General features: G+C 45.5%; 1 protein-coding gene across 1 annotated transcript; it reads left to right on the forward strand.

The window, feature by feature from the left end:
• The first annotated feature begins 6911 nt into the window (after positions 1 to 6911).
• C6H10orf71 (chromosome 6 C10orf71 homolog) lies at positions 6912 to 40797 on the forward strand. Its single transcript, XM_006278111.4, has 3 exons — positions 6912 to 7170; positions 30754 to 30956; positions 34619 to 40797. Exon 3 carries the CDS (start codon positions 34795 to 34797, stop codon positions 39406 to 39408), a length of 4614 nt encoding a protein of 1537 aa, XP_006278173.1. The 5' UTR covers positions 6912 to 7170; positions 30754 to 30956; positions 34619 to 34794; the 3' UTR covers positions 39409 to 40797.
• Positions 40798 to 72089: the final 31292 nt, after the last annotated feature.

The raw sequence follows: 72089 nt of genomic DNA on the forward strand, positions 1-72089 counted from the left end.
TTGCCAACCTCATCACAAGAAGCAAACTTCCTCAGCCCCAGAACACACCAAAAGGATCCAGACCGTGCCAGGACAAGAAATGCAAAACCTGCCAACACATCTCCACCACCCCCACTATTACTACACCCCACAACAGAGCCATCAGCATCCCAGGATCTTACAGCTGCACCTCCAGGAATGTAGTATACCTCATCCAATGCACCAAATGCCCTGATGGAAGATATGTAGGAGAGACCAAACAACAACTGTGCACCAGAATGAATGCACACCGGAAATCCATCAAAGACAGAAATACCCAATTACCGGTGGGGGCACATTTCTCACAGGAGGGACACTCTCTCTCCAATCTCTCAGTCCTGATCCTCAAGGGAAATTTACACAGCACTTCCCAGAGACGAGCCTATGAGCTCCATTTCATCAACCTGCTGGATACTAGAGATCAGGGACTAAACACAGACATTGGATTTTTGATACATTATAATCTGCCTGGCAACTGACTCCCCAGCCCAGCCCCTGGCTTCTTTACTTTTCATTCCATCCAGGAAGAGCATGCAGCAACTGCTGCAGCGTCCTTAGCCTGACGAAGGGTTTTTGAACCCAAAAGCTTGCTTAATAACTATTCTCCAACTGTTTGGGTTGGCCTAATAAAAGATATCAAATTCACCCAAGGAAACTTGTGTGCCTAAATCATACCTTTGTCAAAACATAACAAAACATTGAAGCAGGGACTTTAGGCAGGGTTAGGCAGCCACTGAGTGGGCAGGAAGTCTGATGATCTAAATTTTGGACTCAGGCACCTACAATGGTAATTAGGCAGCACTTGGGCACCTAAGGTATGTGTGGGTTGCAGCCCCAGGCTCATAGTTTTTGGAGGGTGTGTCCTACTGACAACTCCCCTGGTGCGGCTCTGTCTATCTGTCACTCCACATTGCTTGGCTATTTTGTCAGGTGCCCCTATAGAGTTATGGTGCTAACAGTGGAAGGAGAGTGCCAGCTATTTTTTTCTCTTTTTCTGTATTGCTAAAGACATCCCCAAATCAAACTACAGCCAATGCTCCGGGATTTGAAATTCCATTCCCTTGTTAAGCCAGTGCTCAGCAGTGACTCCTTTCATCTCATTTCTCTTGTGACTCCACAGCTTCCAGATCTTCAGTCCTGGTGCAATGGGATCCTTTTGTGCATCTCTCTTGCCCTAACCCATTGGGTCTTATTTATTGATGAAACAAAGGCCTGATCCCCACATAAGCTTGCCTGGGGCAGCAGCTGTGCTCATGAGAAGTTTGGACTACATGTTGGACAAATTAGCCATATATGTGAGTATCTGAAAGAAAAGGCCATTACCCTGTAACTTCTTTGGGGTAGGGAGTGGTAACCTGATTCTGTACCTCCTATACCACAGGATTGGAAGTGGGACCCTGGAATAAATTAGTGCTGCTCTAAATGTTGTCAGCCTTACTTGGACTTTTCTGCCAGCCTGAATTGCCAGAGGCTATGAAAGAGATACAAAGGAACTGGAGCAGGGGCTAGAACAGCAGTTCCCACAATGTGCATCATGAGCCCAAATGGGGTCGCAACATCAGCAGATGGGGTCTTGATAAACAGGGATCCAGATTTTCTGTTTGCTGAAGAAAAAAATGAATTCTGTTCTTTAAAGGAGAACATTACAGATTTCTCCTTTAAAGGAGAAGTGGGGGGGGGGGACCTGGGAGTTGGGAATGAGGTCCAGGCTGAGGAAAGGGGGTCATAAATGGTGTAAGCTGAGGAAAAGTTTGGGAAGCAATGGGTTAGAATCTGTCTCATCTTCTGCTTTCTTGGTACTGTATAACCCAGGCAGCAGAGCTACTCGGCAGCTGCAGCCAATTATGGATCCTTGGGATCTCTGCCTTGAAGCCCCCCTTCCTAGAGTGTGGGGAGACTGCCTAAAGAAAGACACCTGGAGCCTTGAAAGCTTTGATCAGACAACACTCAATACTTAACTATATACCATTTATTTACATAGAGAGAAAAAGGGGGGGGGTGTAGACAAGACCATAAGGAGCAATATATATACCAACAAAGATACTAATACAGTGGATTCCTCTTACTGGAATCACTTTGGGAAACGGTGATTTGATTCTATTAACCAGCTGATTTCATTAAAAGGAGACCCGTTTTTTAAAGAACACAAATACTCACTCCTCCCCCACAGCCCCCTGGCCCTGCTCGTGCCTCTCACTCCCCCTCTTCACAACTCCCCCTAGCCCTGCTGGTGCCCCTTGCCCCCCACCCACAGCCCCTGGCCCCCCAGCCCTGCTGGAGGGGTCCCCCAGATGCCAGAGCCGTGAGACCAGGGACCCAAGCCTGCAGCCCTTTTTCCCTGGGAGGAGGTGGCGGTTGCTGCAATGGAGCACAGCCTGGCTCCCCACCTGCTGCTGCCCACTGCGGGCTCGGGCATGGGCATGGGGGGTGGGGCCAACTCCCTGGCACAGTGCATACTCCTGGAGGGGTAGGGGAGGACCTGCAGCCCCCAGATCTGTGAACGGGGTGGGAGTGGGGATGGGCAAGGGCAGCGAGGGCATCAGCATGCGAGGGCATTAGCATGCCATAACACATGTATAAGTATGTATGTATTATATTATACGTACATATTTTTTATAAACTTTAAAAGCTTTTCATGCAACTTTGGAACCTGCTCTAAGAAGCTGACTAGTTTAATTCTCTTCGCCCATCAGTGGATCTGTAATTCCTCTCTCATTCATTGAAATCAGCAAGTCTTTGATACTGACTGTAGTGGGAATAGGGTTGAGTCTTTTGTGCTCCACTGAGCTATATATGCTCTATTAAGTTGTGGAACCCCAGAAGTGGGGGCATTTTAGCACTAGGCCATGTGATCCCTGTATCTAATTTTATATTACAATATGTAAATATAAGCATCCATTGATTTGAACAGGTGCAATATCTTCTTCTAGGTTTGAAGCTCTTTAGGATCCTTAGTCTGAAACAGATATATAATATTATTATTTTTAGCTAAACTCAGCTGACAGTGCCCTTTTCCATATAACAGAGTTGGTCTGGATTTTTTTCCAATTGATGCTGATGTTGCCAATAATGCACTGCACTCAAATGACAACATATCCTCCACTCTCCATAAAGCAATCAACTGGCTTTTTCAAGTACTCATAGCTATAGTCAATTTTCTTCAACAGGGGACATTTGTGCTGTGATTCAAGGTATAGGCTGGAATGATAGCTGTATAAATTGTTATGCTGTAACAGTTATATCTGCATACTTTAGCCCTGAATGAAACAGGTTTAAAATTAGTTTGCTGTACTTGTATCTTTCTGGAGCATCTAGATGTAGTGGTTATACAGTAATGATTTAAAATTGTATCCTTTGATATGAATATAGTTGTTACATCTGTCTATACTACTGATTCCCACAGGATATTCCATATGAGCTATGGAAGTGTCCTGCGAGATCTACCTGTGTGAGGAGGTAATTGATCTCCTCCCCATCTAGTATTTTGGGCCCGCCCCAGCTACTCCTACAGCATCTGTGGCTGCTCCTCTGGGGACTGCTGCAACTGCTACTGCCTTCCCCTGTCCTTTCCTGCCCCCATGCAGTCCCTGTGCCAACCCCCCATGCTCCCAGCTGCAAGTAGATGGGCAGATGGACACAGAAATGGAGCTGGTCTTTGCAGCCTAGCTCATTTCCTCCATTCCTTCCACACTGCTGGGCCCACAGGAGGTGCCACAGGAGTAGTCATAGCCATGGGTGACCCTGCAGGAGCAGCTTTAGCCTCCTGAGATACAGACCCAGGTCAGGAGGGGACAGACAGTGGAAGAGAAGAGCACAGCAGGGTGAGGACCTGTCCCCACTGACCTGTAGTGTTACCAGCTGGATCAGTGATTCTCAGCTTTTTAGCCTCAAGGCCCCTTGCATGTCTTTTCTGAATTTAGATGTATTTCAGAGATTTTCAGCCGAGTTGCCACAAAATTCAGAAAAGTGACATTGGAGTGTCTTGAGGCTAAAAAGCTTGAGAACCAGTGGTACAGAAACTAATCCTTTGCTTAAACAAAGATGTTTGGTATCATTTTTTAACAGTATATCTCAGTACTGATATGATTTCCTCGGGCAGGGGAATGGAATATGCTATATATTTTGGCAAGTACTCGTACAAACACACACACACACACACACATGCGCACTTTTTGGGTGTAAGATTGACGTGTGTTGCCAATTTTAGTCTAGAAAAATGTGTGATCCAGGTATCAAAAGTTTGGGAAACACTGGTATATTCCCTCAGTCACAAGACAGTGCCCAGCAGCTATCAGCAGGTTCCAAAGACCAGACTGTACCCAGCCATCTTCATAGACAATGGTGAAATTAAGGTGAAGCAATAAACTCTGGAGCTGTTTGAGCCTATGTAAACTGCTCCTGGGTGTGGCACCTACGTGTGTGCCTGAGACAGCAGCAATTTGAGCCAGGGTGGAGCAGAACTGGGCTGGCAGGGGGCTTGGGTTGTGGTGTCGGAGGGGCTGGCTGGGATACAAGGGTGCTGACCCTGTGGAGCCATGCGGCTAAGCTGCAGATGAGTCTGGTCCCCCCGGTCACTGTCTGCACATGTGTTTCAGAGATGTAAATGACCCTGTCATAAAATAGTACTGTTCCTGACAGTAACTAATTAGTTAATTAGTTAATTTGCAGAGTTAATTAGTTTACTGCACCTTAATACTGGCTCATGTGTAGATGGTAATGCTTTATTGGAGAGCTAATTAGACTGCTCCACAGTAAAGTGCACGTGTAGATGCACCAATGGGAGCATCTACATGAGACACGTTACTGTGCAGTAGACTAATCTACTGCACTGTAAAGCATCACCGTCTACGCATATGGGGTATTTACTGCACAGTAAATTAGCCTACTGGGTAATTAGCTAGTACCTGTAAATACAGGTACTAGATTTACTGTGCAGTAGTTACTCCACAGTACCGCACTTGTAGGCACTGACCAGGAGCAAATTTGCTCCTGGTCAGCCTAGGCCACAGGGAGCCACAGGGGACAGGGAGCTCTTTGTTCCCAGTCCTGGCACTGCTTGGCCCCCGGCTCTCCCCCAGAGGCAGGAGCCAATCATCATTGGGACTGGGGAACTCTCTGCCCCCTGTCCTGGCTCCCAGTGAGGAGCTGGGAGCTCCAGAGAGCGAGCAGGGGCTGGGAAGCCCTGCTCAGCAGGGGCACACTGGTGGCTACCCCACATCTGGGACAGCTCCCAGCAAACCTCCTGCTGGGCAGGATAGCCCTGCCCGGCAGGGGGCATGCTAGCAGCTGTTCATCCCTATGGGCATGGGGCCAGGAGAGCTCTGCTGGCTGCAGTGGCAGCTGCCTCCCAGCCCCGTGCACATCAGGCCCCATCCCGACGTGCATAGGGTCAGGAGACAGCTGCCATGGTATACTTTGCCTGGCCCCATGCGCATCAGGACTGGCCCTCATGCCCCTGGCCAGCCCCTGGACTATCATCCAGGGGTGCCTGGAGCTCCCCCTGGGTGCTGCAGGTAGGCAGAGCATGGTGAAAATCTACTCCCAACAGGGTACATGTGTTGACATGTTCCTGGGGAAGGCTCACAGGAAGCCTAAACCACATGACTAGTATATATAGATGTGCCTAGTGGGTCTTCTCTGTAGCTGATATATTTCACAAATACATTCCAGAACTGTCATCCCTTTCTTTGTCAATATCTGTGGGCACCTAAAGGACACCTTTCTGCTTTTCATTTCTACCCCAAATCTACAAGAGTTTCTTCCCTTACTCTGCAACAGACATGAATTCCCATGGGTGTTGAGAACGTTCTGGCACTTGACTAGATATACTCTAGTGGGAGAAGCACAGACTTGCTCTAGACCATGTGGGATTTTAGGGCATCTACAGCAGCGTGCCAACAATTTAAAGACTCTTCTTGAAAATGTGGGCCTTAGCCATTCTGTACCTCAGTTTCTCCATAGGTTAATGTGAGTAAAGATTCTGGCCTCTCTCTCAGACACACTGGGAGAATAAATTCATTACAGCCTGCTAAGTGCTTTGAGAGAGAGGGTGCCATGTTGTTAACATTATTCACAGTGCACTGTCATATGATTTTCATCAGTAGTTAACAATAGCTTTTTAAAATGCAAACAAGCACAAAATCCAATCCCAGTCCCACCCACATGGATAGGAGCTTTGCCATTGAACTTAATGAGAGCAGGATGAGACCTTTAATAAAAGGAACCTGCTGTATATTTCTGCTATAGTCTATTAACTAAGTCCTGAGTGGTCCTGAGTACCCACAGTTCCCAGTGATCTTAGTAATGCTCTGCTCACTCACACTGACTACTGCTGAGGACTAAATCTGTTTTTTGTGTTTGCCATACCAAAACTTAGCTTGCTGACTTCACAGCATATTTTCCTTACTATTTAATATCCTGTTGCAATTCTTAAATGAAACCTGATGCTGAAGCGTCTCTCCTATGATGGCTCTTGTTATTTGCTTTGAAAGGACAGTAGAATGGGCTCCTTACCCTAAGAATTCAGGATATATTTGTCTGAGCTTGATGATGCAATGAGCTATTTATGAAATAACATCACTGGGAAAGTAGTTGCTTTTTGAGGGTAGCTTTACACAACATGTTTGCCCACTACCTGTAGATACAAAATGCAGTGCTTTAAGGTTTGAATCACAGGCAGCAGCTGGCCAATCACATAACGCTATTTTCTGCTAGTTAGTTATCTCTGGAGCACTACCAGTGGCAAATCTGAATGTAAAAATAGCTGTTGAGTGTGTTTATTTCAACTGCCTGTTACTTGACACCGCATGGTTATTCCAATACGTATGTTTGCCTCTTCCCCACCATGAACTCTCATTTGATTCCCCATGCCTGAGATCTATTTAAGTACATTTTACTAACTTCGGATTTCTTGCTTACTTCATTTCACCTGTCTGGGTGGGTCTGTGAAGGCTCAAGAGTTGCCTCCTCTACTTTTTTATTACAAATTATAATTCCTATGAAGAGAGTCATGTTAAATAGGGGAGCCTGGAGCGTATCATAATGGGAAATATTAATACTAAGCAGACTGCTGTAAGATATAGTGAAGTTTTGACTTAACTGAAGCAAATACAAGTCTGCGCTGTCTCTGAGGTGGAAGCTGAAATATAGAAGGTAAGGAAAACAATTACATGGGCTTTTTAAAATTTGGGAAATATTAATGATGATGCAGTGTTTGTGTGAGTATGTAAGCATGTGATGGCCACTCATGAAACTGGTCAGATGAGAAAAATTAAGCACCCTCTATAATTTTTCCTGTAGTGATCAGAGTTAAAAAGACCCCTTAGTTAGTCATGTCCATCTTCCCCTACTCAGAGGCAATGCAGGATTGCTCCCTAGAGTCTACATGTGGAAAGATTTTTCTTCTTTGTTGTTACTCTTTATGGAAAAAATAGTATATTATATAGTAAATGAGCTTGATCTTTTAAAAAGGCTCCTAAATTGTTATGAATGTTCCTTTAATTGTGCTGTTTGGCTGTATATTGTGCTGTAAGCAACTTTAAGCAAATATAAATTGATTTTATTTTCAAGCTGATTATTGCCTACAGAGAAGATAGTTTTAAAAAACTTTAGTGTTATGCATAAAGGTTTGGGAGGGAATTTTTTTTGGACAAATGGAAAGAAAACAATTTAAATATTTTATGGCCTACAATAAGTGTCCATTAAGTACATGAAAAAGCAAAATAGTTAAAATACCTAGGCAGTGGTAAGGGGCCAGTATAAAGGACTGTGATTATGACTTGTATCCAGTTTTATTCACTAGAAAAATTCTTAAGAGGTATGAGGTTTTTGAGTCCAGTTGTTGCAGGAATCTCTACCAACGCAAGGTACTGTGTTTTATTAGTCTACCTGCAAAACTAAAAATGCATAAATAATTTACATGGATTCTGAGAACCTGAACTTATGCTTATTTATGCAATCTATAAATAGGCAAGAGATCTAAATAAGAGACAGGATTCTAATACTGAGTCCATGATGCTGATAGAAATTAACTTTGCCATTAGGATATTTAATTTTGCAATGGTACTAGTCAGAGGGACACAAAGCTGGCTTCCTACTGTTGCCAAGAAGAGCAATAGAGAGGCAGAAAGGAGAAAACTAAAACCAGGTGAAAAAGTCCTTAAAAAAGAATTAATCAGTTGAGACAGGATGAAACCATGATACATATATTTATTTTTGCAGTCCTTACTGGGTTATTTATGCCCATAAAGACCAAAAACCCTGAATAAGGAACTGCAGATTTAACCCATGGCAAATGCTGGTAATTAAAATAGATTATCATTTTTTTTATTCTGCCTATTCTGTCTATCCAGCCATGTCCCGCTACCGTGGTTTCAAAGTTTTTTCGAAATACATAGTTTTGCTTCAACCCCCAACATGGCCAAGATGTATAACAAGCACTATGTGCTGAGTTTCAAGGCCATGGGATTAGTTAAGAAATAGCTGTATTCCTGCAGTGTAAGCCAGAAGCTTTGGAAATTGAATCCCTCAACCATTTATCCCCCTCTGTTTTTCTAAGCCATTTGCCTTGTCTCTTCTTAGGATTTGATTCTGTCTGTGCTGGTGTTACTACTAAAGCTGAACACAGGGGCTGTGTCCAGATGTGCAGGCACATGTGATCTGTGACACCACAAACTTCTTTGTGGCAACATGAACTGCACATGTGGAATATTAAAATGTGTCCTGTGCTGCAAATTTGCAGCATGAAGGGAAAATTTGCTACCAGGATTTCCTGGTAGCAAAAAACAAGCACCAGGAAAAAAGGTGGCTTAGTGCATATGAAAATAGCATACGCCAGAACAAACAGAGGCCTGGTCCTTCAGAGAGATGGTCTGGCTGCCAGCCAGAGCATCTCTACTTCTCCATTTGTTTCCTTACTGCTCCGGGAGCTGGGAGAAGTTGAGCAAGGGCACTTTACCCAGCGCGGAACAATTTGTCCCGCAACAAAATGTACATGCAGGTGCATGCACTGAGGCACAAAGTGCCGGCACAAATTTGTGCTGCTACCATGCCTGCCACTGCAAGTGCACATCCCTGCACATCTAGACATGGTCAGGGTCATGGAAATGCAGCTCTATCCATGATCAGGAACAACTGTGTGTCAGGGCTGGAGAAAATTCTGTTTGCCCAAAGTGTGTTCTTGTGTTTGTTGACACTAACCAAGTTTATTGGACCAGCAAGAGCTGCTTATTAAGCTTGATCTTGCTGCTAGTTTTCATTTGTTTAGGATATTGTGGTGGGATGTAGCATGTACTCTACAGTAAGATCACATAAAGCTTTGTCTCTCTTCAATGTCAGGTTTCATAGGTTTCTGAGTCCTTGTGTTTCTGGTATTTGTGAGTTGTTTGAGTTAGTACGTCTCTTCAGGTTGAGGGTATGTGTTATTTATTCCAAGAGGACGTGTGTGTGTGTGTGTGTGTGTGTGTGTGTGTGTGTGTGTGTGTGTGTGTTTGCATGACAGTGAGTTATATGGTGGTGAACAAATTTGGCCTTTTTGCCACTGGGTGACTCCATTTATTTCAGTTGTGTTAACTGAACTTAACATGAGTGTTTTAAGCCATGGGGCTGGTATTTGTAAACTATGTGGTTTGGTGCCAGCAGTCAGGCTTTGGGCCCAGAGACTATGGATGCATCCAGGTGAGTGTGGACATGCGGTATGCAGCACCGTAGACCTACCCGTGGCACCACATACTAGGTTAGGCATGCCACATGTGCAGGCATTCCCTGTGCTGCTACTTTGCTACTTTGTTGGGTTTTTTTACCCTGGGAGATGCTGCCCAGACTCCCTGCTGCAGGATTGCCATGGTTATGGCTCCCAGAGGCCCCCAGAACCCCAGATAAGCTGCAGCAGACAGCACAGTTGCTGGCCCCAGCCTCCCCTACCCCACCTAGGACAATGTGCTGTGCACTAGAGCATGCATGGCATGGTCTTCCCTGGAGACAGGTAGCAGTGGCACAAGGTATGCTGCTGCTACTTGTCCCCAGGGAAACGCATGTTCCTGCTCATAGGGACATGCCCTATGTGAGTAAATGGGGAGGGTTTTTTGCTTTTTGTCAGGTAGGTGAGCGCATGTCTATGTGTTTAAGGGGACTACAATTCACATATTCTGGTCTTGTCTGAAGTAGATTCTGACCATTGTCCCAAGAAAGGCACAGTAGTGCCACATTTGATCTACAGTGAGATCACATAAAGCTTTGTCTTTCTTCGGTATCATCTTCCATAGGTTTGCAAGAGTTCTTGTGTTTCCAGTGTTTGTGAGTTGTTTGAGTTAGTGTGTCACTTCAGGTTGAGGGTATGTGCTATTTATTCATTCCAAGGGCGCGTGTGTGTGTGTGCGCGCGTGCGTGTGTTTCAGTGAGAGTGAGTTGTAAGGTGGTGGACAAATTTGACCTTTCTGCTGCAGGGTGACTCCATTTACTTCAGTTCTGTTCACTGAACTTAACATGAGTTTAAAGCCATGGGGTTGGTATTTGTAAACTGTGGTTTGATAGTTTTGTAGCTGTTAGGGGATGGAATGTTTGGTTTGGTCCTCCGAAGGGTGTCCTCTTCGCAGAGATTTTGTTATGGATTCCTTTCTCTTGCTCTTCCCTTGCTGTCTACTTAAGTGGTCATTTTTCGATGAGCATAGGATATATTGCTTTAATGATCCTTCCCACTCTTTCTGTTATCTCTGTGTATATCACTATTTGCAAGCTCAGGAGACAGATGCTAACTGGTAGTGATTAAATGACCCAGTAAGTAAAGCAAACTAATCTAGGCAGAAACAGAAGAGGGTCCAGGAATGGGGCCCACTTCCACTAAATCTCTCACCTGGCAACAGCCCCAGAACACTCCCCACACCATCCTCTGTCCCTCACCTTGTGAATGCTCTCAGATTGGGAGCTGTTCTGAGATATGCTGCTACAGATTTGAATGAGAAGGTTGCTGTGAGATTCTGTATGTCATTCTCCACTCGAATGACAGAGGGAAAAGAACCACTTTAATTTGTTGAAGAAGTCCTTATAGAAGCTTTACAAGATTAACACTGGCTGTGTGTAAATGTTCAGAGTCAGCAAGCAGCAGTATTTGCCAGATCTCTATTACTGTAGTTCCTGACTCTCAGGTCTGCCTCTGTCTGTCAGCTTTAGTTGGATCACACATAGGCTGTCATACCTTACAGTCAGTTCTGCTTGTCTGTCAGCTTTATTTTAGAGCACATACAAGTTAGCCCATTTTGATGCCTTCTGAACTGGTCTAGCGATGCTTCAGCTGTGTCCCATCCGGGTGTATTTTTGCTGTACAAGGCATAGCACTCCAGAGCAAAGCAAAAGGAAGAAAAGCAGCACAGTGGGCACTGAAGGCATGTAGCTCCCTGCTGTAACTCATGGGGTGCTTTTGCCATGAGCTGTAGTGACCTGCCACTCTGACCCCACAGCAGACATTCACTGTTAAATCAGGGGGAGGGGTGGGGTGGGTAGTAGCCATTGAGCTCCACTTTGGAGCCAATCCAGTAGAGAGAGGCTGCCTGGCTCTCCCCTAGCCCTGCCCCTTACCCCCAGCTCTGGTGCTGTCTTCAGGATGGGAGGGGGGGAGGGAGAGGAGGGAGCCCAGCCTGCACTGGAGGGTGGGGCAGGTGGATTGGCGCCAATCCACCTGCCCCACCCTCCAGCCCCAAATGGATCTCCCTCCCCTCCCTTCCTACCCCTGCCATCCTGAAGACAGCCCCAGGGGTGGCTAGACAAACAGAAGTTAATGAAAGACAAAGTTAAAACAGAAGATAATGAAGGCGCTCCACTTTGGAATGCTTTCATCTGAACCCTCATTAAATGAGGGTTAATTTTTCCCACGATCAGGCACTTTTAAAGTTCTCTGCAGCCATGCACTTCTGTCAGGGCATGACTAAAGCACATTTAAGGGGCTGATCATATAACAAACAACTTCTGTCTGCACCCAGTATGATGAACTCACGTGTGCTGGAGTATCAGGGCACTCTATATTGTGCTAAAAGAATATCTAGGAATTCATTTTCCACTTCTGCAAAATTTCAGTAAATTTGCAAGTGACTTCTGCGGGAACAAGCTGGGACTTTAGCCTTGACCCTGGAACTGTTACTCATGTAGATTTGATTCTAGTTGTTTCCTTGAGCCACTGGTGGACTGACTTCAGGGCTTTCATTGGGTGGTGTTTCCATGAAAGGACTGGGATTCGGAAGCAATTAATTTATCTACAGGGTCTGGGTTTGTGTATGTCTGTGGAGAAAGGCAAGCAGTAAGGTCTGTTGATTTTCAGGATCAGTAACATATGTTCCCAATATGTCCTGATGCGTGAAGGAGCTTTGGTTCAGCACTGGACTCTGGAGTCCATGACTGCCTCCATGTGTTGACTGAGTTTCTACAAATAGCATATTATGCTATTGTGTCCCATAGCATTAGAAAAGCTTCAGGTTTTTTCAGGCAGGCAGATGAAATTGGGGGAAAAGGGAGAAAATTCATTTTCTCACTTCTGCTACTCCCTGGTAAGGAGTAAGGAAGGAGCAAGTAAGTGATGAAGATGATAAAGGAGTTGGAAAGCAAACTAGAGATGGGAGATTGAAAGAATTAGGTGTGTCCACCCTGGAGGAAAGTAGATTGAGACTTCTAAGATCTATATGATGGTGTGTAGGGTGGAATATGTTGCACTTACGTTCCCAAGCCCACTTAGATGCCTAACATGTGGAATAGATTCTGGGCCAAGTTTTTCAGAGCAGGGTATAATCACAGAGAAGGTTTAACTAAGTAACAATGACTCAGTTGAATGTAGTTCCCACACTAGCATGGATATAAACTTTTAACTTATACCTTTCCTTCTTCTACCCATGACTTTGTTGACAAAACCAAGCACTGTCTACTGAACAAACACTATTAAGCAAACTTGGAAAGCTGTAGCAGGGAGTAGGTAAAAAAATTGCTGCATCTCTGAAGCTTGTGACAAAAAAAACTTTGGAAATTGAATCCTCTGGCTCTGTCTCCCTCCCTGCTGCTCTGAGCTGTCTGCCTTGTCAGCTCTTAGGACTTGATTATGTCTGTGGTGGTGTTACTAGAGTTAAACACAGACTGACTGGAAGTGAGAGCCAGATCCAAACCAATGTTAACACAGTCTAAATCTGTTTGCTTTTTTTCTGTGGTTGGATATTATCTCAGTATTAAGCCCTCAGTTTTAATCATTCCTTAGTAGGGCAGTCAACTGGGTATTGATCTGATGAATAATTATGTAAATCTTTCAGTCTTTATTCCACGAAGGCCTAAAGAGTGACTAGACTCAAAGAAGCTTGTTCTTGGTTTTTATCTGCTTATGGCTAAGTTTTTCCCTGATTCACCTGGTATTGTATGAGATGCGAGTCAGGCAGTTTCAGAGATGATCCTAGCACCTGTTTCAGAATGTGCTAATGAGACCTCTCCTGATGTGTCATTCCCAACTGTGTGATACTACAACATTTATTTTGTGCAGGCATAATACAGTATCTTTTCTAAATGCTCACTCTTTATGAAGCCTCCCATTCACACTAAGTTATGAGAGCAAGAGAAAGTGGTATCAACAAAATGAGTTACATTGTTTAGATAAATCTGAAGTGTAACCTACAAATCTTCATGTCTCCTCTGGATGGGAAAGAAGTTGGTTTAATGAACCCAGCTATAATCTAGAATCTAGGGGACATTCAGAATGTTCTGCATGTCTCATATTATTTGCATGTACAAAATATTTTCTTGGAAATATCAATAATATGCATAATTCTGCAGTATGCCGAGTCCCATAGAATGTTCTGAGTCCTCCTGAAGTCCTTTTGACTCTTGAAATCTTGAAGCATTCAGAAACCCTACTTTTCACTCAAGGAAAATAAATGCAAGAAAGTCTCTGCTTCAGCTATTAAAAAGGTGTAAAGTAGACATAAAGGAGAAGAGCAGGAGGAATTTCCAGCAAAGCCAAGTGCTGGTTATATATTCCTCATTGTTTCCTTGGGGTGGGGGGTGGGGGTGTGCTTGACCTTCCTGATAGGGAGGAATGGAAGATAAAGACTTCATTGGTCTAAGGATGGATTTGGAGGAGGAGAGGCTGGACACTGGGTTAGGTACACTGTTTAGGTGGATGTTAGCCCAATAAATCCCTACTGGATGAATAAATCTACCAAAGTCGATGCTTGTTGCTGATATTCTTATGTAATTTAGAAGGGAATACCCCTGGCTCAAAGGTGGTACGCAGCACGCTTCCCAGAATTCTATCCCACTCTTGTTTGCTGTGATCAGGACGGTCTGTCTCTCTGTCTGGATTTCCCTTACAGGCCCTTGTCTGTCTCTGGTTAGAGGCTCCTACTCCTTTTGTTACCCCAGCCCTGTTTGTTTCTTTCTTTGCCTTCTTCTCTCTAGGATCTCCCAGTGCAGAATAATAGCACAGGGGTTTTCAACCTTTTTTTTAATAAGCGTACCCCCAGCGGCCAGACGTGGAGCTGGTGGGGAGAGGGTGTGGTGCATAGCCGGACGCAGAGCAAGGGGAGAGGGGTGGTGGGTGGTGGTGGCAGCTGCCATGTATGAGCTTCTGCCCTCTGTTGCCCCCCCCCCCTTGCATCTGGCTGGCCAGGCAGGTGGTGCCTGTATAGCCCACGGAGGGGTGCCGCTGCCCTCACTCCCCACAGGGCCCTACTCCCGGGAGGTGGTGGCACAGGATGGTGGGTGGTGGTGCTCTGTCCCTGCCCTCACATGCATGCATACCCCCTAGCGGGACTGGCCCACAATTTTTGGGGGCCCCTGCAAGATATAGTTTTGGGGCCCCCGAAGCAAAGAATCTGGTACTGGGGGCGGGGGGTGGGGAGGTGAGCAGCCGGACGTGAAGCCGACATTGACAGGAGGGTGGGGAGGTGTGTAGCGAGTGGCTGGAAGCAGAGGGCCCCTTGGCTGCGGCCCCCCCTGTAGCTGCAGGTTTTGCAGGATAGGATGGGCTGGCCCTGCCCCCTAGGGCCTTCCCAAGCACCCCCGGGGTTACACATACCTCTGGTTGATGACCTCTGCTCTAGCATAGTCTACTGCTAGTTGGGAGTTTATTGATATGCTGTATCCCTTTCTATTAGTCTGTTGTGGGATGTTTCCCTCCTTTCTACTCTTTCCCTGGGAAGTTTTGTCTTTGTTCTTCTACAGAGGAGATGAAAGAAGATGAAAAGCCAGTTCCCTGGTAAAAACCTGTATTAGTGGAAAGGGTTTTATACCAACACAATGTTCTTCACGTCTATGTGGCCCTGAGAAAGCCTTTCCACAGTTTCTCAATTTGAGACACAATTCTTTGTGGGTCTATCATAGTTAGACATTACCCTTTAAACTGGCTGGTTATTGTTTGTTCTCTCTTCCAATCAGTTATTTAATGCCAAGAAACACCCTATTCTTCAGCTACTAATGCTTATATAACAACAGTTTGTGGCAGCTCATTTAATGTGGGCTATGGAAAGAACACAAGGCCCCAGCCAGCCCCATGGATCCTATTTGTGCTTGTTGTTCTGCTCTCTACTTCTTGTCCTAGACCAGTGTTTCTCAACATTTTTAGACTCTAGGCACTTTGTTAGACTCAAGACACCATTTAGAAAATTCCAGCTCTTAGGGTTCACTCAGTTTTTGACTGTAGAAAAATAATAGAACAATTATTCTTTTGCAAAGAACTCAGAAAGACCACAACAGGCCAGAAATGTTTTTGATGCTGCGGATTCGTTTTTCAAATCTCTGGGTTTATATTGTGAATTGTATGTAGCTGTGTATGCTGCTATGGGTAGCTTTTGGGAAGATCACATCCAGTCATGTTTGATTATGCCAGCAGAGCTGACCACTTTTACTTTTGCTGCTGGCTTTGGCTAAGGACTCACTGTTCAGGGCCCTTGCCTCTGCTGTAGTAGAGGTAGCAGATAACACCACAAGGCCACCCAAGGCTTACTAGAAATGCATAATAATCAAAGTTAAACAAATAAACTGTCATTTAGCTCTTTGCTGGCTTCATGTGGTTCTTCCCAGGCTTCACCTTCTGGTCACCTCTTATGTTTCGGAGGCTTTGATGAGACTGCGGGGCTGGTGCAAACAAAACAAGCAAGCAAGCAGATGAGAAGCCTTGTCCTCAGCCCCTTCTGGTGGTATCTTGACCCCTGGTAACCTCAGGCAGTCTTGCTCCCTGCCAGTGCAGCCGCCTAAGGCTTCTTTCAGCATCTTTTATTCTCCCCCTTGCTGGTCCACGTGGCTACCTCTTTCTCGTTTACCACATCTGGGTTAGCTCTCTTGCTGGAAGACTCACTGTGTGTCTCTGGACCTGGATCCTAGCCTTCGATGAGTTCTTCCAGGTCTGGGGTGGCTGTGGGGAAGTGCTCCTAGGGTGTGGGCCTGGCCCTGTTTCAAGATGCCTGCATGCTTATCAGAGTGAATACTGCATAGCTCCCTGTGTTACCCTTACAAGGATCTCACAGCACCCTGGTTGAGAATCACTGCCCTACACCTCATTGGATTCCCCACATTTGTTTTTCCTCTTATGTTCTTGATCATTAGTGCACATACTCTTCTGTGGTTGCTGGGCTGTGGGTAGGAGAAGGCAGGAGTAGTAAAAGAGCCTAACCCCAGAACAGTCTTTAACTAGCTGATCTCTCTCCCTTCCAAAATTGGCAGGCAACTTGGCAGAATGTCTTTTGTTTAGGAGCATTTATAGATGGTGGAAAAGTCAAATAACTTGTTAAACTTTTTCATTTAACCAGTGGGGCTTTTTGTTGCTGTTGTTCTGAAGCAAGCTGAACTGCTGTGACTCAAAGAAGCTTTCATAAGCATGCTCAGCGCTGGCTGCCTTTCCTTAGATGACAACCATCATCTGAGCCAAAGTAGCAGGAACTGAGCCAGGAACTTCGGTGCTGTTCAGGGTGTAGCATACTCATGGTGTCGGTGATTTGGAAGCAGAAGAAGACAGATAAGACACAGTGACTAGTGTGATACTTTCACACTGACATCCTCAGGGCAAGGTTGCTGATTCTCACAAATTTATCTGGAGTAGAGAAGTGTAAGTTCCTGCTGCCAGCAATCTTGTGTTCATGTAAAAAGCTACACCCATTACATACATTTCTGGGAAACAAAACCAGGGAAATGTTTGTTCCTCTAATGTCCTTATGCTCAATTTGCTACACAGTTCTGGGGCTAGGGACAGACATTACACATAAACCAGTTTAAGTTATCATAAACTGGTTTAAACCTGTAACAGAACCTAAGTTCAGTGTAAATAAACCAGTTTCAAAATGGATAAACTGGTTTAAGGTAAACCTGGCTGAATGTAGTATCAGACTAACCTGATTTGGGTCAAACTGGTTTATGCAATGTCTGTCCCAGACGCCTTCCTGGTTTAAGTTAAACCAGAGTCCCCCAGCGTCCCAGATGCTTTGCTGCCCTGGGCTGTGCTGGGCTGTGCTCTCTGCTACAGAGAACAGGGCTGGCCCCACTCCTCTGCTCCCTAGCCAGAGCTCCAGGGGAGACTGCAGGCACAGCAGGGTCTGCCTGGCTTCCCCCTGCCTCCCCCCTTACTGCTCACTGCTCAAGCAGGGACCCTCCCATCTCCCACAACATGGGACCCAGCCCCACAGCCCCTAAGCATGTGGTATGCTAGCTAATGGTGGTTATACCTCTTAGTGTTGATGTGGTTCTGTGGGCTGCCAGGGCACAGAAAAACCTATCTATGCCCCTGTGACTCTTGTGGGCTCAGAGATCTGATTCTTTAGGTTGAATAGTAGATATTTAAGCTTTTTATAGCTAGACATGTAAGATTTACTTTCCATAGATGACCCAAATGGAAGGATTACTATGAGGGTGTTTCACAAAGTGACAGCGATTTTGAAATAAAGCCATTTTGTGTGCAATGATCATTTACTGGACCACATCACTTCTCTACATAGTTGTCACTTCTATACATGGTTGTAAATGATAGCTGCATTTAACAATGCCACCATCAATGTTCCACACTGCTGTGTAATTTCCTACTCCCTGCACACAAAATGGTTTTATTTTGAAATTGTTGTTACTTTCTGAGATACCCTCATGTATTGGACTGTGCTTTCTATAACCTCTTAGATCGGACTTTGCTTCCAGAAACAGAAACCAAGAGCCCTGACACCCATTGTTTTATTGCTGTTTGACAAAAATGCTTGTGCAGCCCTTTCTTTCTCTTTGTGTGTGTGTGTATGTGTGTGTGTCGACATGCATGTGCAGGGGAAGGTCGATTTTCCTTTATGGGCTTCCCTAAATAGAAGCTAACAGCAGGCTTTCATGTGGGACTTATTACTATAACTGAAGTGGCAGAGGTCTTGATTTAGCAAACTTCTCTCGCCAGAAACCAGCTTCATTTGCAAAGGTGTAACCTTAGTACTTATGTGGGAATGGACAACTCAGGATGGTGTAAATGAGGTATAGGCCTTTCATCTGTAGGTCATCAGTTTGAATCTTGGCCAAAAAATAGATATTAAAAGTTGTTCCTATCTAAAAGGACGTTTGGTATCCTTCACATGGAGTGAATTTGGTAAGTCTCAGTTCTACATCCCATCCCTTGGCTTTGCTCTAGCTTGCAAGCTCTTTAGTAGAGCTGTTCAAAAAAAAAATTAATTGAAACAGTGTTTCTTTGAAAGAGTTGTTTTAATTAAATAAATTCTTTTAACAAAACCATCCCAATTTGACCAAGTTTCTTGTGGGTAACGCTAACAGAACACACTTTTGTCCCCACCACCAAATGAAGATGATGCTTGTACAATAAATCACTAACAGCACAGGACTTCATGGCACCACACTGAACTTCTGAGCAGTTCTAGGGATAGAATTATGAACTTCTTCCTGCAAAGTTGCCAGCACCACTTGTGCTAAAGAACTGCCCTTACTTGTGAACATTGACATGTATCTGGGTAGTTCAGATTTCATCCAGTAGAGGGTCATGGCATGTGATTGTGGGGGGGGGTGTTTGTGTGTGCGTGTTGCTCCACACATGCCTAAACACATATACATACATATATATAGACACACAGGTGCATGTGCCCATGTGTTGACCATTCCATTAGATATTTATGAACAACACGGACTTGGATGAACATTTATTGTCATTTGTAGAGAGCTTTGCATTTTGGGAATCCTTGAAGATGAATACAGCAAGAGCCACATGGCAAAATCATCACACAGAAATAAATATACCCTCCCCCTAAGGAAATGCTGTGCTAATGCTTATGGGTTGCAATGTAACACAGAAGATCACTGCCAAAATGCCAGAGTGATGCCTCATGGTACAACTTTTCATCCAAATGCCAACCCAAAATCTTCTCACAGTATATTGCAGCAGCGATGATGTCACAACCCTCCAACAAAACTTACCTATCCCCTGCCCAGTAAAAAAAAGGCTGACATTCAATCTATGCCAGAACAGAAATAGCCTGAGTAACCTAAGCTCTTAATCACAGCATACTAGGCATTGTAGAGCTCTACTGAAAGCCTGCACCAAGTCACTTTCAAAGGAGCTTTCCTTTCCTTTCCTTTCCTTTCCTTTCCTTTCCTTTCCTTTCCTTTCCTTTTTCTGATTGAACTCCCTATATATGCACCTTTACACAGGCACATTGGTTATTTTGGGTCAAAGATCAGCCTACCATAAACATCCCTAGACCATATGACATTTCCAATTCAGATTGAACCATGATGCCTTGTTTCCCCCTACTTCTGTAATGGGCCAAACTTAAAATCCTTTGAACTTTCTAAGAATCTGAGTCCTGATCCATGCCTGAATTTTACAGCTATTTCAGATGCAATTTTAGGGCCTCACTTGCTGGAGCTGGCTACCATGTATGTTCAGATGGGTAGCAGAGTGTGACTTCACCAGGTTACTCAACAGGTTATAAACAGATTCTTTGTCCTGTGTTTTGGCTGCAATGTCACTCTGGGTCATTTCACAGTGCTTATGTTCTGTTCTTCTAATGGCTGATGCTGTATTATCCCTAGCGTCTAAGATATTATTCTGAATTTACACCCTTGAGTTCTAACACTATTGTTTGGAAGGTGCCTCAAAGCTCATCTAGCCCAACCCCTTGCACAGATGCAAGATGTGCTTTTCTTAAACCATCTCAAACAAATGCCTATCCAGCCTCTTCTTGAAACACCCCAATGGAGCAAATTCCACAGCTTCCCTAGGTATCTTTTGATTGCTGCTGAAATGATGAAAGGGTCTCCCAGGCCCTCTTACTACTTCACTTCTGTATGTTCCCCAAAAAGGAACTTGGGCTCATATACCAGACCAGATGAGAAGTCAAGAACAGTCTACCCCAGCCATACTATGCTTAGTCTCTAGATCCTAAGTCTCTAGAAAAAAATAGATGCTGATTTGCCCACATCCAGACTAAATGATTGATGACCTCACTTAAAAGAGAAAATTGTAAATGAAGCAAGCACCTGATCCCTCACCCAGTAGCTACTCTAGGTGTGGCCTTGTGGGTTTTGTTGCTGCTGAAAATCATTGTCACATACATACAGAGTTTACTTGACAGAAAAGTGACAGCTCAATGGTCTTTGTAACTATATAATGGAACAGATAGCACTGATGACAGAACATATGGGGCAACTGGGATTAGGATGGAGACTGCATCACTTTTTCTTATCCAGTGTCATGCAAATATATTTATGTCAATCCCATGTTACCAGTGAGACCATCAGAACAATCATCTATACCAGGGATCTCTTTTAGTCCTTTTTGAGATATGTTGACCAGCACTGCTCACTGTATTCAAGATGAGGGCATACCATGACATAATGATGTTTTCAAGTTCTTTCCTAAAGATTTCATTTGCCTTTTTGACCATTGCTACACATGGAATTGATTCACAATGGGAGAACTTCAGAAGATTCAGAAACAGTTGTTAGATTGTAAGTCTGGGATATTCCAAAGAGCCAGAGGAGGTGGGTTCCCATGACAAGTCATCTCTTTCGAAACTCCCTCTCCCCCCAAAAATGTCTGGAACTTATCTTCTTTAAAGCATATTTAAAGTATTTTGGCTAGTATTTGAGCATTGAATTCTGTCATGGTAATACTAATAGAGATCATTTGCAAGATTTTATGTTGTATCTGATTTTTGATTCTGAACGTGACACACACACACACACATTTTAGGGGTGTCTAGAGATGGTGGTTTGTCTTGAGGCCATCTGCATTAATAAACCAACAATCTAATCACGACCATTTCTTGTAGACAGTGTAAACCAAACTAGATGAGCCCCTGTGCAGGCAAGATTATAAATGAATGCAAGTGACTTTCATAGAAATGTCTGTGATAGAAACGATGAAAATATCACAAACAAGCTCTCAGGGCAGAATTCTCAGATCTGCGGGAGAGCAGCATGCGGGGAAAGCAGACTCTTCAGACCCCATTGTAAGGAGTAGAGAGGAGAATATTTGTCCTTTATTTTAATTCTTTAATGTATCCCTCATCAAGCCAATAGCATCTCTTTTGGTAGAGAAAAGACAAGAACAATTTGTAGTTTATATAAAAGATATCAGGTACTGAGACTTCTGAACAGACCTTGAAGTCCTCTCTGGCTCCTAAACTAACACTGTTCAGGAGCTAAGTTGTTCCAGTTCTAAACTAACTGTTGTCTACAGACATTTTGCAGGATCTCCTAAAATTCTGGCTTCTACAAGACAGAACAGGAAAAAAATGCTTATTATACATTACAGAACCTCACACAGAGGTGAATTTCTTTAAAAACATGTGTTGTTAACACTGTTTTCTATTCCCAGTACTATGAGGGTCTGCTAAGCAACATCATCCAGAAAGCATAATACATAAGCATAGGCTTAACTTTAACTCTGAGTATAATTTCTATTGAAATCACTTGAGTTTAAAGTTAGGAATGTTTTTACAGTCCTTTAAGTTCCTTAGTTCTGTCAGCTGACAGAGTTTTGCCTTCCGTGCTGAAAATGGGGAAGTTTCTTGTTTCCTGAAGTGTCTGGAAGCACTGAGTTTTGCAGTCTGGGTGTGGCTTCTCTGAAAATTGTCTTCTGGGCTCAGCAGTCTCCTCCTCCTTGTCAGTGGCCACCTTATCCAAGTGAAACACCTGCGGGAGAAGGTCATAGTGAGGGAAGGACAGAGGCAATTTCTGAGGACCAGCCTTAGAGTGGGGATACCAGTGTAGCTATGCCAGTTCAAAGTCCTCATGTGATGCACTGTGCCAGGGAAAACGTATGCAAATGTGTCTGTTTCTGGTTTTATCAGGGGAAAAAAAAACAGAATGGCATGTTCTCAGATAGCTACAGACAATCTCAGGGCCTGTTCTGAATATCAATACAAAGACCTGTGAATTGATTCTGTGTCCAGGGGGAAGCCAGTGAAAGGAAACTGGGGTGGCATTTTTGTTGTTCATGAATTAATGTTGTTGAGCTATTTTTATAATGTGGTTTTTATCCACAAAAAATGATTGTAAAAATGGCTTTCAGTCTAAGTATTTATTGTCCCCTGCTCACTCCATAGTGAATGTTCTCTGTTTGCAAGGGACAAGTTATTTCTCCAGGTTCTTATTCGTAGGACCTGAAAGACAAGCTAGCTACCTCCTGGCCCAGGCAGCATCCCCAACAAAGAGCAATGCAGATTCTGCAGATGGACTTCATTCAGTTAGTAGGTCTGATGAGGAGCAAGCTAGAATACCAAGGTGTGGTCTAAAGTAAAAGGTAGCAAAAACATATTTTATTCACTAAAAATAAGTAGTGATGGTGCTGGTGCACACAGGAAACAGATTAATTAAATTAAAATAGTACATTTTTTTACAGTCACTTTCCAAAACAAACTTAACATTTTTAACTATTCCTGTGGCTTCACATCCGTATGAGAAGCTACTTAAAAACAGCAAACGTAAATAGGCTACAGCCTCACTTCCTCTTCTAGTGTTTCCCTCAGACCACAAGTGCTATTCCCTTCCCAGGCAAGAGTTAGTCTCAGAGGAGATGAAATACTGCAGAGATGTTTCAGACCTAGTGGACATCTGCCTTGTAAAAGGACGATGCTAGGCTGTGAAACATGACATGCCTGCTCCATGTATGCCACAGCCCAAAATGGATGACTCAGGGTGGTGCTGGCTACAGGCCAATAAGCACACCCAAATCAGCACTGATGGTGGCTACATTACATTCATTCCAAAGTATAACGAGCAGAGAGGGAGCGACATGCTTTGTTGCCTGTGCTCCCCAGCATAGTCCTTTGACATGCCCTTTGTTGTGACTCAAAAGACTTTCATAAGGTTCTCCTAATTTGGGTGTGAATATTTTTCATGTCATTTTAGAGCTATATTATAGCTCTCTTTCCAGAAAAGTGAATGTTCTTTCATAAGGACAAGTATCCTCACTGAATGTGCTTTAGATGTGACCATTGACATTAATAAAGCTAGGGTAACATTTCTTTCATTTGTAAATGAGGCAGGGTACCTAAGAATAGTGCCCTGATGCATCCATTCCTTGGAGTGGAGAGGGGGCAGGAGTTCAAGTTTGTCTCAGCCCTTTGCTCTTTTGAGGAAGATATAGCAATTGCAAACTTTTTGGTTGATGTATTAAAGAATCCACAAATGTCTCTGCTGTCCTCCACCATTGAGATACCTGCAGGGCAAGGATGCCATATAGTCTGTCAAACTAATGGGTTTCTCTTTCTCAGAATCAGCATGCATCCAAAATCTGTCAAATAGTAGTTTTTGAGCCTGCTGTACTCTTGCTTTAATTCTTCATGCCATTGCTATACCTGTTGATAGTTAGGTCCACTGCAGGTGCATCTACACGTGCCATTAAGTTAAGGTGATGTGATAAACTCCAGTGCAGTCTGAGCTGGAGTTTTGGTGCCTTAATGGTATGTGTAGATGCTCAAACTGCTGCGGTCCAGGGCACATGTACAGACACTGTGCCCAGGACCACAGCAGTTTGAGCCAAGGCAGAGCAGCCCCAAGCTGGCAGCAGGCCTGAGGGTTCAGCCCTGGGTTTGGGGAGGCAGTGTCACTCAGCGGCAGGGCTGGCTGGGGCATGAGAGTGCCCCAGTGTGAGGAGCCCAGGCAGTAGGTGTCAGGAAGGCATCTGGCGCAGTGTATGCCTGGGTCAGTGTTCACACAAGTGTTTAGATGCAGTTATTTTTGCCCCAGTAAGAGAGTACTGTCCCCGGCACTGCTATCTTACAGTGATGAAAATTAGTTTGCTGCAGTCTAATAGTGTTTCACATGTAGACTGTGATGTTTTATACTGCAGCAAATTAGAGTGCTGCGCAATTAAGTGCATATGTAGATACACCCACTACTGGGTTTACTGCACAATCAAGCAACTCTGGGCAGGCATCTACACATGCAGCCTTTTGGGAGCAGATTTGCTGCTTATGAAAGTAGCCTGCTCCAGGCCTCTTCCTGCCCTACTCTGCCCCCTGCAGCAGCTAGGCAGAGCTGGAGGCTCCAGCCACAGCTTCCTGGCTGCCAGGGGCACTCTTTCAAATGCAGCCCTGTGTGGTGCTCTCTGGCCACCTGTTTTTTCTGGGCCAGAGCAACCCACAGTGTGCTGGCACAGCCCTCTATGACTTTGTTTACAGAGTCTGTGCCCGTTGTGCAATGGATGCTCCACCCCCAGGCCTGGCAGTGACGACCCATGCCATGGGCTTCTGCTGGGCTTTACCACTGCAGCAACTGCCTCATGGCCCAATATATCTCGACCCTGTCTGCCCCCTGTGCTGCACGGCCGATCAGCGTCTACATGTGCAATACTGCGCAGTAACTACTTTGTGCCTAATTTACTACCTGCATTTGCAGGTAGTAAATTAACTGTGCAGTAAGCACTGCATGTGTAGGCAGTGATGCTTTACAGCACAGTAAATTAGTCTGCTGAGCAGTCAAGCATCTCATGTAGATGCACCCAGTATGTACTTTTTCTTTTAGCAGTTAAATTGCTGTGCTTTCCAAGAAGACAATTCACTCTTAAGAAACTATTTAAATGTTAAGACTCACTCTTCTCCTGTTTGCACACTTGGTAGTGAAGTATCATCTGTATGGTCAAAGAGCTTATCTTTCATGTAGTGCCAAACAGGTGCACGTTATGACCCAAACAGGTAGACAGATCTGGGTCGGAAATCACAGCCTCAGATCAGGATGTAGCTGAACTTAGGTGAAGATTAATTCTGCATTAGCTGAATGAATTCCTGCAATGGGCCAAATCCCTGAAGTCTGAATTCTTTGGGAAAGAGCAACTTAGTATTTGTGACAGATGGACTCAACTCATCTCTAATATTGTATCTTTACTGTTTTTTCTTTTTCTGTTTGAAAACTCAGTCCATTTGTATTTAACTAAAAGCTGCCTAAAATCTTCCAGGTTCTCCACAGCAAAAGTATAGCACTGGCAACAGCAGCTGAGGTCCCTGTCCCCAACCATGTCCGTGTTATAGCCCTAACCTGGAAGGACCACACCTGGGAGTGGGAAGGGAGCTCAGTGACCACTGCTCATGCTGGCATTGTTCTCTGCTGAGAATAAATAATGGGGCTTGTCTGTTAGGAACTGAAAATCACTTATCTATGGGCTACCAGCCCACCCAAATACATGGTAACAATTTCTGACCACAAACAACCAAGGCTGGGTTTAGACCTGTGGGTTACAGTAACAGGCTACTCAATTCTGTAACCCTGAGTCTTCAGTTAAGTTTCAGGAGCATTTCTCATGGCGTTTTGCAGAAAGGCTGTAGTTCATTATTGCAGATATCTCCCATTCTTGGCTGCCCAGGAAGCCAGCTTCAGAGAGAAGGACCTACATAAACCATAAGCTGTGGCTGGGATGTTAGAGCACTGTGCTGGGAAGTCTTACAGATGAGGCATGTCTACATGAGATGCTGAGTAGCTGAATAATACTGTGCAGTAGCATGTCACAGCTCTGACAGTGCTAATATGCTACTACGCAGTATTATTAGGCTACTGCACAGTAGCATCACTTAAAAGGTGTTCACCAGTATTATTGCACAGTAATTCTGGTTACTATGCATTTATTTAGTATTTAATTATACAAGTACTAAATAAATGCGCAGTGACCACTGCACAGTAGCATCTCATGTAGACACACCCATGGAGATTCAAATCACCTCTATATAAGGGGTGGGGGCTCTGCCCTGTGTCTCATGCTTCCTGTACAACTGGTTTAACTGGTAGGCTATTGCACTAAAAGTTGGAAGAACCCCTCACTACTCATGGTTTTTTGTGGCTTCTTTTGGCTTATGCTAACCCAGAGCAGGAAGGTATGGAGCCACATACCTACCCAATGAGAGCACAGCATACTGCATGTGTGATACAGAAGGAAGTGACACAGGACTAGCGAACAGGCCAGGAAACAAGGGAGTTTGAGTGGGACCCCTTAGTGAGAGAGGAACAGGAAGCTTTGGTTGACAGGTAAAAGGGTTTGTGGGTGCTGGTGAGTAGAAAGGCCTGCCTGGCTTGGGCTTGGTGACATAGCTTCACTTTGGGAGTAATTTTGTAGTGTTGTTTGGAGGAGTGAACAGAAGAGCTCTCAGGTATAAAGTCCAGCAGCTGATTGAGCTGATTACAGCTGATTGCAGTGTGACTTTGTTTGCAGTGTGACTTGCCTAAGCAGAAAGGCAAGAAGTCAGTGACATAGGAGTGCATAACACAGGACCAGTGAAGAGGGGAGTTTGAGTGGGGGGTTTGCTGGGGACTTTGCCTGGACACTTTCTTTCTAGACTGTACGCTTGCTGAGCAGAAGCAGGAGAAGGAGACAGAGGGAATATTTCAGGACTATCCGCAGAAGAAGAAAAAGGAACCAGCAGGAATATCAACAGGACAGCTGGAAGATGTCATAATGCCAAAGCCCCTGCTACTACCAGTTCTTGTAATCTCTTCTGAATCTGAAGCTGTCCATCTGGAGAACTGGCAATGGATGAGAAGGAGCTCACTCCAGTAGCAGGAGAGGTCATTGGAGTGAGGATAGAGACCTCTGCTGCCAAAAGGAAGCAATGGGTGATGGTGGTTGGGGACCATCCTCCTGTGGGGCATCCATCTGCTGGCCTGACCTATTGTTTTGGGAACTCTACTACCTGGAGCTCACATCCAAGATGTCACAGAAAGGTTGTTGAGATGCTTCTGGCCCTCTGACTACTATCCCATGCTGCTCATCCTTGTGGGCACTAATGATACTTGCCAGAAGGGACCTCAAGCAGATCAAAAATGACTAAATGGCTTTAGGCGCAAGGGTGAAAGGTATGGGGACCTAGTGGTGTTCTCATTGATCCTTCCTTTCAAGGGTAAAGGCGCAGCTAGGGACAGATGCATCCTAGTGATCAACATTTGGCTGCACAAATGGTATTGTTAGCAGGGCTTTGGCTTCTTCAGTCATGGGATGGTGTTCCAAGAAGTGGACTTCTGGAAACAGATGGGGTCCACCTAATGAAGAGAGGTTAGAGTGTCTTCAAATATGGGCTTGCTAACCCAATGAGGAGGGCTTTAAACCAGGTTCTTCTGGGGATAAAGAAAAAAATCCCAGAGGTAAGTAAAGAGCCAGAACACATGCATAATAACTTAGTAAAAGGAAACAATAGTGGAAGCCTTAGCAATGTTCTTGTGGAAAAGATTGGATGATCAGCTAGATATGTGAAAGGTTTATATACTAAGGTGAGAAGCAAGGGGAACAAACAGGAAGAAATGACGGTCCTAGCACAATCACAGAATTATGATGTAATTCAGATTACAGAGATGTGATGGGATAAATCATGGCTGGAGTATGGTCATGAATGTGTATTGTTCAGGAAGGACAGGCAGGAAAGAAAAAGAGGTGGTCTTAGCCCATATATAATGGCAATGGTTGCATGTTCTGAGGTGCAGTATGAGGTGGAAAGTAGGCCTGTTGAAAGCTGCTTGTGTGAGAGCAACAGCTGAGAGGTCATGATGAATGTCTGCTACAAGCTGCCAAACCAGGAAGAGGAGGTAGACGAAGTCTTCTTTAAACAACCGATAGAAGCTTCTAAATCACAGGACCTGGTTCTCCTGTGAAACTTTACTTATTGGGACATCAACCAGAAGGTAAACACAGTAGGCTGCCTATACACATGCTATGGGGAGGGGAGGAGCCTAGCATTTTAATTAGAGTAGCTCCCGGGCAGCCGCTGTAATTAAAATGCTGCAGCGCAATATGTATTAAGCCCCTGCATGTTTGAAAATGGCCACAGGATGGTTTATCTAAGCCTCATTTGACGAGGTTTAGTTAAATTAATCAAGTCTGTTCCGATGCATTCTAATTTGAATGCCAAGGAGCACGTGTACAGGCAGCCTTAATGCACTAGCAATCCAGCAGATTCTTGGAGTGTGTTGTGGATAACATTTTGAGACAGAAGACAGACAGTGCAACTAGGGGAGAAGCTCATCTTGATTTGCTGTTCACAAGCAGGGAGGAATTAGTTGAGAATGCGATGGTGGAAGGCAACTTGAGTGGCAGTGACCATAAAATGCCAGAGTTCAAGATTCTAAGTGGTGGAAAGAAGGAGAGTAGCACTATAAAGACACTGGACTTCAGAAAAGGAGGCTTCAGTAAACTTAGGAAACAGGTGGGCAGGATCCTGGGAAGCAAGTCTAAAGGGTAAATGAGTCCAGGAGAGCTGACTGTACTTTAAGGGGGCCCTTTTAAGGGTGCAGGAGAAAGCTATCATGATGCAACAGAAGAATGGAAAGTTCGGTAGGAGCCCAGCCTGACTAGACAGCAATTTCTTCAATAAGCTGAAACTCAAAAAGGAATCCTACAAAAAGTGGAAACCTGTCATAGTACTAGGGAAGAGCATAAGAGAATTGCACAGGTATTCAGGAAGACAATTGGAAGGCCACAGCACAATTTGAGATGCAACTGACAAGGACCATAAAAGTAAATAAAAAGGGATTCTGCAAGTATATCAAGAGTAAGAGGAAGCCCAGAGAAACCATAGGTCCTTCATGGAATGCAGAAGACAATGTAGTTACGGATGATGCAGAGAAAGCTAAAGTATTTAATGCCTTTTTTAGTCTTCACAAATAGGAGCAGCTATCGGATGATGAGTGATGTTGGAAGCAAAGATTAAGAAGGAGACAGCCTAAAGTATTGGCAGAATAGGTTAGGATTACTTAAAGCAGGTAGAGACTTTTAAGTCAGCAGGGCCAGATGGGATGCACCTTAGGGTACTGAAGGATCTGGCTGAGGCTATTTCAAAGCCACTAGCTATTCTCTTTGAAAACTTGTAGAGGTCAGATGAGGTCCCAGAAAAGGGTAAATGTAGTGCCCATCTTTAAGAAAGGGAAGAAGGAGGATCCAGGGATTTATAGACAAGTCCATCTGACCTTGATGTGTGGAAAGATCATGGAGCAGGTCCTCAAGGAATCCATTGTGAAGCCCCTAGAGGAGAACAAGGTGACCAGGAAAAATCAACATGGATTCACCAAGAGTAAGTCATGCCTGACCAATCCAGTTTCCTTCTATGATAATGTGACATGCTCACTTTATGCAGGAAGAACAGTGATATACCTACTCACAGTGATGTGATATACCTTGGCTTTAGCTAGGCTTTTGACACTGTCTCCCATGACATTCTCATTAACAAGCTAAGGAAACATAGATTAGATGAAAGTACTGTGAAGTGGATACATACTGGTTGGATCATTGTGCTCAACAAGGGGTGCATCTACATGTATACATTTACTGAACAGTAACCAAAATTATTGCACAGTAACCAAAAATTACTGTGCAGTATGGGTGGCGTGTACACATGCATGTTTATATGCACAAATAAAATGGCAATTTATGCCCCATTAGTTACCGCACAGTAACATATGTGTAGACACCTTACTGCACAGTAACACTGTGTGTATGGACTGATTTGGGACTAGCTTTAGTCCCAAGTTGGTCCACATACAGCATTACCTGGGTTTGGTGCTGGTCAACATATTCTTTAATGATTTGTATGATGGGATTTAGTGCACTCTTAACAAACTTATGGAAGATACTGAGTTGGGTGGAGTTGCAGACACATTGGAGGGCAGGGCTGGGACACAGACGAACCTGAATAGACTGGGAAAATGGTCCATAGTCGATCAAGCTGCAGCAGGGGAAATTTAGATTGGAAATTAGGAGGCACTTTCTGACTTCGTGTGTGGATAAGCATTAGAACAGACTACCTAGAGAAGCTGCAGTCTCCATCCTTGGAAATTTTCAAGACCAGATTGGACAGACACTTGGCTGGGATGGTTTAGTCAGGGATGATCTAGCCTTAATCAGAGGGCTGGGCTAGATGACCTTGTGAAGTCTCTTCCAGCCCTACTCTCCTATGATCCTATGTTCCTATGTTCATTTGCTATGTAAATGACCATCTTACATATGGAGCAGGATTGCAAATTGTGTGTAAATGTCTAAAATAGCAGTTATGCAGCTAGAAAACTGCCACTTGTGTGCATGAATTGGAACTGCATTCTGCCCTAAGTGTCCTTGCTAAGATGCTAAGAAATCAGAACAAACAGGAATGGATTATTGTGGTACCAGAATAAGGGTGTAAACCTGTGCTGTATTAAGAAGAGTAGTAAAAGTTTGCAACTGGCTCCTCAATGGTTATTGCAATGTGAATGTATAAGCAAATGAATAAATACAGTCCATAAGCCATCGTGCCTACTTCTGCTCACACAAATTACTTTGTTTTTGAATTGCAGGGCTTGCTTAAAGTAAAAAATGCTGAATGTTGAAAATATATTAGGACACCATTTCTACTGCATCTACTTCAATGAACTATTTTTAACTGCTCCCTAAGGATGGGCAGCAATGAGGACAAGGAAAAGTATGAGAGGAAATTCTAAATACACAGAGGCAGAGTTAGACATCAGGCATGCACCTACAGTATCTACTCACATAACAGGTAAGAGGCTCTGCAAAAGGGGGATGGGATTTCATTTGTATTTTCTTTGTTGACAGTGATGGAGGGAATTCACCAAATGTAATAAAAAATCCTTATAGAAGGAAAAACAGAGTGACTATGTATTTGGCCTGATTCTGATCTTTTTCAGGACCAAATCTGGAGTAACTCTACTGAAGTTAATGGCTTTATACTGCTGAGAGAATAGAATTTGATTTCTCTACAACCATGTTAGTTTGAGGAAAGATTGGCTGAGTCTTTTAGTTGCATCAGGAGAGTCAGAACTGTTTCAACTGATGAACAAACTAGATCTGAGTAACACACTGGAAGAAGCCTGTCTCTTGAAATATCTCACATATTGACTAGCTCCAAGATATTTTGAGGGCATTAACCAAAACTATCACTTCTAGTAGTCTAGACATATAAGGCTGAGTTGAGTCAAACTGAAATCCTGGATTTAAACACTACAAGAGATCAAAACTGAATCCAAATTTCATAGCTGGATCCATCTGATTTAGCAAATAGCTGTGGATCTGAAGTTTGAAACTTTGGCCCCTCTATAAGTTATCCAGTGCAATTCTGTTAGGCTAGGTAGCTCAAGATTAGACTTAATATAGGGAACTAATTTTTGCTATTGCCATAGACAGTGATTTATCAACTTTTGCTGCATTTTATACAATAGTCTGCCCAAACTATTGAATATGTGTGAGAAAGAAAATCAAAATTAGCTAAGGGAGCTCAATTCCTGCACTGGAGGCAAAGGAAGAGCTTCATCAGCGTTACCAGAGTCTAATATACTCAAAGCCCTGGTTTGTTTCCACAGGCTTGTGTAATAGAGGAAGGAGCCATTAAAATGTGCCCCTCAGTTTGCACATCCAATACATCCGTGCACTTTCTGACTGGATTACTAAGAATTGTTGCCTTCTGTTATCAAAACTTATGGGAATTGAAAACAACTGTGGCTTCTCCTTCTCTTGCGGGTGTGAAGTAGTCCCCCTAGGCTAGCCTGCCTTCTGCTGGCTATGTCGATACTAGCAGCCTCTTCAGTTTCGGTATATAGATTATACTGTTTTCTGAAACCTCTGGCTCAAATATTTTGCAACAATAGCATTTATTCCAACAAGTCTTCCTGTCACAGAAGTGGACGGTCTGTTATCCAAATGGATACCTATTCTAGCACTTGATAATAGAACAGCACTTAGCATTGTTAACAGACAAACAGCAGCAGCAGCACCCTGAAATCTGGCTCTTAAATCCATATTTAAGAATCAGAATAAATTATCAGAATATCAAATAATGCACTAAAGTCAAGAGAAATGGTTGGATGCTCAGCTCCTCTGGAAATCTAACTACAGAATGCACTGCATTCAAAAGCTTGTCTAAGTCTATCCCAACCACGCAGTTGGTCCAATAAAAGATACCACCAAATTCCTTGCCTCTTACTTTTTTTAAATGCATTTCAATGGACTTAGGAACCCAATTGTGTTTTCCCATTTTCTAGCATATAACATAAATGGATTTTTACTTAAGTCTTTCTTACAGTGTTCCCACACTAGGAAAAGTATGTTTTTTGCTATCTTTTAGCAAAAGCATGGTAACTAATGTGATAAAAGCCTGGTAACAACAAAGTGCTAAATTTTATTTCACCTTTGTTTTCCCATGGGACACTTATATAGCCACAGAAGTACAGTTTTGGGCACTTACACAGCTTTTAGATTCTGTTTCCACTTGTGATTGAATGGGATTACCCAAGCACATGTGTTCCTGTCAGATTTTAAAACAAGAAGGAAGAAGGGTGGGGGCCTAGTTTTTTACCCTGGCCTGTGCTCCCTATGGGACATAAACTATCCCAGTGCTGTTTATTCATTTTATCTAATGAATATTAAATGTAAGATGCAGAAAAGCCTTCAAGGACAAGAGCAAATCCCCAGGGTCCCCTTTTTGCCAGGTCCCCTATCTACCTCATTGAGCCACTCTTTCTCCAGCTTGTTCTCTACCTGGCCTCTTATATGTCCCTTTCTTGGCTACCCAGTAGGCCCATTTCTAGAGGAGGAGTGGAGAGGAATCCAGGAAATGCTATCCCATGGCCTGGTAGCTAGAACATTTTGCTGGGAAGTGGGAGATGCAGGTGGCCAGAATACAGGCTGCTGCGCGTGTTCTAAAAGGAAACACCGGGCGAGTGTAGTCGCTACCCAAGTGCAAATAGAATCCAAACTGTATGTAAGTGCCAGAAATTGCACTTACGCCACAACACAAGTTTCACATGCATAAAGATGAAATAATATTTGGCACAAGGAATTTGTTCATTTCATACATTAGTGGGTCAAGAAAACACTCTAGACAAAGGTAGTTACCCTAAGCTAAAAACAGACATTGGACATGCAGACAGAAGTTATTTTTGTCATGTGATTGGACCCTTGAAAGTGCTCTACAGCCATGCCCTGACAGAAGTACATGACGGCAGAGCACTTTAAAAGTACCCAATAATGGGACAAATTAACCCTCATTTAATGAGGGTTCAGATGAAGGCACTTCAAAGTAGAGCACCTTCATTAACTTCTGTTTGTTCCTGCCCCCAAGATGTCTTCAGGATAGGAGGGGGAGAATAAAGTGGATGCTCCATCCAGGGTTTGCCCAGCCTAAACTGAAGGGGGGGGGGGATTGGAGCCCCCCACCTTGGGGAGGCTCCAATCCACCTGCCTCACCCTCCCTTCCCTGCCTCCTATCCTGAAGACAGCACCAGAGTTGAGGGGTGGGGGCAGGGCTAGGGGAGAGGCTGCAGAACAGGCATCCTTTCTCCCCTAGGTTGGGTCCAAAGTGGAACTCAATTGCCCTCCCCCCTCCAAGCCAAACCATGAACATCTGTTGGGTTGTAACTCACAGCACTTTCTGTGAAGTTCTATAAATTACAGCAGGGACCTGCACATCTGTCAGCACCCTGTATTTCTCCAGGGACAAGAACTTTTATTCTGGGATCCTACAGATGGACAAGCCATTGTCCTACTTTAAGAACCTGTGACTATCTTAATTAACACTTTTTCCCAGGACATTTGTAGCTAATTCCAGTTAACTGTCATTCAAGCTGCATGTGTAAACAGTATCTCCCTTCTCTCCCCACCCCCAGTTCAATGAGAGTGAACCCCCGCCCTCCAATAAGCCCTGGGATAAATCTGATGCCTGTTTTTATTTTTACTCTTACTCTGCTAACACCCATAAAAACTGCAACTCTCCTGTCTTCACTTGAATGTTACCACTAGTTAGTTATCATGTTTTAACTAACACTTAGTAAAAACAAACCTTTCTTCCTAGTGAAGTTAAAGATATGGTCTGTTTCTTTCTCCCATATAAAAAGTTTAGGCCCCCATTCAGGAAAACATTTAAATATGTGTCTAAGCATGTGTTTAAACCTTATTGAGATCAATGATCATAAACACACAGTTAAGTGTTTTCTTGAAGTAAAGCCACTGTTATTCCTAATTGGCATTGTCTACTGAGACCTACTTTAACTAACTGCCTAAAAACTGGTTTAATACTTGTTATTTGGTTCCTGGGCTTTTGATCAGATTAAATTAGGCAGTAATTGGAAAAATTGGAAGATGCTGAAAATGTGTAGCAGAAGTACTGCATAGTATGATCACTTATATATTTGTGTCTTGGTTTTGCAGACAAGAAAGTTTCAGTCTGTGATTCTGTAAGGTGAATGAACGTAAAGCAACACCTCTTGGAAGAAGAACTTGATGACAACAAGTGGCAAACAGTTGGGAATATCCAACAGAATTGTCTATCTGTTCAACGTACAAAATTAATGCTTCAGATAATTTATTCATGACTCAAAAAAACAATGCAAGGAAATAAAAAACACACGGAGGGGCATAGTGACTCCTCTAGTATTGGGAGTCTCTTGGATGATACAGACAGAGAGGTGTGCAGCCTCACAGACCGAGCCTTCAAGAGCTTGTGTGTGGCAGAGCTTGATGCTTCATACAATGAATCATCTCTCATCACATCACCTGGCATCACCAACCAGTTCTCAAGTAAATTTCACCAAGCAACACTAAACCATGCCATCAAAAAAAGCAACCTCTGCAGTAAGTTAACATCCAAAGACAATGAGCATGCAATATGGGCTTCAACATTCCAGCAGTTACCAAAATGTATTCAAGAAGAGAAAAAGGTTGCAAAAAATAGCACCCCAAGCATGGCAAGGAAAAATCTGAATTTACAAGCTTCTGGGCTGAGGAACAATAAACCTGTTTCAAAAGTGTCATCTTTAATAAAGACATTTGATAAGGCTGAAAACCGAGGTGCAGAAAGTTCATTGCTAGCAGTCAGACAGCCAGTTAAAAATCTCTCTCAAAAATGTAAAGTAAATCAGGGGAATGATTTGGCTGTCTGGGGTGATAAAACAGTTTTAAACTTTCAGAAGGGACTTTCTGAATTTTCTGGTGCACGTCAAGAGAACCACTGGCTCAGTGGTAAGCATGAGTTACAGAAAATGCATAACAAAATGGACTTGGATTTGGGTGATCCTGATGGTTATCACCCTTCACTGATGGAAGCTTCACACAGATCTAAGTTGAATCTCTCCAGCTCTTCTAGAAGGACTGTTAAAAACAGAAGTGTGAAAGCTACTGAGTCAGCAAAAAAAGGAAACTTTCTTCACAGTGAGAACAGTGCTTTTGAATCATGGAAGGCCCATCATAAAAAACTGGCTGAAAAGGAGGAAATAGCAGATATTATAGCAAAAAGAGAGGGTCTTCGCCACATTGAGGAAATACCCCTGATTAAAGGATCCCCTGCACCTGAACACAACTTACTGCCAAGCAAGGACAGAATTGTGAGAATTCAGGAGGAAGATTTCCTAATGGATCTATCTCCACCAGCAACTGAATTCACTGTATCCGTTTCACCAGTATCTCTACACCAGGGCAATGTCCCATCATTACCTGTACCCCAGGCCCCTGTTCCTCTAGAAGCTGATTTTCAAGTTCCTGTGAAGACAGCCCCTGTACCTAAGGTGCTTGTTTCATCTGCACCTGTATCCCAAGCCCCTCCTCTTCCAGCATCCATGTCCCAGGCTCCCACTCCACCCCCATCTGTGTCCCAAGCCCTTCCTCTTCCCATGTCCCAGGCCCACACTTCACCCTCATCAGCACCACAAGTCACTTTCATTCAGGAGAAGGCCAACCCTGAACTGGACATTTGTCCACCATGGAGGAAGAAGAGGGCTACCAAAGGGGCAGTAGAGAAGAAACAGATATTAAATGAGCGGTTAAAGCCCAACAATGAGGAATCCTCTTTGCATAAAAAGCCAGGTACTGCAATGGCTGACACAAAAGCAGAAGAAAAGCAGGTAAATTCATCTGATTCTATTAACCCTTCTTTTGACATAACAAAACTTTTAACACCAATCATACCATCAAAACAAGAAACAGAGGCATTAGAAAATCAGCCAATGTTTACCACACCACTCATAACTGATTTTGCTGCAGCAAGAGAGCAGGAGGGAACTGGATTTAATGATTATCGTTCTCGAGATAATTACAAATCCAAAGCATCAAGTTTATTATTCAACTTGAAGGATGTTCGAAAACGTGTTAAAAGCACTTATAGTCCATCTCCTCTCCTAAGAGCCCTTGAGGAGAAAAATAAAACTAAAGAAAATATAAAACAAAAGATTGTAAAAATGAATGCTGAGCTTTCTCCTTTGATAGAAGAAAGTAACAAAAAGGTTTCAGAGAAGGATGATTTAAGTTGTAGGCTTCCTGTACCATCTAATACAAGCTATGAAAAGCACAATAAAATCAATTTAAATGAACACTTCACAGATAATTACCTGACTTTAAGTTCTCCAGAGGCAATAGCAGATCTTTTGCTTCACCAAAAAGAAGACAGTTTTCAACAGGATGACTCAAAAAGCAAAGACCTAGTTAAAGAGACTGAGAACAATGAAAATGTCCCCATGTTGGGCCACCTACCAAATGGGCCAGGGTTAGGGGAGAGACCGTGCAATTCTCTACTGAAACCCAACAGTAGAGACAACATAGATTCAAAAGTTGCACCACAAATACAAATCCAGTCTCCCAGTTTACCAGGTCTTCAAAGTGAAAAGGAGTCTGAAAACAAGAATGTAACATTTGACTCCAAAATAGCCCCAAACCTTCTTTCACCAACAGAAGATGTTCCTTACAGTGACAATCAAACCAGCACAGCAGCAACTAGCAATGAAAATAAAGACAAAACGAGCACTAGTTCTTCTGAACAGTCTTTTGTGTCAACGGTGGAACAACCAGTTCAGGAGGAGTCTTTTTCATTAATTCAGCTGTTTCGGAAGGCATGCTTTCAGGAGAGCCAAAGGAATATGAGTGAAACCAATGCAACTGATGAGCAAATTAAAAAAGAGAAAGAGAAAGTAGTAGGAAAGGATGAATTACAATATTATGCTTTTATCAATTCTGATGTTAGCGCAGAAGAGAGGAGTGAAGGAAAGGCAGCTTGTAATGAAAGTGAAAGTATGATGAAAGAGGGATCGATGAGAGAGAAAAGGGAAGAGGCCAGTGGTATGGACTCTGTATTAGAAAGCAAAAAGGATACTTCCAGCCCCAAATCAGATGAATCACTAACACCACCTGCTTCCAACCAGACCAAACCCAACCTGTTTCTGATTAAAGACAACACATTTAAGTCATCCCCTGTGATAAAGGCAGTCAAACCGCCACTGCTTAGGTCCTTGTCCTTAGAAGATACAGTGAGTAGTAGTTACAAGGAAATGGAAAATAGATTTGCACAGGGAGATAATGAGAAGCATGGCAAAGATGCACTTAGATTTCATGAGGTTGACTGGCCCTTGTCAAGAAACACAAGGCACCAGAATACAAGAAAAACTGCAATAAGCAGAAACAGAAGTGCCAGTGAATTTAGATCACTTTCAGCTGACACGGGCTTCCAAGGTGAAGATGATGCCAAGCTGTTACAGCAGCCCAGCCTTTCAGAAGATGTAGACAGTTTTTCGTTAAGGGAGTGGAAGGAAGAGGATGAAAATACTAGCATGCCTCATGCTTTATTAAATAAAGTAGGAAAAATTCATAAGGGGAACATTCAGAGAGACAAAGAGAAACCCAAGATGGGCAAGAAGAAGCAGAGTTTGGCACAGTCAGAACTAGGAGACAGTCAGGCACAATACAGGCCAGGCTCTCCATCAGAAGAGAAGACACGTTATTTTAAGAACCATCTTCTGTCTGACCGTAGAGGTGGGTCTTGTGCAAAACAGATAATCACCAGAGAAAGTTCTCCCACATCAAACTCTATATTAGAGGTCCACACTTGTTCTCCTGTACACAGTGAAACTTTACGAGACATCATACACTTGGAGGGAACACCTGTATTGCTGGATGACTTTGCTAGTTCTGTTGTGACAAGCCCAAAGTCAGACAAAGCTATGTACTCTGTTTCAAGCACACCGTCAGAGAAACCTGCAAGTTCTAGTGTCAGAAGTACAGAGGACACTCAAAGTAGAATTTGTAATGTGGTAACAAAACACAAAGATGAGATTTCTGCAGAGGAGATACTTGCTTCGACCAAAAGAAGTCTGCTTTCCGAGGACCCCAACTATTGTACAGCAACAAATGAGAGATCACGGTTCATGGGTTGTATGGAGAAAACAGCTGGCAAGCCACCTGCTGTGCCACCAAAAACTGAAAAGGCTCTGAGACGAGCAAAAAAGCTGGCCAGCAGAAGGAAGAAAATAGAGGATCAGCAGAAGAAACTTCACACGGAACACATGGATTCTCTTGTGAGAGAGCCATCCCATTCTGGACAGATTTCATTGTCCCCCTTACCCATGATCGGTTCTCTACCCTCTCCTGTCCCCCGCCCAACTTTTACTGCTTCAGGTTCTAGCACGACACGGTTCAGAGGGGCCCCATCAGTAAGCCCCACACCCTCTTTGCCTACACCTCAACGCAAATTCCTTCAAGACCCTGAATCAGGGCAGTACTATGTTTTTGATTTACCACCTGAACTTCGTTTAAAGACCTTTTATGATCCAGAAACTGGCAACTACATCCAAGTATCAATCCCTGCCTCCGAAAGAAATTTCTGCCAAACACCCTCTTCAGAAATGTTGAATTCTTCTCATGAACTGTGTCCTAGAGTGCTACCTTTGCAAGTTTCATCAGTGGTAGCCCTAAGATCTCCTTCCCAACTCTCTGCACCTGCATGGCTAATGCAGGAAGAACCAAGAGCACCAGCAGAACCAACTGAAGACTGGCAACAAGACTGCCAGTATGCTGAATCTCTAGAGAATCAGCCTTATATTGAACCTGTTTCTGAGTCTCACAGTCATGATACCGATGAAACTCAGATTAGTTTGGAAAGGGACATGAATCGAACCACAAATATGGAGATAATTTCAATCAACGAGTTAGATGATTTTGCTGTTGAAGAAATATCTTGAGAACTAAAATCGCAACATTATTTTAAAGATACACACGCACATTGGGACAGACACAGGCACACACCAGTTTGATGATTGTAAACACTAAATATTTGAATCTCATTCCTGATTTGGGTGAGAAGGAAAATAAAAGGCATGCCATCTTGAAAGAGGTGGTCACTGAAGAAATGGACTACTAGGGTAAACCACAAATTACCTGTAAGACAAAGGGGCAATGCTGAGAAATCATAATCTGTTGGTATGAAATCAACTGCTGCTGCTTCTGCTGCTGCTACAAGGGTGACAAAGATTGCCAGGGTGAACATTTCTCTTGCACAGGGGTGGTGCTGGGGGAGGGGTTTGGGGGGCTATAGCCATCCCAACATTCATCTTAGCTCCCCTGTAGCCACCTCTCCCAGTGCCACCCCAGCCCCGCCTCCCCCCTGGGCCGCCACTTACTGCCCTACACAGCTGAGCCTAGCCCACACACACCTGCAGAGGCTCACTGCCCCACCCCCACCCGCTCAGCAGCCCCCCTCCCCCCCCACCCCCGTGGGGAAGAGGCTGGTGCTGCCCCTGGTCCTGCATGATATATGATAGAGCATAAAAGATCTGTGACTATAATAGATGGCATCTTAATTTAAGATTCCTCATTGTGTCTGTCTTGGAACCATGCTTACAAAGAGAAAATATATGATTATGTATGTGAGAGGTACCAGACTGAGATTGACTTTTTTGCATATGCTGGTAAACCAGACTTCAGTGTGTGTATTATTGTATACTGGCTATACAATACAGCCCCTGTCTTGAAAGCAAAGCAAATATTGAAATGTAAATGCAGCAGCTGTAGTCCCCTGATATACTTGTGCAGTACCCAGTACAGTACTGCTAAAGTTTTAAGTTTGCTGAGAACTTCTGTATAGTCATCCCCAGAGTTAAAGATTTATTTATAAAGCAACTCTAAACCTTCACTGTAGTTTGAAGCACGGCCTGGAAATACTCTTCCAAGGAATGACTTTGAATGACATTCAGTTGCAGTATTTTTGTTAGGATGGAAAGACTTCTGAACATTATATTTTAGATACTTTTCTTTTTCTTGTCAAGTGCTAGTAAAACACAAAGCTGAATTTTAACAGGCAAAAAAGAAAAAGTCTCAGTTCTCCCTTATTTTGGAATGGTGCATTCTGTGGTTTGAAAAAAATATATAAAAACCCACCAAAAACAGTAAGAAGAAAATAGATTTTAGTTATCACTTTTTTTTGAAAGATCTGTATCAAATTTGAATCACCTTTGCCTGGTGCTCCATATTATCATCATGCACCTTGCCAGAAAGCTGCATAAGAAGTCCATGGTGACAAGATGGTATAAATACAAAACAGTATGTCTGCTTATAAATATATGTATTTGGTGCATTGGTTTCTTTTATTCTTCTTCTTTTACTTTTTATTTTCATTTTGCCCTCCCCAAAGAAAGTTTAAATGTAAAAAATCTAGGAAAGAAAAGTACTCAGGCTGTGGTTGTGGTTCTCCTCTTCCCAGTAGTGTAACTGGGGGTGGGCAAGCAGGATACTTGCTCCAGGTGTTGATTTAGAAGGGGTAGAATTTAGATTGAGGAGCCTGTGTGTCGGTGGTGGTAGCAGCAAAAGCCATCAGCATGCAGGGAGACTGTATGTCAGTGGCAACACGCAGTGTCATTGAGTTTTCAGTCAGATGCTCTCCTGCTCAGCACAACCTCCCCTTCCTCCCCCCAACAAATTTGCTACTTAGTACACCTTTGCCTTATCCATCATTTTTTCTCTAAGGGCACATACAGACATTACACTGAGATCAATCTGAGTGAATATAGGTTGATCTAAACCTGTAACTGTACAGAAGCTGGGTGCATGTAGAGACCAGTCTAAAATGGTACAAACAGTCTAAGCCCTGGTGCAAGTTCAGATCGATTCAGATTAGACCGATGGATCAAGCTTCTGTACTTACTGAGTCAAGTTAGATCACTGACCTACAGCATCCTAGCCTGCCTTGTAGCTTCTCACAAGGAGGGATGCTAGCAGTTGGTCCAGGGCTGCTCCTGGGCTCTCCCATCACCAAGTAAGTACAGCCTCTCTCCCCAGCCCTGCCTCATGACTCCAACCATCTGTCAGCTGCAGGCAGGCGGCAGGGGGAAGGAAGGCATCTGCATCCCCTGCATGAGCCCCAGGACCTGGGCAACTGAGTCCCTGGGCCATACCTCTACACCCCCAACACCCTGTCACGAAGCACCTGACAATGTAATGCAGAACCCAACACAGAGTCTGGGAGAACCCCCATGGACCTTGACCCTGGCACCCACACACCACATCTCAGAGGCCAGAGCCAGGCACCCTGCAACCAGACCCCAGCATAGACACCACCCCCTCCTGACCACGAGCTGGTGTGGATGGCCCGCATCTGGTGTGTTGGAAGTGGGGGTGGGGGGTAGTACATCAGCACTGGATCTGCATGGAAGCAACCCTGTGACCTTGGTGGCTCAGTCACTTCTGGCAGGTACCTGGGCCATGTGAACCTGGGGTGCTGCAAGGATTTTTTGGCCAACAGCTACAGGATCCTGGAGTACTAGGGTTGTGGAGGGAAGGCACTGCACTGAACATCCAAGATGGGGCAAGCAGGCATACACCCCTGGAAACTTCAGAAGCAAGTGGGCTATGACCAGCTGTCTCAGTGTTGCAGGTAGAGGACATGGGAAATTTCTAGGCTGGGGTGTGGGGTGTTACCAGAATCACAGGGCATCTGTTGGAAGCCCCTGAAAAAATTGAGGACATGGGGGGGGGGGGTGGCCTGGCCAGTGGAGCCCTGGTCACTCAAGCAGGGGCCACACCCAGCTAGACTGAGGGAGAGCCATGCACCAGGACCCACACCTACATGCACACATCATTCTTTCCATCCATGCACCTTTCTATCCATCCATCCACCCCCACACAGACAGACCCTCACTCACCCATGGATGCCAAGACCCTGTAGACCATGGAAGAACCCGTCTTGTCCTACTTCGTTATCCAACACTGGTTGCACAACTGGAACTATTGAGAGATAAAGGATCCCATTGCCAACTGAGGTAAGGAGGAGGCCCAGCACCAGCTGCACTGCACAAAGGGCACCTCAACATGGATGTGTTCTTGTGCATTGCCCAACAGCCGCAAGCAAGGGGCCAGAGCAGGCACTGGGTGCAGTGCCAGGCCAAGACAAAATGGATGATGTAATTCAAGTGCATGCATGACATCAACAAAAAGTCCAGGGGCAGGAGGCAGAGCATGCCATTCTATGAGCAGCTGTTCTGCTTCCTCACCATGGACAAGGTCATTGCCACCCCACACACTGATGGCACCACCAGGGGATATGAGGAGCCACTGGCAGGGACTCCACCAGAGGAAGACATGCAGAAAGTCCCAGGACAATGGAACAGTTGAGTGCCCAGAAGCAGGGCCCCAGGGCCCACAGGGCACAAGGTCAGTGGCCCCCCAAGTATTCTGGCTTGATGGTGTTGTTCATTGCAGGATCTGGGATCAGAGCTGCACCTGCAGCTGGACCTGAGCTCTCTTGGTATCTTCTTAGGCAATGTTGACAGCATGGAGCACGATGCACCAGAGCAGGGGGAAAGCTCCAATACCATACATGTCGCCACCAAGGACCTGGACTACAAGCCCATGCCCTCCACCTCACAGGAGCACGTCCCACCCCGGCACTGGTCCTTGACCCCACAGACTGTGGCCAAGCACACTGCCCCTGGGATATCATTCCTGACAACAGCCAGAGCTGTTCCATTCCCACTCTTCTGACAGCTTCTCACTGCTCCCCTTCCAGATGCAGAGAGTGTCTTCCAGCTCCCCCAACTACTAGCACAGTAGCTGCTGCTACAGCATGACCCACAGCACTGCAGCCGGCTCTCCCCACACTTCTGGAGAAGACTCTGGCAATGACTGAGGACATTGTGCTGCCTGGGATGGTACAGCTCTACCCCACTCCATGCAGCCATGATGAGGACCCAGGCACTAGGGGGGAAATGTGAAGCCCCTGGTGGGAAGGATGTGGAAGTGGAGTAGGTGGGCAATGCCCACAGCCAGAGGCTTTAGGCTGTTGGGTATTAACATGTCACTACCTGCCTAGCTCCACTGGCATTCCCTGGAGTGGTCAGTCTCTGCCCACTCCAGGGATGGTCCAAATCCCTCTGATGGAGTAGATCAGGTGCCTGCCACATTTCCTGGAGAGGAACACAGGCCCTCCCTCCTCAGCAACTTGTCCCAGCACCACTGCAGGGCCTGCTGCCCACCTGCAGCACAGCCGGGACCCCAGGCTGCTGCGCTGAGTGGGGATCAGTCATGTGTCTCTAGCCTCCCTGTGCCATGCATGCATAACATGCTGTGTCTGGTCTGCATGCCATGCCTCCTCTGCCCAGACTTCATGAAAGATCTCTGCCCCCCCCCCACCCCTTCACAGATGTTGTGGAGGATGCATGTGGAAATGATGAGACATGGCAGATTCTCTTCCTCCACCTTGAGGTGCATACTGAGAGCCCACTAGCCTGGCTTGAGGCAGCTGAAGGTGCACTCCACAGTGATGTGGCACATTGTGCATGCAATAGTTGAACTGCTCCTTTCAGCAGTCTAGCTACCCTCTGTAGGGCTTTATAAGCTAGGACATGAAGGAGTAAACCAGGTCCCCAGTGATGAGAGGAAGGTGATGATGACACACTGAGGACTCCAGGAATGTGGCATCCACTCTCCATCATGTATACTGTTCATTCCCAATCTAAACTAAGCCACTCAGAGAAAACTGTCTAACTTAGACCAGTTCCTCCCTCAGCTTTTTGAATGTCTGTATGTGGCCTAAAGTGACTGGATTGTCCTCAGTGAAATTACTCTTGATTTACAATCAAGAAAGAAGATAGTAAGGCCTAAGTGAAAAAACAAACAAACCAAATTTAATAGTGTGTGACAGAATTTATTTTGGGAATGGCCTACCCAGACTTAGGACATTTTGGATTTCTCATGAGAGATCTTGTTCTTATGGCATAGACCAAGGAGATTGACTAAGGTCCACAATGATTTTCTTGTGCATGCTTCAATGCTGGTGTAGAGCTGTACAAAGCTTCACTGTTTCGTGATTTGGGGGCAGTTTAGTACCTGTTAGAATTGGCTTTTCCATGAACTTCAATATCATGTCTATATTCAACTAAGGACTTGTGAAAAATTCAAACTTTTAAGACAATTCTGACTGAAAATTTGAAAATGCACTCCCATTTCCAATGGAAAGAGGCTCTTTAAAAACAGAACAAACCAATACACACATTTCAGGAACAAAAATCCTCTTTATAGTTGATAAGACAAGATAAAATTACTCCAGATTTGAATGTCTATCCTTTTACTATTGCTGCCCACAATATGCTTTAATAGATTTCATAGACATTAGGGCTGGAAGGGACCTCAGAAGATCATCAAGTCCAACCCCTTCCCCCAGGGGCAGGAAGTCAGCTGAGGTCAAAGGATCCCAGCAAGATAGACGTCCAAATGTCTCTTAAAGGAGTCTAGAGTAGGTGCTTGCAGCATGCCTGGAAGCAGTCTGTTACAGGCCTTGGGGGCTCTACAGTAAATAAGTTCTTCCTTATGTCCAGCCTGAGACGGTCTTGGAGGAGTTTGTGACTGTTTGACCTTGTCGTCCTCCCAGATCCTGATGAACATCCCTTATATACTTAGGCAGCCACCAGGTCCTCCCTGAGCCTGCGCTTTTCCAGGCTGAAGGGTCCCATGGCTCTCAGCCTCTCTTCATAAGGCCTGTTCCCTTGTCCTCTGATCATGCGTGTGGCTCTCCTCTGGACTCTCTCAAGCTTCTCCACATCCTTTTTAAATTGTAGAGCCCAGAATTGGATACAGTACTCCAGCTGCGGCCTCCCCGAGGCTGCGTACAGTGGGAGGATGACATCCTGGGATTTGCTAGAGAAGCATCTATGGATGCAAGCCAGAGTTTTGCTCACTTTACCAGCTGTGACATCGCATTGGTGGCTCATGTTCATCTTGTGGTCAGTCATGTCCCCCAAGTCCCTTTCAGCCGTGGTGCTACCAAGCATACCACTGCCAAGCCTATAAGCGTGCTGTGGGGTTTTTTTCCCAAGGTGGAGTACCTTGCATTTTTCAGTGTTGAATGCCATCAGGTTTTCCTCCCTTTTGTGGCCACGTCTTTGCAATATAGTATTCTATCAACCAAAGGGCAAATATAAAGTTTGCACATTACATTTTTGGTGTACAACTAGTATAGGTTCAGAGTCTATGCAACCTTAAATCCAAGCAGAATTCATAATGTTAAAAACCTCTGCAGTCATGAATCAGAGAGTTAGCAAAAATGCCTTTTCCAGTAAGACCCCCTAGATTGCACAGGAAAAATATGGGTCCAGAGATATAAATGGGTAACTTGATAGGCAAATTATGCAGAAGCATGAAAAAAGTGATAGCATTTCCTTCTTGCTTGTACAGTTGCATACTTTACCTGCTGTAATTATGTTGCACTTGCAACTGTGCATTTTATGCATATGCTCACTTGTTCTTGCCAGCTCACTTATATCTTCAGTGTGCTTGTTAGGCCCTCATTTTGGAGAATTGAACCCTATGCAATCTAAATTCAGCAACATGAGTATGGTCCTGCATTCCATGCACATACAAAATTCTAAGGGAGGAAGAACCCAGGCCACCTGGGGAGACTAAATACACTTCTGTGTAGACCCTTTTATCCAGCTGATTTTTTTGCTACTGTAACCTATCTCCATGAATAGGTGACTTAGTTTCCAAACAACTGTGGATACCTCAGAGTGAGCCACCTTTGGGAAATACACACAGGGAAAAAAGAAAAACATATACCTGAGGAGTTTTACAGATAAATATAAAAACAATTATTAAATATTCAGCCTTTTCTACAGAGCTCTTCTCCAGGAGAAAGGATGCTGTCTACTTTATAACAACTATCACTTCCTAACTGGAACACAGTTCACACTGTTTCTGCGTGAATGAACAACAAGGCCACTCACCTTCAGGGAACATACGGAGTGGCGTTCTATTCCTTCATGGTTGACTTTCAATTTTTTGGGTGCCTACAGGGCATTTTTGTCATTTACATGCCTAAAGGAATTCTGTTCCTGGATACATAGTACTGCATATGGATGATGGCATAGGAACACAGACTGGCTATGCACAGTAGTTCCTGGGGCACATACGTGCACTCCTTGTTGACATGTAGCAGCTTTAGACACCTAAAGCTGGCATTGATCAAAGCTGATAGTTATTGTATTCCAACTGAGGAATGAAGTCAAAAGAGGGGAGTATATGGGAGAAATGTGGGTCCACAAAATAGCCAGGTGTATGTTACTCAGTGAGGTGGCTCTTGATTTGAAAGGGTGGGGGTCCTGCGGTCTAACCTGGGCCCTTGCTTCCCTTTTCAGTTTGCCCATTTTTTTCCAATTACTATATTTAAAGGCTCAGCTTCAAAAGGAGTGCCTGCAAAAAGGCAGCATAGTGGCTGATCAGTTGTGTGCAGGTTGAAATACTAAGCTGGAGACCCAGGTTCCCTCCCCTAGTTGGTGACAAGAGACCTGGAAGCCAAATCCTGCAGGTGAGTGTCCTATCCACTCAGCTCTTTGGAGGCAAAAGATGGGAAGTCTCTCTTCTGTCCTCAGCACGTCCAGTCTACACATCATACATGAAAATCTAGGAATGGTATTTCTCTGCGTTTATAAGCATCCTGTAGATAAGTAAATCTGGACACTTAGGCAGGCAAGGAGGGGATAGAAAGCCACCTGGACAGAGCACAACGTTTACTTGGATTCTGACTCGGAGTCAGAAAAAAAAAATGTTCCAATCAGATTTACGGATAGTAACCATTGATGCATAGAGCTTGTTTAATCACTGCAGTGCCTAAGTCCAAGCCATCTATAGGCCAGTCTGGCCCTAAAAAAAAGTCAAATGATTTGCTATCAAATAACAAATGTTTTAGGTTTTTTTTCCCTTGAGATTACTGCATATAGCAACATTGAGGTGAACAGTTTATCCTCTGTACTTGTGATGTAAAATAACAGCTGTAGATAGATTTTTTTGTTGGTTTAGGGACTGTGTTGAGGAATGTGCCACAATCATACAACAATAATGGGCAAAGAGCATTGGTTTGGAAGTCTACATTTTTAATTATAAGAGCAACTTTAACTAATAGAGTGAAAATAGTTCTAGATGGATGGATCTGGGAAAAAAAGGACTTCATCCTTTCCAGAGTAGATTGGATAACACTAGACTTTTTGAATGCATGGGGATATAGCAGATTGAATAAAATTTGTGAATGGTGATTTCACATATGACTTCTTTTGCCTTCCAAGTTGCCTCCTTTGCACGTTGTGTTTCTCAGTCCACCAGGCCTTTTCATGGTGGTTTTTCCTCAAAAACCATAGCCCAGTCCAAAGCTGAACCAGCAAGAGGCCTGAGGTTCCCTAGTTATTGGTTCTGGAGAGCAGAATTTCCTCCCTTTGACCCTCTTCCTTTTGTAGATGGCCACAAACATTTCTTCTCCAAATGCCACATCTCAGACCTGGGGTGAACATGCAGGTTAACAACAGCTGTCTTTTTGCCCTAAGACCTGAAGTTTCTCCCTAATAAATGCTGGATTTATTTGGGTGAATGCAGGCCTATGGACTTTATAAACCACTCTTTGACTATTCAGTCTTTTACTGAATCATTCATCCTTGGAAATACATTTCGCTGACATACTTTACTAATGAACTATATTTACAAATAAATAATTATTCTAATATAATAAAAGCCTTAGTCTGTCTGTCTGTCTATCTGTAATGTTTTATGAACACGCTAATTGGTTGTCTTGGCAGCCAATCACAATGCTGACTGAAACAACCAATCAAAGTGCTCTGCACAGACAGACACACATGGCAGAGCACCACCAGGACAGTGGGGACTGAGGGCCAGAGTGGGGGGGAGAGGCGAGGCCAGAGGCACTGGCCTTACCCTCACTGGCCCTGTTCCTTGGAGGTGGTGGTGGGCTGGCCAGGTTTGTCCCCGCTGTCATGGTGGTGCTCCATTCCCAGAAGAGAGGAACACAGGGATTAGTGGGGACAGACTGCCACGGTGGAGCACCGCCATGATGGAGGGGATGGAGCCAGGGGGGGGAGGAGGGGGGGAGGCCAGCACCATGCTGTCACCATCCCACACCACTGCTGCCTCGAAGGAGCAGGGCCGGTGGGGGCTGAGCAGACCACCCCTTGGATGCGGCAGCAGCGTGGGGTGTTGATGGCACTGCAAGCTTTCCCCCCCCACTCCTGGCAGGTACTGGCAATGCAGGATGGTGGGTAGCGACGCTCCATCCCTCCCCTCCCCCCCCACCAGGGAGGGGGATGTGGAGGGGAAGAGGAGGAAGGGAGGGAAAGAGGAGAGCGGGATGAGGAATGGGAGGGATTCTGGTGGCAGTGCCCCCCCGCTGCCTCCGTGCCCCCCCCCCTTCCTGCCTCCACTGCCACTGCCCAGTCCTGACAACAGCCAGAAGAGATGGGGAGGCAGCAAGGAGGAGGGAGGGGAGGCAGGGAATGGGGTGATGTTGTGTGCAGCCAGATGCAGACCAGCAGCAGTGCAGGGCACTGGGTATTGGTGGCTGCCACTGCGTGCAAACTCCCCTGCCCACCTCCATTCTTGGAAGTTGGTGGCAGCACAGTGTGGAGTGACAGAGGGTGGGACGGGTGCACCAGGAGCAATGGGGGGGGGCCCACGGGACCAGATGCAAGGGATGGGGGGGCACATAGGGTCAGAGACAGCCAGTGTGGGGGGGCCACAGAGGATGAGGGGTGCACAGGGCTGGAGGCGGAATGGCGGCACCACGGGGCACTGGGTGGCAGTCCTCTGTCTGTCATCCCTGCCCCCATCATTCATAATGGGCAATTCGCTAGTTAATAAATAAATGGGACTTGTTTTACAGTACTGAAATTAATTTTACCCAACTTTTCCTTTTTAATTACATCTTGATGGTTTTATTTTACAAAATAAAACAAAAGAACAATGAAAAGGGGGACCTACTCAGGAAGCAACAAGAACCTCAGGAAGTAGCTGTCAGGTAGACCCCACTACTTCCCTGAAGAGAGGGAGCAGGAAGCTATGGAAGGAGACCCCACACACTGTGAAGGCTAAAGTAATAGCTCCCTGTGTACTATACCAGCAGAGGGTTCAAGGAGAGGAGCCCCTCCTGACATAGTTCCAATATGCTGTCTAGCACCAGTGGATACGGGTCTTCTTTCTCTCTGGGTCCCCCAGAGAACATCAGCAAAACCCTTGCATGTAGTATGCTGTACTGCTGTAGTATGGCAGAGCTCTTGTGACAAGGAGGCACAGAGCCTAAAGCTGCAAACAGATGTTCTTCATGCGCTCCAGGCTTTGTTTGAGATATAACATCATCATGCATGTTTCTGCATCTGAAATTAAACAGCTATTGGATAAAACAAAGAGATGGCAATGGAGGAACAAGACCCCCTCCCTCCCACACCTTTCTAAAGAGAGGGAGCAAGAGGCTTGAGGAGGGAACCCTCCCTACCCCTTGCTGTTTAGTCCAGGGAGGCAGCCTCTGTATTCTCTGACAATGTTTGTAAATAGATTACATACTTTTCCAGGCAGAATAGATTACAACAGAAAAAAGTGGCTGTAGCAGATCACTTAGTGCCACTTATGCATCTTACTTTAGGTGACAACGTAATACTTATCTGTGCAAAAGCTGGTTGGAATTGTGATCTAACGGACCAAGAAATGAAATGTCCAGTTAATTTGAACAAAAAATATTATTATGTGACAGGAATTACCAGTACATGCTTCTAGAGGTGGGGCCACTGAGTCAAATGCAGCCAGTACTCCCCCCCCATGTTATCTGATAGTTTCCCAGTCTTCCATTACCATCAGTGGTAGGGTCAGTGATTAGCTGAGTGCTGATCAGCCTCTCATATCTACTCACCTTCATGTCATCCAATTACTGAAAGGCCAAAATGGACCATTGTGATGGATCTTCTGTGAAACACAGGCCATAACACTTGCCTGAATTAATTCCTGTTTGAACTAGAGATCTTTTCCAAAAACATCTAGTCTTGTAAGTGTCCAATTAGTTCCAGTTGGCCCTAGTTGCCTGCCTGGGCATGGCTGCCTCCTTTTAAGTAGCAGCTCTTTTGGTTCTCTTTTGGTGCAGGCTACTTAATAGAATTGATATTTCTTAAGGCTAGTTTTAGGCTTATGACTCTATTCTTGACTCTTGAGTCTCTGGGTCCTCCTTTTTGGCTTCATTCTTGTTCCTGGTCTCTGCTTATTGATTCCTGCCTTTTGACTCCTTGTTCAGACTCTAGCCCGGACCCCTTTGCTCATGGTTGTAGTCCAGGCCCATATCTTCTGGCAACTGACTGCATGAGGGGTCAGATGAAGATGTTTCAAAACAGAGCATCGTCTGTAACTTCTGTTTGTGGAGCTCCCAGCCTGTTGCTGCTTTCAGAAGTGGGGGGGGGGGGGGAGGGAAAGCAGAGGGAGTCCAGTGTGGGGGTTTTCCAGCCCCTGCTGGAGAGTGGGGTGGGTGTATTGGAGCTAGGAGCTCACATCCAGATTGTTATCCACTATAAACAGCAAGTCTTTCTCAGAATCACCAGAAGTAGAATCCTTTGTCCTGTAAGTATGACCTTTATTCACTGTTCCCCCATGTATACACTTTCATTTGACAGTACTAAAACATATTGGACATGTCTATACAAGATACTATGGTGATGTGGCATTGGTAGGCACAAACTGTGACACCAACACTACTGTGTAGTAGAATGAGCTACTGCGCAGTAGGGTCAGAAACAACCTAGGCACCATTGGGACTGCACAGTAATAACAGTTACTGTAGTCATTTAGTGCTTGCTAATGGGCACTTTCACATGTGTTCCAGGAATGGGGGAGTGGCACTTTAATTAGAGTTTCTGAGAGCCACTCTAATTAAAGAGCCACCCGGTCTCACGTATCAGTGTCCCTGTGCTTCAGAATGGCAGTGGGGGCACTTGAACTAAAGCTCATTCAATTAACTTTAGCTCAAGCACCCCAGCCACCATTTTGAAGCACAGGGATACTAATACAGGAGATGCAGGAGGCTGCTGGAGCGTGGCAATGGCCATGCTCCAGCAGACTTACTTAATTGAGTCTCTGGAATTCCAGCATGTCAAAGCAGCCTCTGTGCTCATATATAGGTGCCCTAATACAGAAGACGCTAGGGCACTCTAATTAGAGTGGCTCTTAGAGCCACTCTAATTAAAACACCTGTGACAGCTGAAATTATATCTGTGAGATAAAGGTGCTTGCTGAAGGCCCTATGGAAATTAAACTAAGTGTTTTTCTGTATTTGTTTAGATATTAAGCTATATGTTGTTGCTAAAAGCCTAATTAAAGATTAAGATGTAGTGAGGCCTTGTATAAAGTAAGGCCTAGTAAATTTAGCAAAGCCTTGAAGTAGTAAGGCCCTGTGGCATAGTTAAATTACCTTATCAAAGGAATGCAAGGCTTGTACTGCTAATTGGTCAGTCTAAAGACAGTTGAAGTAAAAGGAATCTGAGTGTTCATTTGTTATCAGAACCATTCAGAAGCTTTAAATTGGCTGGAATATCTGAAAACCATTCAGAAGGAAGATACAGCTCTGTGAAAAGGATCAGTTAGCTGTTGCCTGGATCAGTGGGCCCATGGACCTCGAGGAGCCCAAGGACTGCATTCCAGGGTCCTTCCCGGTACCCCTTCAGACAGTGTTGTTCAGGGACGCCTGACTTCACTGAACTTTGTGAAAAGAGAAGCTTGCTGTGTATCAGGCATCAGAGGGGACTGCCGATAAGTTGCCGACGCAAATTGCTTTTGTCTGTCATTGTTTGTCTTGTTACTACGCGTAGTTGTGTTTTTGTTAAGTCAATAAATCTTTCTTACTTTTCTACCCCTGACCATACTCTCAATCCCGAACCCTCCGCAGGCGGCTGGGACAAACCCTTCCCACCCCCAGAGAACATGTAAAGTACCCTTTACATACAAGTGCTCTGGTCTTTGTGTTATCTGCAGACTTTCAGTGCTGGTTTTGTTTTCCTTTGGGTCATTTCAATTTTGCCTTTTTATATTTTCTATTATTAAATATATTTAAGATTTTTTTCTAGATAAATTTTAAATTGAATGCCAATCTGAACTGATACTAAATTGCCCTTATATTTTTCTTCCTTTGGCGCTAGTGCATCTGACTAATCGAATGGCCATTATTGGCAATGAAAGCATTATTGTGTTTTGAACACGTAACAATGCACAAATAGGGGGAAAAATGGTTATGTATTTACTAGAAAAACTCTGCTAATTTTCATATTTGCCTTTGAGGGAAATGTTTTCAACCTTTTTTTTGTCTGACTAAATAGAAAGCTCTAAAGCAAGAGCCTCTGCCTCAGAGTTAAAACCAGCATCAGGAGCTTAAGATATTGTACATGACGGGTTCCAAAGGCTCCAGTGAATATGTATAAATGGGTAATTTGGAACAATTTAAGTACATCAGTCTTGTTTATTAAGGAAATTCTACTTCACAGCCATGTAGGAGGAAGAAAGAACATAGAGCACTTGAGTAAATTGCACCTTAATGATCAAGAGGGATCACTGATTTATTTATTTTGAAATGTAAGCTGTCTTCAGGCTGATTATTCTGGAGCTTCTGCTCACCAGAATGTGCCACCTTGGAATACAAGGGCAAATATGCTAAGGGAATAAAGTGAGAAGGAAGAGGTGGCCAAAATAAAAGTAGAAAAAAATGAGCTTGTGGTCTTGTTTTGCTTCGTTCTGATGTCTTGAAAGTTGTTTGAAATATTCTTTTTCCTGTCCTTTTTTTTTTTAAAAGAAAACATTAGATATTCAGGTCTTGTCCATTGTAGAAGAATCTGCAGGCAACTAGAGAACATATTCCATGAAGACTAGTTTTGTTGCTGAGGTCATGGAAATGACAAAAATGAAGAAATGTGACTTGTGATTCCTTGGCCCCTGACTCGGCACTGCTCAGGATGGGGCAGTTTTTTTGCTGTGCAGGCCAGCAACGTGTTGGTGGGGGGCGGAGTGCTAAACCACAGCACAGAAGTATATGAGTGAATATAGAGCTTTTGGCCAGCCCCCACGGCTGCCCACAAATTGTGCCTCCAGACTCAGGAGGCACCAGCCATCCCTGGTAACGTGGTATATCTGTACTATACCAATTCACAACTTGTTAGGTTCTGTGGGTGCATCTACACATGGACTTTACTACAGAGTAGATGAATTAGCCCCACAGCAGTGTCACTATCTACACATGCACCAATATTAGGGTGCAGTAAATTCATTAACTCTGTTGTAAGATAATACCGTTGGGGATAGTACTATCTTATGGCAGAGTACTTACATGTGCTGGGGCATGAGGATCCTAAAGTGTGGGGGGATTGTCTGCAATGTAGCCACGTACTTTAGCACAGTCATGCCTGAGCCAGCCCCTCCACTACCCACCACCACCACCACCTGGATCCTGGAGCTGACCCCCTGGGCCCTCTGCTAGCCTGGAGCTGCTCTTCCCTGGCTCAAAGTGCTGCAGTCCTGTGCATATGTGTAAATGTTGTGCCCAGGAGCAGTTGACTCCAGCACAAGCTGCGCCAGAGTTTATTGCTCTGCCTTAATTGCACATGTAGATGCACCCATTGTGTACAGAATTCCAGCTGGCACAATCTACAGTAGTATTTAAGGTCAGCTGATTTATAGTGATGGGCAAGAACAGCACAGATGAACCAGAAAAAGCAGAAAGTGAGACTCTCCCACCATGGTTATCCTCTTATGCTAAGTAGACCTGAGCACAAGAGAAAATGTGAATTACTGTTTTTAATCAAGTGGGCATATATCCAGATCTAAAGCTTGTTGAAAAGAAATTACCAGAGGTACAGACATGTTTCTATCAGAAAATGTTTTTTCTGACACAAGCCAGGAACTCAATTTATAGCTTGCTCTCTCTTAACCAGGGGAATTTCCCAACCCTGCCCTGCAGGATCAAGGCCAGGCCCTCTCTCTCTCTCTCACCAGGTGGACTGGACCTGTCTCTCTCAGGCCTCAAGCCATGTAGAGACCTACCTCATTCTGATTCAGCTGGCTAAGCTAGACACCCAGGGGCAGGGATAAAGGCAGCTCCTGCCAGGCAGAGACTTCCTGCAGTTATTGGGAGCCTTGGACATCTGATCTAAGGGACAATCCATAGTCCAGGGGTCAAGCAGGGGCCTTCTTCACTCTACTTTTAAATGTGGCCGCAGCTATGCTATAAGAAATTGTTCTACATACGGGCAAGAATGCTGCAGTTGTAGTAAATGTTGTCATACCACTAAAGTTTGCAAATCTGGAAAGGAAAAGCCCCCAGGCAAGCTCACAAGATCTTTTTTGAACAAGTTCTGAGTACTGAGCCTTCCAAAGATGATTGGAAATCCACTTGTTAATGATCACAAGAGAGAAAGTTTGAAACTGATACAACCAGGCAGGCCAAGGTAGTGACGGTCTTCTAAATTATACAAAATGTCTTGCTGAAATATAAGGTGGTAAAATTTGACTTACCAGCCACAATGAATTTACCATATATGAGGACGTTGACTCTTGTGCAGAGAGTAAGTATGGTAAAGAAAGAAAGAAAAGGTCATTCGGATATGTTTACAGTTATACAAGGATGTATTTAAAGGTTTAGGAGCTTGGTAGCAGTAAAAAAATACAGTAAAAAAAATTCACAAGTACTACCTGTAATACATGCACCTCATAAAATTCTCATAGCATTAAAGGATAAAGTAAACAAAAAAAGAACTGCATCAGATGGAACACTTGGAAGTTATAACCAAGTCAACAACCTCCTGAGTAAGGTGAAACACTTGGATCCAAGATAGCGATTAGGAAGGTACATTTTCAATTGCTAACAGTGGAAGAAATTACTAATGAGTTAACAAACACTACAGTTTTCAGTGTCTTAGATGCCAATAGTGGACTTCAGCAAGAAGACCTAGATAATAAAAATTCTAGACTTTGTACATGCTAAATAGTATTGAATGTACAGGTTTATCCACCTTCCTTTTAGCATCTGTTTAGCTACTAGAGGGTATCAAAGTAGTGTTTCAACAGATATTTGAAGGTCTGAAAGGTGTTGATTGATTATATTGTTTATATAAATGAAATACTTGTTTACATAAATGAAACATTATTTATATAAATTAAAATAAATGGCAGAGACCAGTTCAAACTGTGAAAAAAATTCTTTTAAAAAAGTCCAGCTTGGATAACAAAGATTCTTACCTTTACCTGCTGGATTTTCATATTTACTCACATACCACATGAACCTTCCCTCCCTCCCCTCAAAAAACAGCCCTCCAAACTGCGGTGCATGTCTTAAGTGGGGAAGTGGGGAAGCTGATTTTCTTTGCCAGAAGAGAAGCATGGAGTAGACGCACGGAGAGGCTGTGCTGTGCAGTGGCTGCTACTTCTTTCTTGACCAGCAAGCAGCAAAAGAGTGGGGTGCAGTGGAGTCCAGTTTTAACCCTTTCACTGCCACTACTGAATTAGCAGTAACTGTGAAATCCAAGGCATAGGCAGTTTGGCTTAGCAGCTGAGTCACCAGGGGAGGGTCAGAGACAGGAACTAGTGTCCAAGGTATCTAAACCAAGGTGGAATTCCAGGGACAGAGCCCAAAGTACAGGAAGAGTCAGGATTTTAGCATCAGAAACTATTATTACCAAATGTAAGGGGGAGATCCAGAGGCACAGCCTAAGTCACAGCCCAAACCAGGTTTCTGGATTCATATGTAACAGCTGCTGCTGGATTTGCAGCAGGGCCCAGGATCCCTGCAAAGGCAGAGTGGGAAAGTTTGCAAGAATTTGAAGAAAGTTGTTGCTTGCAAGAGCATATGCATATTTTTGATTGGCTCCTGAGGCAGGAGAGAGGAGGCAACTCAGCCCCGGGGGACTCAGCCAGGGTCAGAGAAGGGAAGAAGCCCCAGGACCACAGAGCTCAGGGAGGAACGGCCCTGTAGCCTGCCTGTGAAGTGAACCTGCCTTTAGTGAGGGGGAGAAGATAACCTAGTATCCTTTTTCCCTCTGTCAGGCAGAGGGACCCGGGGCGAAGAAAAAGGGTGGTAAGGTAGACTTGCCTAGGAGGGCAGGGTGTTATGCTGGGAAGGCTCTGGGAAGAGTTAACTGAGAAACGACCTGGGGCCAGGTGGGTGATCAACCCAGGGTTGTTTCACTTATTAGCACAAGGGGCCATGTCTGGGAATTGGAGAAAGGTGCTTTTGGGGGGAGGGGATGGTGTGTGTTTCTTTGTAGATATCACAGACAGCAGAAGCAAAGGAAAACTTCTCTTCCCCATGAGGCTCTAGCAGAGTGCAGGACTTTCTGAAGGGGCAGCACCAGCCATTAGGCCTATGTAAATAGGCAGCTATTCGATTCAGCTTCAGATCCGGCCGATTCAGATGTCAGCAATCCAATTTGGAGCTCCGGATCAGTTTCCCACTTTGATTTGGCCAAATCGGCCCAGTTTCAAGGAGACAGGTGCAGGGGTTTGGGGAAACTGTACCCCAAATTCTTGAAGCTGCTGACAGGCAAAACTCATGACATAGATGACCCTGTGTGTGTTAACATGCAGTGGGGTGAAAACTGCAGGGATGATAGCCACTGTGGAGGCCACAAAGCCTGCCAAGTTTCAAGGAGATAGGTGTGGGGGGTTCAGAGAAAATGCACCCCAAGTTCTTAAAATCAAAAGTCATGTCACGTGTATGTGTTATGCCATAGTGGGGTGAAAACTGTGGGGGTGGTCACCCCAGCTGAGGCCACGAAGTCTGCCAAGTTTCAAGGTGATAGGTGCCGAGGGAGTCTGGCTTCTGGGGCTCTGAACCTCTGGCTGCTAACAAGCAAAACTCATGACAGATGACCCTGTGTGTATTAAGGTGCAGCGGGGTGAAAGCTGCAGGCCTGCTAGCCCCTGCTGAGGCCACAAAGCCTGCCAGCTGTCAATGAATTAGGTGTAGGAGCGTTCTGGGGCCCTGCACCTCGAGCTGCTGACAGGCAAAACTCACATCATGGGTGCTTGTGCAACTGACTATGTGTGTCTTGGGGCAGTTGATTGTCTGTATTGATTCTATCCTCTCCTTAGTCTGTGGTTTTGTAGGTGTTAATCCTTGCTCATTATCTCATTACATTAGCTAGGTATTGAGCTGGTCCCTGAGTAAATCATAATTGATTGGTCACTGGTAACACAGTAGCTTAGCAGCCAGGCCTGCAGTAGTCCGTCCCCATGCCCCAAGACAGACACAGTCCCACAAGCACCCATGTCATGAGTTTTGCCTGTCAGCAGCTAGAGCTGCAGGGCCCTAGAACCCAGAAGCCCTGCACCTCTCTCCTTGACAGCTGGCAGACTTCATGGCCACAGCAGGGGCTAGCAGGCCTGCAGCTTTCATCCTGCCGTGCCTTAACACACACACTGTCGCCCATGTCACAGGTTTTGCTTGTCCGCAGCTTGAGATGCAGTTTCCCCCAAACCTCTACAGCTGTCTCCTTGAAACTTGGCAGACTTTTTGGCCTCTACAGGGGCTTCCATCTCTGCAGTCTTGACCCCACTATGGCTTAACACAAGCACACGTGACATGAATTTTGCTTTCAAAATTTGGGGTGCAGTTTCCCAAAACCCCCTGCATCTATCATTTTAAAACTTGGCACAGGTCATGCTCTCAGAAGGGGCTATCATCCCAGGAAGCTTCATCCAAATCAGCCAAAAGACAACAAAGTTATAGATATTTCATTGATTCCCCATTATACTGTATGGCCGAATTGGCTCGGAATCTTTTCTGAAGCAATTCGGAAGCTCCGAATCGATTTGGAAAGCCTAAAGCTTCAGTGATTCGATTCAGATTCATAGATTCAGCCTCTGAATCATATGAATCATCTCCGAATCCAAATCATGTTCCGAAGCTTTGCACAGCCCTACCAGCCATGGTTATTGTGTTGCCAGTGTGAAGGAGAGCTGATGTTTGTGTTAACCTTGTGTGCTCCTGCTGAAATTCACTGGAGTCTCAAGGTTTAAGCTGGGGAGTTGTACTGAGGGTGTCTTTGATTCAATTTATACAGAGTGTTTTAGTGCATTGATACCTGCCTTTGACAATTAGATTATTGACATCCTGTTCTGCTAGTAACTTCATTTATATGTTGACTGTTTTGTAAATAATAAACTGTGTAAATAGTTAGACTGTATGTACTCCAGTGTGTGGGGAAGCAACGAGAAAGCACTCCATGGAGAGGTGGCCCCAGCCTTTGGGGCTGGAAGACTTGACTGAGGCTATATGACACCCCAGGACCCTGAATCTGGATGTGGCTGTGGGTAGCACCATGGCTAGGGTTATACATAGCTTGATAGATGTTTGGTTTGGAAGGGACCTTAGCAGATCATCAAATATGACCCCCTTCCCTGGGCAGGAAAGAGCGCAGGGGTCAGACAACCCCAGCCAGGTATATGTCTAGCCCCGTCTTAAAGACCCCCAAGGCAGGAGAGAGCACCACCTCCCTTGGAAGCCCATTACAGATTTTGGCAACCCATACCGTAAAGAAGTTCTTCCTGATGTCTAACCTAAATCTGCTCTTTCTCACTTTGTGGCCATTGTTTCTAGTTACTCCAAGGGGTGCCCTGGTAAACAAACCATCTCTTATTCCTTGCTGTCCCACCCTGATGAATTTTTAGGCAGCCACAAGATGCAAGGAGTGCCCAGGTAAGAAACATGGGTCTAGATAGTCTTCCTAATCGGGGGGGCACGTGCAGCTATGCAAGGCCTTAAATGCCTGTATACCAATGCTCGTAGTATGGGGAACAAACAGAAGGAACTCGCCCTCAGAGTAGCCAGTTCAAACCCAGACATAGTAGGGATTACAGAAACATGGTGGGATTCATCCCATGACTGGGCAGTTAGCATTAGGGGCTATAGGCTCTACAGGCGGGATAGAGAAGGAAGGAAGGGAGGGAGTGTGGCGCTCTGTGTCAAACAGCAATACACATCCTCTGCCAGCAAAATGGGGTCGGAGGAGGGGCAAGCTGAAGTGCTTTGGGTCAAGATACAAGGGGGTCGTGGGGAGAGGGATTTAACGGTGGGGGTCTACTACAGACCCCCCAACCAAGGGGAGGAGCTGGACCGGGAATTTCCAGGCCAGCTTGCAGAGGCACTGAAGGCAAGGGATGTAGTTGTCATGGGTGATCTAAATTACCCGGACATCTGCTGGGTGGAGCAGTCAGCCAGGTCGGACCGCTCCAGGAGGTTCCTGGCCGAGATGCAGGACCTCCACTTAACCCAGGAGGTGCACAGTCCCACCAGAGGAAATGTCCTGTTGGACCTGGTCCTAGCCACAGGCGATGATCTGGTAAGGGGGCTCCAGGTCCTGGACCACCTGGGTGATAGCGATCATTGCTTGCTGGAAGTCATTGTCTAGCGCAGGGTATCAAGGGCCTGCAGCAAGGCGGTAGCCCTAGACTTCAAGAGGGCCAACTTCATTGAGTTGAGGAGATTGGTGGGAGAGGTGCTGGGGTTCTTGAGGGCAGGGGAACTCAGTGCCCAAGATGAGTGGTCGTTCCTTAAGGAGATGATACTCAGGGCCCAAGGGGTGATGATCCCAACAAGAAGCAAGGGAGGCAAGAGTGCCCAAAAGCCTCCCTGGCTCACCAAGGACATCTGGGAATGCCTGGTTGCCAAAAAGTCGGTGTACACCCGGTGGAAGGGGGGGGACTGTTTCCAAAGAAGAGTATACCTCCACTGCTCGGGCCTGTAGGGGGGCTGTTAGGAAAGCTAAGGCGGACATAGAGCTAGGACTAGCGTCCAAGATCAAAGATAATAAAAAGTCCTTTTTCAAATATATAGGGAGGATGAAGAAGGCGCCGGGAAATGTGAGGCCCCTGCAAGATGCGCTGGGCAATCTGGTGGTTGCGCCAGAGGAGAAGGCATACATCTTTAACAAAATCTTCACCTCCGTTTTCTTGTGCAGGGACCGGGACTCCCCCACTGTGATTCAAGACGGACTCGAGGGGAACGCCTCCAGACCTAAGGTTGAGGAGGACTGGGTTAGAGTGCTTCTGGAGGGGCTGGACATGTTCAAATCAGCAGGTCCAGATGCTCTCCACCCCAGGGTGTTGAGGGAACTAACAGGGGTTATTGCAGGGCCCTTGGCACGGCTTTACAAGCACTTGTGGTGCTCAGGCCAGGTGCCAGATGATTGGAGGATAGCCAATGTGGTCCCCATCTTTAAGAAAGGGAGGAGGGAGGACCTGGGCAACTATAGGTCTGTCAGTCTTACCTCAATCCTGGGGAAACTCTTTGAGAAGATCATCAAGGAGCACATCTGTGATGGGCTGGCATAGGGGATGATGCTCAAGGGCATCCAGCATGGTTTCATTAGGGGCAGGTCATGTCAGACCAACCTGATTGCCTTTTACGATCAGGTCACAAAAGCATTGGATGCAGGGGTCGCCGTGGATGTAGTCTTTCTGGACTTCAGCAAGGCCTTTGACACTGTCGACCACCCTATCCTCATTAAAAAACTAGGCGACTGTGGCATCAATGCCTACACAGTCAGATGGATTGCAAATTGGCTGAAGGGTCATACTCAGAGGGTGGTGGTAGATGGGTCATATTCCACCTGCGGGGAAGTGGGCAGTGGAGTCCCCCAGGGCTCGGTCCTTGGGCCCACACTGTTCAATTTCTTTATCAGTGATTTGGACAATGGGGTGAAAAGCAACCTGTTCAAATTTGCTGATGATACTAAAATTTGGGGTGAGGTGGGAACGTTAGCAGGGAGGGAAAGACTGCAGAAAGACCTGGATAGGTTGCAGGGGTGGGCTAACAAAAACAGGATGCGTTTCAATACAGACAAGTGCAGGGTTCTGCACTTGGGCAGTAGTAACCAGCAGCACACTTATAAGACGGGGAACTCCCTTCTTGAGAGCACGGAGACAGAAAGGGATCTTGGAGTCGTCATTGACCCTAAGATGAACATGGGTCGACAATGCGAGGTCACGGTCGGCAAGGCTAACCGGACCCTATCGTGCATCCACAGGTGCTTCTTAAGTAGGGCCAAGGAGGTGATCCTCCCCCTCTACGTGGCACTGGTCAGGCCACAACTGGAGTACTGTGTCCAGTTCTGGGCACCCCACTTCAAGAGGGATGTGGACAACATTGAGAAGGTCCAGAGAAGGGCCACCTGCATGATCCAGGGGCAGCAGGGCAGACCCTACAATGAGAGGCTATGGGACCTGAACATGTTCAGCCTTCACAAGAGAAGGCTGAGGGGGGACCTTGTGGCCATCTATAAACTCACTAGGGGGGACCAGAAGGGTTTGTGGGAGACCTTGTTTCCCCTAGTGCCCCCCGGGATAACAAGGAATAATGGCCACAAGTTGTTGGAGAGTAGGTTTACATTAGACATTCGTAAGAACTACTTCACAGTTAGGGAGGCGAGGATCTGGAACCAACTTCCAAGGGAAGCAGTGCTGGCTCCCACCCTGGGGGTCTTTAAGAAGCGGCTCGATGCCTACCTGACTGGGGTCACTTGAGCCCAGTTTTCCTCCTGCCCAGGCAGGGAGTCGAACCTTGAAGATCTACAAGGTCCCTTCCAACCCTACTTCTATGATTCTATGATTAAGATTCCCTCAGCCTTCTCTTGAGGAGGCTGAAGAGATCCAGGGCCCTCAATCTCTCCTCGTAGGGTTTTGCCTGCATGCCCCTAACCATACAAGTGGCCCTTCTCTGAACCCTCTCAAGGTTGCCCACATCCCTCTTGAAGTGTGGCACCCAAAACTGGATGCAGTACTCCAGCTGTGGTCTTACCAATGCCATACAGAGGGGAAGTATCACCTCCTTGGATCTGTTTGTCATGCACCTGCTAATGCATTTCAAAGTGAGGTTAGCTATACTGATCACTTTGTCACATTGACGACTCATGTTCATCCTGGAATCAGTTGGGACTCCAAGATCCCTTTCTGCTGCTGTGCTGCTGAGAAGGTCCTCCCCCAGCCTGTAAACGTGCTGGTGATTCCTTCTTCCTAGATGCACCACCTTGCATTTGTCCTAATTGAACTGCATTCTATTCTGTTCCACCCATTTTCCCAACCTGTCCAGACCCACCTGGATTCATTCCCTACCCTCTGGTATGTTAACTTTACCTCATAATTTGGTATCATCTGCAAATTTAGACAGAGTGCTTTCCATGCCCTCATCCAGGTCACTAATGAAGACATTGAACAGGACCGGTCCAAGGACTGAGCCTTGTGGGACTCCACTGTCCACATCCTTCCAGGCTGATACCGACCCATCCACCATCACTCTCCGGGTGTGACCCCTAAGCCAATTTGCCAACCACCTGACCGTGTAATCATCTATATCACAGTCATTCAGTTTATCTATGAGAATATAATGAGACACCATATGAGGGTTCTGGAGTCAGACACAAAGTTAACAAAGCCAAGGGGACTTGCCAAACAGAGTTAGGAGTTAGAGAACCAGAACATAGAATCCAGGGAGGTTTCACACCCAAAAAGCCTTTAGAAAGAGCTCTTGGTTAGCCTGCAGTCTACTGCCACAGTTGGACTTAAATTGAGATGTTGTCCTCACCAGTAGCCAGGTAGCAAGCCCTTACAATGGCCAGCCAGTTTATCAGCCATGGTGGGGCTGCAGGTTAGAATCTCAGGAAGGTTTGGCCAACTGGGCGTTAGTCCTGAGTGGGCTGCCCAATAGGGCCCTTGATAGTAGCTTTTGGCTGAACAGCCAAAAACTGGTTCTCATTTGTGAAAGGGTTAACACTGGACTCAGCCCTTGCTGCTTTCTGGCTGGGAGAAAACAGCAACCATTTTGGAGCATAGTCTCACCCTGAAACAGCCAGGACTAGACCATGACTGGAAAAATCTTTTTTTCTATATTCTGCCTTATTTGGGGGCATCTGGTATGTGAAAAAATGTTTTAGGAACTCATCTGTGGAAGGTATAGGATTACCTACTTAACTTTTCATGGGAAGATATCTAAGAGCCAGATTGCCCATTTCATCACAGTTAGCGCAACCCAAATTGGTATGAGAAGACATAAACTAACTGAAGCTTAAGACAATCAAAACAGAACCATTTTTGACAACAGTACAAGGCTTTCATCAACCTGGAAAATAAAGAGACTATCTGCATTTGTCAAAAAAAAACATAACAACCTGCAAAGATGAACCACCACAACACTGCTCCAAGACCTTTTATTGGAGAGGGAAAGAGTTTTTTGTAAAAGAAAAAGAAAGGAGCTGATGAGCTCTAAAGAACTGTTCATGGGATAAGTCAAGAAGAAGAAAAAAACAAAGCTGCATCAACATTTAAACCAAAAATGAAATATCAAAACAGTCAATTTAACTTGTCTCAGAGGGTTAGTTCAAATACAGAGAAGAAAAAGACACTGATATTTCTGTTACTACTTCTGACGCTTCTTTTGTCAATGCAGAATGATAAGAGGTGAAGCTGCTAGGTACAAAGAGGCATTGTTTGTTGCTTTAAGCCTAGAGGAAGAAGGAGGAACTAAATTAATGAGCATGTTAAATTGGAGGGACAGAAGCGAAGGGGAAAGGAAAAGGCAATGTGGTAGAACAGATAGATACTTGAATGAGGCAGCCATATAGGCAAGGCCAGCCCCAAGTATCTATGTATTGTTTTCAGTTTAAAGTTATGTAAAGACTCTAGTGATAAATAAAAATCTGTGCAATTTTGTCAGATGCAGGTGTTGCAGATATCACAGTATAAACCTAGTCTTAGTTAAATCAGTGTAAACCCCTGTGTGGACAATTTGGCCATGTCTGCTTTGCCTATATGCTGCACCTGAGAGCTCTGCCATGAATAAACCCACTCATTTCCTTTTGCTCTCTGCACACCAGAATCAGGAAATGAGGTAGTGTGGTAGATATGCATTGTCTTTTGCATCCTTTTGTCTACGGAAGATGACAAAAGGATGATTGCAGCCTATGACACAGGTAGTTTGCAATGTCTCATGTGAATGAATAGTCCAGTCCAAGATTTGCATGATCTGTGGCAGTGGTTACAAATGTATATGTAATGGTTGGCTGGTTCCAGAGCTGCTTACTTCCTATGGACTCTTTTCTCTTCAAGCTGTTGGAGCCAATTTTTGTCATGGACTTTGACCCCCTGGTGGAGACAATGATGCACGCCACTTGTTACGATCACTTGCTAAGGTTTCCCATTGGTCAAGATTGATTCCAAATGCCTTCATATCTCGCTTACATGTGTCTTTGTAGCAGAGCTTGCATCCTTGCATCCCGTGAACAGCATCCTGTTGTTCTTGTTCCCTCTGATAGTTCCCTGTATAGCATGTCCTTAGGTATGTGTCCATCTTCAGATCTGCTCAGATGGCCTAGCCAGCGTAGTCATCTGTGTTTGAGTAGGGCTGTCACACTTGGTAAATTTACCCTTTGAAGAACCTCTGTGTTGGTAACTTTATCTTGCCATTTGATGTTGAGTATGTGGTGTAAACAGTGCAAGTGGAAGCTGCTTAACCTTTTCTCTTGATGTGCATAAACTGTCCATGTTTCCGCACTATACATGAGAGTGCTGAGTACATAAGCCTTGTACACTAGCATTTTGGCATTGATGGTAAGCTTTGAGTTGTCCCATGCTCTTTTAGTTAGTTTACAGAAGGTGGTGCCCGCCATTCCGATGCGAACATTAAATTCTTCATCCCATGAGAGGTTGGTGGTCACTGTAAAACCTAGATAGCTGAACTTCTGGACTACTGCTAGCTGGTTCTCATTAAGGATGCTTGATGGATCTTGTGGAATTCCCTGTCCAAATACAACTGTTTTCTTTATGCTGATGGTGAGAGCAAACGCCTGGCAAGCTCTTGAGAGGCGATCCATGAGTTCTTGTAGTAGGTACTCATTGTGGGCTATAAGGGCAGCAGCAGCAGCAACTAGAAGATCCCTGATAAGCACCTTTCTAATTTTAGTTTTAGTTTTTGCCTTAAGTCACGATAGGTTGAAGAGTTTCCCATCTGATCTTGTGTGGAGGTACACTCCACCTTCCATGTCTTTAAACGCATAATTCAAGAGTGCCAAGAAGAAGATTCCAAAGAGTGTTGGGGCAAGAACACATCCTTGCTTCACTCTGCTTTTCACCTTGAAGCTGTCCGAAGCGGACCCATCAAACTGAACAGGTGCTTTCATGTTGTCATGAAGACTTAACAGGTTTGGTGGGCAGCTGATCTTTTCTAGGACTGCGAATAGGCCTGCTGTACTGATGGTGTCAAATGCTTTGGTTAGATCCACGAACGCAATGTACAATGGTCTATTTTTCTCTCTTCACTTTTCTTGACACAGGGAGAATATCATATTTATGGTTGCTCTTCCAGCCCTGAATCCACACTGAGATTCAGGATAGATATGACTCACCAGCTGGTGTAGGAGCACCAAGATGAGACTTGCGAAAGCTTTTCCTGCTGTGCTGAGTAGCACGATGCCTTTGTAGTTATTGCAGTCACCCTTATCTTCTTTATTTTTATACAAAGTGATGATGTTTGCATACTTTGTGCATTAACATGCTTTAATTAATGTGCATTAAATCTAGTACCTCCATGCATTTTTACACATGCTCTGGGGATAAAGCGGGGACACTTTAATTAAAGTGACTCCAAGAGCTGCTTTAATAAAAGTGCCCAGAGCATTTGTGTATCAGCATCCCCATGCTTCAAAATGGTGGTGAGGGTGCTTTATCTAAAGGCCATCAAAAGAGCTTTAGTTAAAATGCCCCCACTGCCATTTTGAAGTGTGAGGATGCTGATACATGAGATGTGGAGGCTGACTACAACATAGTAATTACCATGCTCTGGCAGACTTGATTAATCATGTCTGCTCCAACATGCTGTAATTACAGCCTGTCAGAGCAGCCTCCTGGCTCCTGTACAGGCACCTTCCACTGTGAGGTACTAGGAAAATGTGCATTAGCCTATCTTAATGAGCATTAACTAAAGACCATGGTTTTTAGTGATGCTTTAATGTGCATTAAAATAAGCTAATGCACATTAAGGTGCACATGTAGACATGCCCTGTAGCCATTAGATTGGCCTAAAGTGTGTCTGGATAAATACAACTGAAATGGAGACCCTAAAGGCACTGGGGTACACACATTATTTTCTTGAAGGTGGCTACATTGCCTCAGTCCTGGATTTTGATAGGTGATCATGTGTGATGGGCTTTCTGATGGTGCTTGTCGATGTAGCATGTAGATATACTGGGCGTGTCCACACATGCAAGCACGTGTACTTGCAGCAGCTCAAATAGAAGCGGTGCAAATTTGAGCCAGGGCTTTTTGCCTCAGTGCACGTGCTCAGACATGCACTTTGTAGTGGAACATATTGTGCCACTTGGAGCAAAATAACCCTGCCTGGGTCCTCCTGGATCTGCAGCCAGAGGGAGCTAGAGCCTGGGGCCAGCACCTGTGCTGTCCACAGCAGTACAAAAAACTGCCCTGGCCAGCAGCTCAAGGTTACTTGCCCTCAGGAGCTTCTGGGGCAAGTGGTGGGCCCTGCTTGGTGAGGGCGTGGCTGGGGCACCCCAGTGGCTGAGTCTGTACTCCACCCTCATCCCACGAGCCATTGGGGACCTCAGTTGGTGGCTCCTCCATGGAGCCATCGCCACGGGCATGTGTGTGGAGAGCTTCACGAACACCCTGGTCTCCTGCCCCTTCTGTGGGCAGAGGGAGATGCTGGGGGACATGACCCTCGAGGCTGCAGCCCCTCCACCTCCACCTGCACCTCCAGAGCCTCCCCTTGAGGTTCTGGTTGAATTTCAGCCCTGACCTTTTTGTTTTTGGTCACCCCATCTATGGCCCCGCCTCCTGGTCAGCCTCTTCCTGGCCCTGGCCAAGTGGGCCCTGTACTTAACCAGGAAGGAGTTTCTGGCCGGGAAGGTGCCCGGAGACTGTGGTGCCGCTTTCCTCTCACTTGTCCGTGCATGTTTCTGGGCAGAGCACCAATGGGTGGCATCCACTGTTTCCTTGGATGCCTTTGAGGACTGGTGGATACCGCCTGGGGGGCTCTGCTCAGTGTCCCCCTCAGGCGTACTTCTTTTCACATTTTGATCCTATGACTACCACATCACTCTTACCCTCTTCTTCCTTAGTTGTCCCACCAAAAAAAAAAAAAATCTGTTGTATCTTTCAAACTCTGGCCCACACAGTAGTGGGGGATATTAGTTAACTACGTGGGCCTTAAGGCCCACAGTCTCTGGAAGATACAAATAGACAGGAGTTTCTGGGGCCAAGCCAATTGGTATCTGGGGACACGAGCCCCTTGTGTCAGTGAGACTGCTGAAGCAGCATCCCAAATTCACTTTTTAAAATACCCCAAAATCCACATTCTTATACAATTAGAACAAAAGAGAGAGAGAGAGAAAGGGGGATTGATCAGATGGGCAATGCTTTATTGCTATATTTACAATGTTAAAGACATTGGAAAGCCTACCAGTGTCTCTAGCATCATAATAAAATAAATCCTAAATATATGTTTTAATGTTTGCTTTGGGTTTCCTTATCACATGGTGGGTGGGTGATGGGGGGGATATGGGGTTTGCAGGAGGGGGTGGATAGGGGGGTGGGGAGATGTGGGTGGGTGTGGAGGGATGTGGGGGGCTGTGAGTCACTGTGTGGGTAGGTGTGGGGGGACTGTGGGTGTGGGGGCTGCTTAGGAGGGGTGGGTCTCCTGCATGAATGCTGTGAGCCCCCAGTGGCTGGTGGGGCACAGTGACACTAGTAGCGGTGGGAGCGTGGCGTTAGTGGTAAATGGGGAGCTCCTGCAGATGCCGCCAGCACTGTTGGCAGTGGGGGAAGGGGTGGCAAGCAGCAACCACCTGCAGACACCGGTGGCAGTGACAGTGGTGGCCAGCAGCGATTGCTGACTGCCCACAGATGCCGTTGATGACAGGGGGGTGGTGGCAAGCGGCGACCGCCCACAGGCACTGCCGATAGTGTCGGCATTGCATTTTATGAAGGGGTGCACTGCCACGCTCAGGGGGTGCATGTGCACCCCCTACATGTCACCAGTGGTTCCCTGCACCCCACAGGGTAAAGCCCTGCTCCACAACACATGGACTACCCTGCCTGCAGGGTCCGTCCCCACCCCGGCCCCCTGCTGGTCTTCAGCCTCCTGCTCATTCACCTGATCTTCTCCAGCATCCAGAGGCTGGAAATGAGCAGAAGAACACGCAGGAGCCTGGAGAGAATAAGAGAAGGAGCAGGAGGCTTGTTCCCCCCACCCCCGCTGGTTCCCCCAGCTCCCTCTTCATTCCCCTGCTCCCCATTCATTCCCCCACCCCTGTTCATTCCCCCCACCCCGTTGGTTCCCTCAGCTCCCCATTCACTCCCCTACTCCCCATTCCTTCCCCCTGCCCCCCCCATTCATTCCCCCAGCTCCCCAGTTGCTCTCCCAGCCCCACCCCACCACTCAACAGCAGTAGCAGAGAATGAGCAGGAGGCTGGATAGAGCAGGGGAAGTCTCCAGCTTATCTTCAGGGGCTTGTGTCCAGCCTCCAGCTGGTTTCCAACCCCCTGCTCCTTCTCCTGCTTGTCTCGAGCCTTGAGCAGGGAACATTTTTTTGTTCCTGCACATGCCTCTTGCAGCGTCTTGAAGGGGGTTGAGATGCTGCAAGAGGCACGCGCGGGCTCGTCCAGCCGTGCCTACCCTGTGTTTCCTGGTTTATTGTAAAACACATAATTTCACAGATGCATGTCAAAATAAGGCACTCTGATGCTCTAATAGACTATGGCTGTGAAACCTCATTTTCGGAGATTTCAAAACCTTGAAAGCAACTTCATAGAGCTCAGCCCTATGCATTGGTGATGGTCTAAGAAGTGAAGCTTCCTTCTTTCTCTTATAGATCCCTCTTTCCAAACAGCAGCAATTCCTCCCTTATCACCAGGGATCCTTGTTTTCCCTGATAAAAAAATACCAAATTCTCCGCTAAAAAACTCACAAATTCTCTGCTAAACCTCCCAAAATTTGTTATTCAAATTAAAGCCCTCCCCCCCCACAGCCCCCTTGGTCCTGCTGGTGCCCCTCACTCCCCCCCACAGCCCCCACAGCTTTTCTGGTGCCCCTCACCCCCACCCACAGCCTCTGCTACCTCAGCCATGCCAGAGAGGGCCCCCAGCTGCCAGAGCTATGGACCTGGGTCCACAGCCCCATGCCCCCACACCCCCACTGTTGTGGGCTCAGGCGAGCTGGCACCCTGCTATTGCACACACCCCTGGGAGGGAAAGAGGACCCATGACCCCCAGAACTGTACCCCAGGCAGGTGCAGGCTGTGGGCTTGGGCTGCCAACCTGTTTCCCTCCCTGAAGGCCTCCAGAGCCCAGCGGGCACGACCCAGTGTGGCTGGAGACAGTGGGGCCACGTGGGGATCTCATCACTGCTGCTCCCCCTTCCCCCCAGCTGCCCTGGAGATGTGCCTCCAGCGCCTGACACTGCTTTGAGAGATGCAGCCCTGTGCGGCTGCCCTCACTGCAGCCCCACACACAGGAGGTGCATCACTGGGGCAGTGGTGGGGGCAAGCAGTGGGAAAGAGATTTCCATGCAGTTTCTCTGCTTCCTGTCACGCCAGGTCACAGGGGAGGGCAGCAGGGCAGCAGGGAACAGGGGACAGCAGCTTTTCCGTGGCTCTGCTGCTACCTTGTTTCCCTCCCCTGGGGCCTCCAGAGCCTGGTGAGCATGACCCAGCATGGCAAGCAGCTGCAGAGCTGTGCGGAGATCTCTTCGCTGCTGCTCACCCCATGCTGCTCCGGCACCATGCCTCCTGCACATGCACAAGCCCCCTCTGCCCTCCGTGAGTGTGTGCAGCAGTAGAGAGGCAGCCCTCCCCCTCCCCTTCCTCCAGATGAGACATCCACATCCTTGTCCCGCTCCCCACTGGGGCCCTGCAGCTGCACATTGTGGCCCCAGGCCCCAAGCCCCACCTGGCTGGGCAGCAGCCTCAGTCTTGCCCAGCTCCCTCTCCCCGCCACCTACCTGTTGGAGCTGCTCTGCAGGCTGCCTGGGGCCACATGCATTTCCCTGCATGTGGCGCCCCCTGTCTCTCTGCCTTTCTCCTGGCCCGCTCCCTCCCAGCTCCCTGCAGGCTGGAACCCATGTAAAATCCATGTTTTTTTCTTGTAAAATGAGAAATCCCTGTTTGCCTTTGGTAAAAGGTAAAATCCATGGTTTACTCTGTTTTTCCATGGGAAACAGAAAACCTGGATCCCTGCTCATCACTGACTTTTACTCCAGAGAAAGATTTCACATACAAAAGCCAGTTACTTCACATTTCCCATCCCTCATTTCATGCTGGTATCTACAGGCAGTGTCAGCACTGAACCAGATGAGTGAAACATGGAGTGACTGCATCAGCACTAGGGCTGTGCAAAGCTTTTGTCCCTGATTCAATTCAGTGGAGATTCAGCCTGATTCAGTGGCCGAATCTCCAAATCTGAATTGAATCAGTAGACCCTTTAATCTCTCTGAATTGAATTGTAATCCTCTGAATAGATTTGGAGAGATTCGGACAAAGACATAGCTTTAAATGTTTTTTCTACATACCTTGAGGTACCAGGCGACTCATGAATGCTGTGAAGCTGGGGTGGATGGAGCATCCCACAGCAGCACGGGGGTGGTGGTCCCCAGCATGCTCGGCAGCAGGTCTGGAAGTGGACCAGAAGAACTTCTGGTTTAGCGTTCCCCCGGCTTGGTGACTGGTGCCTCTTGGATCTGGGGGGCACCCAGGGTCCCCCCATGGCTGATTGCCGAGCTGGGGAGGGTGCGTGGGAGGGGTGGGCCTAGTGTGCTCCCTGGCAGACCTGGAAGCAGACTGAAAGTACTTCTGGTCCATTTCTGGGCTCACCACCGAGCATGTAGCCCCTACCTCACTCCTGTGGGATGCTCCATCTGCCCCAGCATCACAGTGTTCATGGGCTGTGCCTGGTACCTCAAGGTATGCAGAACAAATTGAATCAGGGATAGTGATCCAAATCAACAGGTCGAATCACTGTCCCTGATTCGGGCCAAATCCAAATGTGAATTGAATATGGCCCATTTTGCACACCCCTAATCAGCACCTATAATCTCTATCTCTCTGAGAAACTTGTAACAGATGCAGCCATCCTAACAGGGAATGAGTGAGCCAGCTATGATAGTAAACAGGAAAATGATGATTCCTGAGGATCTGTCTTTTCAGTTGGACACCTTCATTAAGGAAGCCTTGCATCTTATTTAACATAGCAACTCTTGTACAGTGAGGCTCTGAAAAAGCTGAGAGCCCAGCCCCAGTCCCCTGCAGGAAAAGCTTCAACCTCTACCATTCCTGTGGGAAGCTTAATAAATTTGCTGCTGTAGCAAGTGTTAGTCTCTTGGGACACTGGTAGTTGCTGAAGTTTAATAAAGGAAAATTCTTAAGCATAAGAACTAAAAGAGAAACCAGTTCAGATGATAAAGCAAATACAATTTAATTAGAAAAGAAAGTTACTCCACACTTTCACATACAAACAAAAAACAAAGGAAGCATGGGCAGTAAAAATGGCCTCTACTCCTCTGATGCTGTAGGTATTATAAATTGATTTA

Source organism: Alligator mississippiensis, chromosome 6 (genome assembly GCF_030867095.1).
Source record: "Alligator mississippiensis isolate rAllMis1 chromosome 6, rAllMis1, whole genome shotgun sequence".
NCBI classification, from domain to species: domain Eukaryota; kingdom Metazoa; phylum Chordata; order Crocodylia; family Alligatoridae; genus Alligator; species Alligator mississippiensis.

Excerpts from the sequence above, each read along its gene's own strand:
- C6H10orf71 (XM_006278111.4), top strand. The coding sequence starts at position 34,795 with ATGCAAGGAAATAAAAAACACACGGAGGGGCATAGTGACTCCTCTAGT.